At 33.7% G+C, this 72,089-nt stretch overlaps 1 protein-coding gene across 1 annotated transcript; it reads right to left on the reverse strand.

Moving 5' to 3' along the window:
* Nucleotides 1-3,243: 3,243 nt before the first annotated feature.
* Nucleotides 3,244-48,927, reverse strand: LOC128554550 (von Willebrand factor A domain-containing protein 5A-like). The gene is made up of 13 exons (XM_053535820.1): nt 48,815-48,927; nt 48,209-48,323; nt 46,822-46,992; nt 45,404-45,587; nt 39,887-40,095; nt 35,729-35,773; nt 34,606-34,629; nt 26,013-26,078; nt 24,840-24,905; nt 16,120-16,399; nt 12,454-12,540; nt 9,943-10,064; nt 3,244-7,092 (listed from the first exon to the last, which is right to left on the reverse strand). Exons 1-13 carry the CDS (start codon nt 48,925-48,927, stop codon nt 6,916-6,918), a joined length of 1,659 nt encoding a protein of 552 aa, XP_053391795.1. The 3' UTR covers nt 3,244-6,915.
* Nucleotides 48,928-72,089: the final 23,162 nt, after the last annotated feature.

Genomic DNA, 72,089 nt, shown 5'->3' on the forward strand with positions numbered 1-72,089 from the left:
GATAAAATTACCCATGATTATAAATATAGGTAACTTGGACACTTGCTTTAATGGAAATTTGTCTGTGATCTATGTAACAGGCATTTCAAGTATCAATAAATGAGTGCATTTCGGTAACCAACAGGTTGTTTACGTTTTTCAGTTAACGTTAGTAAAAGTTCATACCCGAACAAACTCCGTCACTGATTTTATTATCAAATTCTGTTGAAATCTTTTTAACCACCATCTGTTCGCAACATCTAAGATTTTGGAATATATTTTTGACAACCAACAATGACAATTACAAAATATAACTGACAAAGGACGATTACAATTGTTCACCTTAATATAGCTAAATATAAGTAGCATGAAACAGGCAGCAAATCAATTAACACATATATATCTAGAATTATCACTCAAGGTATTTAAAACATCTAGATGCCACTTTGATAGAGGGAAAGTAAATTGTTGACATTTGATGACCTTCCAGTGTGATCTTGACCTTGGGCCTAGCGACTTTAGTTGTACACTCTTGATAATGTTATCAATTGATGCTTGTTTTGTGAATCAGGAAAATGACTGATACTAACTTTAAGAGATCCTTCCAGTGTTTGAAAAGACCTTGAGTGGACACTGATGTAAGATATTTTATCTTTGATATCAAAATACGACCTTTACCATGGACCTCTGGTTTGTGATTTTTGCTCGTTAACACTTGATGCTAGTTTCATGAAAGTCCTTTCAGTAGTATAAGTATTATAGGTATAGAACAGAAATGAAGTCAAGTTACCTTATCTTCGACCTCGAAATGTTACCTTGACCTTGAACTTCACGACCCTGGTCATATTCACTGTACGTCGTCTTGATAACGTAAACAACAGCTAGTTCTATATAAATCTTTGCAGCGGTTAAAAAATATGGAGCAGACACAATTTCAAGCTATTTGACAATTGACCTTCAAGTATGACATTTACCACGGACATAAAGACCAGTGTTTTATGCTCTGCACGACGCCTTTATTTCGAAAAGAACATAAAATAAAAACTTTTAAGTTGTTAAGAAAATATGGAGTCGGCAGGAACCCAGCCAGCTTTCTATATCGGCCCGATATCAAACCGACGTCGTTGTCTATAACGGCCCGATATCGGCTTCAATTTCGGCTGCAAATAGGAATGATGTCGGCCCGACGTCGGCAGACGATATCGGGCCAACATCATAATGACATCGGTCCGACATTGGCAAACGATATTTGACCAACATATATTATACCAGATTTAAATAGCGCCCTTTTCATGATCAATTTCACGCTTTACATAGTTCAAATGCAGCCACACAGGGCGCATAATTCATCCTCTACTAGTACAGACACAGAGCGATCTGACCAGAGGGACAGAGTGAGACAAAGCCCCCACTACAGAGAGATCAGAAATCAGATACAGGCTTGTTATCTAGCCTAGCTCGTTTCGAATAGACAGCCTGGTTCTTTAACGTGCCTAGTGTATAGCACTGATACACGCAAGGATTGCCTGGGTTCCTTACCAGTACACATCTAGTTGGGTGGGAAACACTGAAAAGCGTTTCTGAAAATTCCCGAGTAGCTGCCGGGGATCGAACCCCCGACCTCAGGATTGGAAGGCCAGTGTGCAAACCACTGAGCTATCCGTCCACCCAACATCAAAGTGATATCGGCCCGATATAAGTTTTCTTCAAATATACACTTTATAAATTCTCAGAGTAACTTACTTGAGAACAGATGTGTCTCGCATCATGTGTATGATGGTTATTTGATTTTATTGATATAATTTTTTTCACAACTATATACTACATGTTTTATACAGTTACGTAAGTTTTCTGTATATTCTTAACGCTATTAAAATTGTTGAATTAGAATTCTAAACATATTTATATTTTCATTTTTTTGTTAATATAAATATTTCTATGGCGGCATTGTACATAAAATAAAAATGCATCTTAATTATAACCTCCCTTTATTACATATAAAATTTTGATAAATACCGTCTACAAATTTTGTTTGGAACCTAGTTTGATTAATTCTGGCATACATCATATTTGCTTTATAAATTAGCACACATAAACAATTAGATTACTTTTTCACGATTATCAATAATATTTTGAAAAATATAGCTATATTAGAGAATCCAATATCGGCCCGATGTCAATCCGACTTACGAAATAGTTACACTGATTGATGTAGATCTACCAATTTCAATATTTTGCGGCAGTTCAACGGTCCGATCTCGGCGATATATGATCATTTTGTGTCGACTCGCCGTAAAACCTAACTCACTCACTCACAACAGCCCCACGTCGGCCCTACATCGGCACCTTTTGCCGACATTCCGACATTATACCTATATCGGGCCGATATAGTCATGCTGGCTGGGAAGTCATGCTATTTGACCTCTCATTTTAGTGTGATATTGACCTAAAACCTGATGACTTTTTATCGCACTCTGGACATCGCTTTTGTAAGGTTAATAAAACGGAATGGATACTAAATTCACCTATTTGACATTTGACCTTCAGCTTATGATCTTGCCTTTGGACCTAGTAGCCTTGTTTGTGCACTCTTTACATCGTCTTAGTGTGGTTAGAAACTGATCTACAAGCCGTTGAGAAGATATTGAACAGAAACGAAGGACGGGCCAGTGGACTGACGTGGTTCCTCCCTTATAGCCTCCTAGATTATGCGTCTGGGGTAAATAAATGTAACATTGTATTCATTTAAACACTGCTTGCTCAATCATGCATGGATGCTGCTTTGCTGATTTAGATTTTACAGCGCACCAAAAAAGTAAAGGCTATATGGTACCAAAACAGGACTAGAAATTTAAACTTCACATCACATTTACATCAAAAAAAGATAAAATAAATAAAATCCAAACTTTTATGTTTATCTGCTGTAATAACAGATACTTCAAAACCAAGTTCTCAGACCGCATCAGTCTTTTTTACAAACATGCAAAGATAAGACAGTTGTTCCAATTCTCTTTATACGCAAGTCGTCACAGAAGCACATGGGACGTATAGATAGCTCAGTTAGTTGTGCTCTTTTGGGAAATTCATACTGCATACTGCCTTTTAATATCATCTACGTTTGGACTGCTCGAAGCCATGGAACAGTATTTGCTTATTTTATAGTTATTTCGGCCGAACTATGCATTACTGTACATAACACAATTATCATTCATTAAAACATAATCAAATAAAAAATTGCGGAATGAAAAGACAAGTATGTGGCTGTTAAGTTTTATTACAATTGAACAAAAATGTTAAGAACATCAGATCACATACTTTATTGCATGGTTAAAATGCATAATGAACTGTTACCAATGCAACACAGTACATATCACATTATATAAGGGCAAGAAAATGGTAAAATGTGGGTGTAAAAATGAAAGACAATGCATTGATACTCTAACAAATGGGTAGGTATATAATACAACAAAAATAATCTGATTGCAATTGACAATAAATAACGTTTACTATATCTAATGATTTAACAAAATTCATTAGTATATGATTATTAACAATGCGTGACCTTTTCCACTAAAGTTTCGTAATAGAGAGTTATACAGATTCATTTTCATACTTGTACAGCTACATGAAAAAATTACTTCTTATTTATGTAAAAACAGTGACAGGTTGAGGTGTCAAAATTCAGAACGTTCTTAATAATTGTGTATATTCAACAGTACTTGTAAATTGTACATTACAACTTCTGGCCATATCGATTTTACACGTACAGACTGATTCATGTCAATTTATAAGGACAGTTTCTAACAGATCTAGACGCTTATCATCATGCATTGAAATTAAGTACACAAAAGGGTAAAAGTACAAATAGAAAAACTCTCTACAATTATGACATAATGGAAGACACATTTTGTTTTAAGATTGTTTTTTTTGAATTTACACTGCTTAACACCACACATATGCTTACAAAACAAGATCTGCTATAAGCCCCGATTGCTCCAAAACAATACTACATGGCTCGTGTTTATCAATTGGTTTTATATATATCACATTATGAATTATTAAGACAGACTTAAACTATAATGTTATATCAAACACTACTTCATTTATTCAAATTTTCATCCAATATAAAGATTTTATGCAAAGCTTTTGCATTTCTAATGAAAAAAAAATCAGAGTTTTAAACTAAATACTTGAAAAACAATTTTATTTTTCAAAGAATAAGTCTTTTAACTTTGAATCAACTAGCGTCTCGGCAACCTTGTTGGTGAGTTCCTTTTTCAAGTGTGAGACCAAACACTTGAAAAATGGTACAAGAAACCCATGCTAGGCGTTCCGCATTGAAAAGAAAACTGTCTGCTGTGCATTCATACTATCAAATTGAAGAATACTACAAAGAATGAGGCACAGAAAAGGATAAATATACGTTTTACAGCTTGATTCAAATTTGACCTAGAAAATATAATACATGCGAACTGTTCATTTCCGCTAGACATGAAATAATCAAACATCTAAGGCCTTGCCAAGTTTGTCGAAATATACATTTTTAAGTACATGTTTGAAAAGACAACGACCTTTATAACTCACACATGTTGCAAAGTCAAAAAAATTGCACACATACATCTTTGAAAGTGAATGAATATTAGAACGCATACGTTTTGTGTGTCGATAAAAATGACAAAACATATTCATCAGAAAACCCAATGACAATAACAAAAGATACGTTTTAGTCAGTAAATTTTACACATATCTGATTGAATTCTTTAAAAAATGATAACCTCTATGTCAGAAAGATTTAAGAAATGGTACATACATAAAATTCTGTAAAAATGATTGGCCTATAAAATTACGAAGCTCAGACAGTCTGCAATAATACTGGAAAGCACATAAAATTTACAAAACTTATATGTCTTAATGGCTATATCAGCTAGATCATATATTTTAAATGTTAATAAAGGCACAGTAAATGTAAATCAGAAATTCTATAACAATGCTACAAAAGTCTCGAACATGATATATTTAAGAATGACAACATACAAAACTTAGGTTGTTTATTCTGTAAAAAGGCATCTCAAATTTCTAAAGCATACGACAGTGATACCTAGCCGCTAAGTGAGAAAAAATAACTGTGATAAAAAGAAACAGATCAAGAGAAAGATATACATTTATCTACGACATGCGCAAGGCAGAGCAATCTGTTCAATAGCAATATATATATATTAAAAATAAATGTAAAACGAATAACAAAATAATAAATGATAGACATAAATACATAAATGTTGGAAGTATAAAAATATATGTACACTATACCCCACAACAGATGGAAATAGAAGAGGCATAACTACGGGGTTCATTACCCATTCAGAACTTCTCCGCTAATTAATGACCATAAATTTTCCAAATGATCAATGCACTTTTCAAAATATATGGTGTGTAGAAATTGATAAACAAAGAGCACACCTAAATATGCAAATAAAAGGATCTTTTACTAAAATACTTCATTTTAGATACAATGTACAAGGCAGTCTGATGGACAGCTATATACCCCGCCACTATTATGGATAGTGAAAGGATTGACGGCATTAGGAGGAAGCATTGATATTGTGTGAAGTATATTTTATAGTGACCATGACCTTGAGTCTGCCCGGCTGACTCATGGGTTTTGCAAACGATCTCAATAAGGTTAACACTTTACAAAAGTTTCCAGAAAATCCTTCAAGTGGTTTTGCAGGAAAGGAGAGGACTGACATTGAAGGCTCAAACATTTAAGTTGTGACCTTGACCTTGAATTGGCACGGATGAATTTTGAGTTCTGTACATTGTCTTGATAAGAGGAATATTACAGGGAAGTCATATCAAAATCCCTAAAGGGGTTAGGAGATACAGAGCGGGCTAATACCTTTGATCTTGAGTTGTGACCTTGACCTAGAGTCGACATGGCTGACTCATGAGTTCTGCACTTCGATTTGACGAGGTAATGATTTGACTAAATTAAGGTCATCTAAATCCTTCAATGGGTTTAGGAGACAAAATGAAAGGCTCAAACATTTGACCTTGAGTTGTCTCCGTGAGGTTAAGCCTACATGGCTGATTCATAAATTCTGTATATTGTCTTGATGAGGTGATTATTTGACCCAAATATCATGAAAAGCCTTCAAGGGGTTAAGGTTATATGGAGCGGACACAATTGTTATGGACGGAAGGACGGACGGATACCATTCCTATAACCCCCACCACTTGCGGCGGGGGATTAATTAATATGTACTTCGAATGCAGAAAAATCTCATCAAATTTATTCAACTTTACTAAACAATTGTGTATGTTGAGCTGCATTCGTAATAAAATGTCATAAAGTAACAGTCAGTTGTTAAATCTACTTCCAGTTTTCAGTGGTAGTACACATGTATGCTGTGTTCAGCCATATATGTACATATCGTTTGCTATTTTTTACTAAATGAAGAGTACTTTTAATACACATAAACTTGTAAATTCTATATTTACATAAACTATATTTTGTATTTGCTTGTGTATTGAAATATGAAATTTGTGTCTAGTATATAATATTTAAATGGTAATAATTGTCGTGGTTGCGGGGTGGAGGTGGAATGGGGGTGGGAGGAGTAGGAAGCTTGAATAAAAATACAAAATCTACATTTCAGAATATCCATAACTTTACAATTATCATATAATTATTTAATATTTTCATCTATAAACACTTTCGACAAAACTTCAATTGCAAGATGATCACAACTATTACAATATTCTACCTTACCTTTATAACACGATTTATCAAATCATTTAAAAAAACTTATGAAGTAAATTTGCAATTCAAAAATGTGCCAGAAGTCAAATGTTAAATAGTCATTACAAAAAGTATATTTGAAACATTATCATTTCTCGAAAGGAATATTTCTTTCAAAGTTATCTTTCTTCATTATGTTATGGCCAGAGAGACTGTGTTGTCTGCTGAATGATGTCTTCCACCGATGTAGAGACTTTCTGTGATGCCAGCCAGGTTAGAGCTTTAGTTTCTATCATCTGCCATTCCTCATGTCTGTGTGGAAACTGTTTTCTTAACCAGCATAATACAATTACTGTACATACAATACTTGGCACCTGCAAACAGGAAGAACAAGAATGATTTTAACATTGTTTGAAAAAAGTTAAAATTCTTGATAATAGTGTTATTAAGTCAAAATAGAGAATAGCTAAAACAACAGTTCATGATGCCTGTTTAGGGAACGAGGGTATGTTGATTACTAGATGACCTCAAAAACGAAAGAGCTCATCAACTGACTATAGACAACCATCCTATTAAGACTAATTGCCACTTAATTATTGAGTTTAGACATTTTCCAGTCTAAGGGTCGCTGCGACTTTGATCTTTGACCTAGTGTCTCCCAAAGCAATTGCGATCACCTGCAAAGGCAATCATTTTATGATGTTTGATGACAAGAGGCCAATGTGTTTTTTTTAGATAATTAGCAGACTCTGTTTACAGTTTCAAAGTCACCTTCTGACCTTCCAAAACAAGAGAGCTCATCTACTTACCACAGGCAATCGTTCTATCAAATTTGATGACTGCAGGTCAAAGAATTCATTAGCTTTTGAGTGGAAACCCTTTTCAGACCTACATTTAATGTGACCTTGCCCTAAGAGGCTTAAAATGACCTCCATCTCTGTAATTCAGAAAATGTACCCGGGCTAAATTTCTCTATACCTGAAAGGGTTTAGATTATGATGGCAAGATTGTATCTAACTGCAAATGGTCTCTTTGAAAGGCGCATAGAATCAGCTAGACGCAGGTAACAACTTTGCAACCGTATTCATTACCCTTTGAAGTATAACAAAATTTGGCCCAATAAGTTTTCCGAATTACAGAGATGAAGGTCATTTATAGACATACATGTATGCATCTCACTAGTAATTATTTTATGAAACTAAGGATTTCCATGAATGAGTCAAAAATATTTGCTGATGTATCTAAAGCAATTCAAGTTGTCGAATCACTGTTTCTCAATGTACGGCCACGGTTATGAGAGACTTATACTCAAGAGGCTGCCCTTTGGTTTTCTTTTTGCTAAGTGCTAATTCAAAGGTACCTGCGTCTAGCTGATTCAATGCGCTTTCCATAGAGACCTTTCGCAGTTAAATACAACTTAGCAATTATAATCTATACTCTTTCAAGTATAGCGGAATTTGACCCGAGTACGTTTTCTTATTAGCATTGAAAATTGGTTATTCGATACCGACATGAATGGCTTCCGATATATTAGAAAATATTTTTGACGTGTCCAACTCTAAGGTGGTAAGGGTATAGGGTATAGATTATGGTTGCAAAGTTAGTTATATTTAACTGCGAAAGGTCTCTTTGGAAAGCGCATACCATCAGCTAGTCCCCAAAACTTAAGGTGTCAGCTACTGGCCACAACAGACGTCATCAACTGACCAAAGGAAATAATATCCTATAAAGTTTGAAGAAATATTGTTTATTTTACTATTTTACTTAAAAACACTGTACTGATTTTGTTTTTGTGTAGCTTAGCTATATGCCAGACCTGTTAATTCGGTCAAAACAACCTCCTGGTTATTCACATGCAAGTGCGCTAATGAAATCTTTGACTGACAATGATTTTAGCTAATCATCTATCACTGAAGACTAGACGACTTTTCTTTACATCAACTGCTATTGAAATTTCCGAAAGTACACAAATAAAACGTCTGTTTACTTTGATTTGTACATTTGCCAATGGAAAATGAATTTAGATTTTTATTGCATTTATCTGCAACTTAAAAATATCTAGTGACTTCTATTTAGTACTATAAGAATCTGTCAGTAGTTGAATGTGCAAAACGAAATACCTGGCTTGCTGGTAACTGTTTTGGCGGTAATGAGGCTCTCCCAAGATACCGGTAAAACATTTACCCAAGAGCCATGTATTTATATTTCAGATACAGTGATAAAGCTTTTCTCTTGCATACTTTAAATAATAAAAGAAAATAAATAAAAAAAATGTTTTTCTTAAGCCATTATCTATTACAGTAGCGCATGAATTGATGTGTACATTCATGAATTACAGCACAAGAGTCACTGTACACCTTGGTGTGTACGACAAGATTTTCCAGCACCAGTGAAAACATGGGAAAATCGTTCCGAGCTAGCAGAGTGAAATCCCATATAAAATCCCAAGTCCACCACTTCACATGTTGCATAATTTTCCAATATTATTTCATTACCCCATGTCATATGTTTTTCGAGATACATGCGACACAATGTTTTAATTCCATAATATATATATCTTACCATCGAAGAGCCATAACTCTAAGTGTAAAAATCAAATAAAAAGCATACAACTTCACTTTGAATAATATGTTTTAGACTCAAGGTCAAAATATCATAAGATACAAGCAACATTATTTTTAGGCCTTTTTATTCATTTTCTTGACTTAGCCAAGCGTAATCACTCTGGCCTAGCTGGACAATATCCTAAACAAAAGCCAAGGTGTACAACTTAAAATGCTTAATAATACTCCTACAAAGTTTCATACTCTATGTTAAGTACATTTTGAAATACGTACGAAATAACCTTTTGGATTATTTATGCATATTTTTGACTGTCAAAGGGTCAGAACGCTGGTCTGAATGAAATCCCAAATAAAACCCAGGTGCGCAACATCCCTGTTTAACGGTCGATTAAAGTTTCATGACTTTTTGAGAGATACATGATACAAACTCGGACGGAGGGATCGATAGACAGAAGGATATATGTAAACAGTGATTTTTTTAAAAAGCAGTTTTTATTCTCCTTTTATCCTCCATCCATTAAATTTCTTATTAATATGCTTATAAAAACCTGATAGGCCTTGTATGATATTTGTAAATACTCAAAATGTCACTTAATTTCTCAAATCATGAACAATTTATAGTGATCTACAAATGCTTTAATGCTTTAAACAAAATCTTACCTCTGAAAATGTCTGTTTATCAAATTCTTCTTTTGGAACACCCAATAACTTAAACAGTTGTTCAGAAACCTCCCACTCGCCATGTAGTTGCTGTAAGGCTATTACAGACATCATCTTGTCATCTACAAACACTTTATACTGTGAAATTATCAATATTCACTGGGAACAATATTTTTGCAGCATCCGCATCAACAGGAGGAAAAACCCATTCATTTAACCTTCAAAACTGGAAATCGCTAAATTCTTATCTTCAAGAAATATCCGTTTTTGCCAAAACCACGAAAGTCAATGCCCTAGAAATTACATATTTCACAGTGTTTACATGGATTTCTCTACAATAAATCACATGTCATATGGGGACTCTGTAACCAAGTTCATATCATTTCAAACCACTGCTTCGGTGTCAAACACTTGAATGCAAAGTAATTAAGATATTCAGAAAAAAGAGCTGTGATTGTAAATTGATATATATGCCCGTAAAGAGTATTCGTGATATTAAATAGGTACACAAGCTTCTACTTGTACATTACTACACTGCATAAAAATCTAAAGGGATAAATGAACACGGGAAATGCAACAAATAAGTTAACTTTTGAACTGGGTTTCACAGCACATCAACAGAGTACAGATAATATTGTGACAAACAGAACAACGTTTTTCATCTAACCTCATTTACATAAAAATAAACTATAAGGTATGGACTTAATATTTTTGTCTGCTGAAATAACAGACATATACGAAAACTAAGTATTTGTCTAAAACGTATTAGTTGCCTCTTACAATCATACAAGGGTAAGACAGTGGTTCTAATTCTTCCTTACACAAGTTGTCCCAGAACCATGAGAAGTGGTAAATGGTCGACTAAGTATTAATAACAAAACAATCAACTAAACAAAGTTTGTCTCACTGACGCATGGTATGATAACAAAAGCTCTCCGTAAGACAGCACGCTATACGGCGATTTGACAGTAAAACGAATTTATGAAAACATTAAGTATGAAAGGGGCATAACTTGGCCAAAAATACAAATCAGAGTTCTGGGGATTGTTACCACACATGCAGATGATGATGATAAAGAAACATTTTAGGTTTCAAGTCATTATTTTTTGTTATTGAAGTTATATCCAGAAAGCGAAGATTACCAAAAAAACCTTAAGTATGAAAGGTACATAATTCTGTCAAAAATACAATCAAGAGTTAAAAGGATTGTAATAGCACATGCAGGTGATGATTATAAAGAAATATTTTTAATTTCAAGTCATTTTTGTAAAGTACCAAAGATGTGTCTATAAATGAAGCTTTCAAAAGATTTTACGTGAAAATAATTCAAAGTGTAACAACTTGGTGACCTTGACCTTGGGTATAATGGACACAGCCCCTGCACATACTTTGTTTGTATGCTGGACAATGTTAATGTGAAGTTACAGTAAGATACTAGTATAAGCAATAGTAACAAAGAAAATCAAAGGTTGCCGAAAGACTTTATCCGAGAAAGCTCACGCCGACGCCGGGGCGAGTAGAATAGCACCCCTATTCTCCGAATAGTGGAGCTAAAATGGTTTAACAGTTCTGGGTTCTTCTTTGAGCAGTTGCATATAAAATGTTATTTATGAGCCTATGAGCCTTACATAGCCTTACATAGCGCACTGTCTTGAATTTAAATTTATGCTAAAATGTAGAGGCCCCACAATCATATGTTAAAAACTATTTTTCTATAAAACTATCTCAATTTATTTCAACAGAAATTGTCATCGGTCTGTTATTGACCAGCTTTATCTGTTGACTGGCAGTATACTCTACAGTATATAAGCACAGAATTTCCGTGCATTTACGACACGACAAAATTGACCAGCCCGTCACACCTATAAAAACATTTTAGTATTAATTTTTCAGATGAATGAGTATTGACAAACAAACCATTTAAACAACTTGAAGTATGTTTCAATACTGTTTAGATTTACATTGTATTTTTTTGGCGGAGTCACTGCTTTTTGGAGTTTGTTCAATACAGGAAGTTGTATTAAAGTTAACAATCACATGTATTTGCTGTGTCAACAGATGTGTGAGCAATGCAATGAGAATATGTTTACACCGGTTTGGTATGACGTTGAACTGTGAGCTGTGACCTTTGATCTAGACTAAAAACACATGTTTTAATTGTCTGTGCTGCAGCTCTTATAGTTATATTTGCTTATTTGTTTTATTTATTCATTTTTATTTTTATATTGTTTGTTTTTAAAAGTAGACCTAAACAAACATTTTAACCAAGAAAATCATATTTTCTAAATATAAAAACGGTCATAATTCTAAAAAAAATGCTTATCAGAGTAATGGTTTTTGGCCTACACACCTTATGATGATAAAAATGTGTGCAAAGTTTCACAGTTACAGATTTTAAGAAAAAGTGGACCTAAACAAAATTTTAAGCAACGCCTACGCCGACAATCAGGTGAAGACAATACCTCGTGTTTTTTTTTTAATCAGACGTGAACATCCTTTTACAAGTCTTACCTGAGGAAAATTTTCCATCAGCATCAGACGACATCTCAGAATACCGTCGCGAGACACTTTGATGTACATCAGGGCCTTCATAACATTCTGAAATTTCATTACATGATTTGAGTAAAATGGGTAAAAACATAAGAACATTTGTAACTGCATCAAAGTACGCAGTCTAGATATCATTTACTGAAAAGGAGTAGTTAGACCGGTTATCATTACTAGACAACATTTCAAAACCCCAAAATAATTCCAAAATGAAGTTTTATTGCTGATTTATAATCTTTTGTTAAATATACAAGGCAGGAAAAAGGTCCTCTAAAATAATCCAAGCAAAACGCTAAAAAATAGGTGAAATTTAAGGGCAGCTTGCTTTAGATTTTAATTTCAAAACTTATTGCAAATTTATCTACAATAAAATCAATTAAACACAATATTAATATCATTTCTTTATTCACGTGCATGCATTGCATATCAAACAGCAGTTCAAGAAGCATAAATAAATGCCGTAACTGTTTATGAATTTCGCGGAAATATTGACAGTATCAAGTACCCCACCTATCAGCAGCTAAGAAGAACGAAAATTTGTATTTTCTCAGAGACAAAAACGTTTTTATAACGGCTTTAAAACGTCGTTTAATAGACGCCTTTGATTTGTAGGTAAAACGACATAAACAGACGTATTTCTTTTCTGATTAAAGACGTTGTGACCATAAAACAACCAAAATAAAGACGTCTTCAAGACGTCTTCTTTTGCTGGGCAGTAACATTGTGAATACAGTTTTGTTTCACGAATCTCCAATGAATGTTTTTTTTTCTTGATTCTGACTTTGAGATACATGTTTGGTATTTAAATCTTTAAACTCAAATGCCGTCAAATGTGTCTGTTTTAGAAATATGTATGTATGAATTTGGTTAGAATTGACACCTATGTTCTGAGTTCTGACACCCCTACGCTTTATGAAAATGTTGAAAAAACTAAAGGTAGCCTAGAGTAAGTGTCGCATGGTCATTTGTCTGTATATATCCTATATGAATTACTATCAAGCTTTCCTATATTTCATTCCTATAATTCCATTTCATATTCATTATACATCCACATAAATATCATTTTCTGATATCATTAACTAACATGTTGTTTAACCACGGTGACGGGCCTTAATTTGAATGTATTGATATCACCGCCAATTTCCGCCACGCATGCGCACAGCCAGAATAGATTTTGAAGTGAAGACTTGAATCTTTGTCTCTCTTGGTAAAATATTACATTTGCTGTCTGCGTGTGTCTTTCAGGTAAACTATTTACATGTTGTGTTCAAATATGATCATCCCTCATTTTCTCATTCATCATTTGATTCATTTTGTTGTAATTTTTAAATTGTCATGAAATGCATGCGCACAGCCAGAATAGATTTTGAAGTGAAGACTTGAATCTTTGTCTCTCTTGGTAAAATATTACATTTGCTGTCTGCGTGTGTCTTTCAGTCCACAGAAATCCTAGAAGAGAACACACGTTAGCCCGTATCATTTTACATGAAGGGTGACATAAGTGCTAGAGATCTTAAAATATCTTTTTTCACTGGTATTCAAAGAACACATTTATGCTGTAGTTTACCGGTAAGAGAAAAATACAGCATATGCTCAACAGTAACGGCCACAGTAAGTATTATATGCAATATCTCAAAAATGTGCTTTGATATTTTTGAGGACGTTTTTCATGATTCATTTCCTTACATACTATTTATTCCACACCAAAAAGTTTATGTTGGAATAAGTTCAACCTCAAAACCAGCCTGAGCTGAGAAGAAATTATCCTGGGTAAAATGTCTGGAAAATGGAGACAACTCCACTTAAACTTTATTGTAGGCTTAGGAGGCTATGTACAAAGTATCTCATGCAAAGCATGCATTTCTTACCTCTATACACGAAATAATCATGCATAATAAGTAGCAATTTGATTAGCACTTTGAGAAAAAAAAATATGCAAAGATCAAATCATTTACTGTCCTGGGGGCAAGTGTGAAATTTTTATGGCGAAATTTGTCAACAAACAATGTTAAAACCCAAAGAATTTCACAAGGTAAAATTGGTTGAGAAAGCGATTGCTGTAAAGAGAATAATCTCTGCTACCTGTACATATGCGTCAAAGTATGGGACAAATATCAAGAAATTTGAGTAAATCAATGAAAACAATTTCAGGATTGTTAGATGCATGACTGTTATCATGTGTAGCAGGTAACATAGATAGCTTACTTTCCTATTGCAGTGGTATAATATGGACAGGATTATGACTGTCAAACGGTGTTCACAACAATTTCTTTTTGTTACCCTTTTGTTAGGAGGGTTAAGGGCAAGTCTCTACTTAGTGTGACTTTGACCTTTGTAATAGGGGCCTGAAGTTTGCACAAGACACTCCGTCTCATTGAGACAAACCTTTATGCAAAATAGTACTGAGATTCAATTCATGTCAGCGTTAAGACACGGACAAGCGATAAAATTACTTTTGACACTTATATGTGACCTTGACCTTTGAGGTAGGGGTCTGGGAGTTGTGGCAACACTTAGTCTCATTGAAACAAAAATATATGCTAAATGTAGCAAGATTGCTCAATGCATGGCAAAGTTACAGCACAGACATACTCTAAAATGAGCTTTGAACCCTAAAGGTGACCAACATCTTTGAGATAAGGACCTGGGGTTTCCGTGCGACACTCTGTTTCATAGAGGTAAATATTTATGCCAGATAAATAGAGACTGTTCAATACTTATCAAAGTTATGGCCCGGACAAGCGCTAAAATGACCTTAAAAATTAATTGTGACCTTGACCTTAATAGTTGGAACCTAAGATTTGCGTGCAACACTCCGTTACATGAACGTAAATATTCATGTTATATATGAAAAAGATTCCTTTATACATGCCATAGTTATGTCCAAGACAAGATATTACATGACTTTTGACCTCCAAGTGTGACTATGACAATTTGTCATAGGGACCTAGGGTTTTCACATGACACTCCGTCTCATTGAGGCTAACAATTATACCAAGCATAAACACGATTGCTCCATGATCCGGACAGACGCACGCACTAACGTACTAGCGCAGCAACGCAAATATAGCGAATAGACATTTGGACGACTATGTCTCTCCGCAAGCGGGCTCATAACAATCTAAATTTGAAGACAAGTCTCAGAATACAACCCTGCAATTGGTCAACTTCCAATCTGAGCTGAAGAAGAACCTATCAAATGCTGATATTTTTGTCACTTGTCTCCAATATCTGTTTTACAACACTGGGTCCCGGTTATCTAACTTAATATACCTCGCAGATATTAGTAAAGAGGAAGACGCTTCAGAAAAATGGAAAACATTAATAAAGAAACAGCCTAAGAAAGCACGCCATGTCAATTTCAAATTTGTGCTGAAAAATGCTAGAAGTTTGTGATTGATCTACATTTTTTTTAAACATTTGGGCCTGTTCTGATTAGCTATATGACAAATACAAAAAAACATGACTAATCGAAATGCAGATGCAGAATGCGAGAGATCTTGCTTTAGGTCATTTCTCATTCTGTGTTGAGAAACAACCAATTTGCTGCTGGGGTTTTGTAACTGGTTTCTTTTAGAAGACTTGAATAAAGCACAAGTTACTTCAGAAAAAATAAAAAGCTTTATTTACTCGAAACTTTATTATCCTTGTCTTTACTCTTCTTTGAAAATGACCCACTAAACGATGGAAACTTGAATTTAGATCTAAACCCTTTTTTCCTCCTTTGATGTATTGGTGCAGCACTCTTGTTGTATAATTGCTTGTCCTGCGCATTGTCTGTAGCCTTCAATGGCAAGTCTGCTAATGGTTTAGCACTTCTGCAAAATTGCTTGTTCTGTGCACTATCAGCAGACTTCAATGGCAGGTCATCTACTGTGTTTACTGTGTCTTTTGTGACTACGTCGCAATACTAAAAATGTTCAGGGCATGCATGCTGTATTAGGTGATAATTTTCAAGTTAAAAAGATAAGTTCAACTAAAACATAGGTAGAGTTAACATACTGAGTGTTTTCAAGTATTAACCATTAATTAATGACTGAAATCAACTTTGAACATTATTTCTGAACATCTGCTAAATGGTCCTTTTTAACATCATCAATTCATTTGAGTTCTTTGTTGTTGTTTTTTGTTTTTTGTTGTTGTTTTTTTTTGTTGATTTAATACCCGTTAGAGCCAGTATTTTCCCTCTGTCTTGCTGCAAACTAGATAAAACTTCCAAAAAATAATAAATTACAAGAAAAACATCAATATAGTCCGTCCATTATTCATGATTATTTTAATACTCGAAAAGATTACAACTAAACCATGCTTTGTACCTTTTAATTACTACACGATAGGACTTTATATTGTAATGTTAATATTTCAATATGTTACAAATCAAACAAATAAAATATTTACTAAATGAATACAAGGTTGGGTAGTTATTGGCCGCTCAAAAACAAAGATGTACTTGACGAGGTATCTCGCCAAGTATGTGAATAAAGTAACCGGAAGGAGACCAGGCGCGTCTGCTAAAATTTGCAAACTATTACAATGAAACTCTGCACTGTCACATAATTTACACTCTCATAACGTGGTAGCAACACCGGCTAATTTCAACATAACGTAACTCTGCACTGTCGGACATAACGAGGTAGCAATACTGACTAACTTAAACATAATGTGGCAATTCACGGCAACTTCGGTGCCAGTAGTCACGGTATGATAGTTACCAGACACGACCAGGTATCCGGGAATGACGGGTCAACACATACCAAAACCACTGCGTGAAGGAAAGCAGTAAGTTGCATGCTAGAGGGTTGATAACGCAATACAAAGCAATACGCAATACAAAGCAATACGCAATACAAAACTAGATTTCGCCAGGTACTATGGGCAAAACCTATTCAACCCTAGCCACATAACAACATAAGAGTAACCACATAAGAGTAACACACGCCGAAAATACAGTGCTTTGTAAGTTCTCGCCAGACAATAGATGTATTTTTATGAAACAATATTTATTTCCAAATTATACTTATCAGTTTATTGTAAACTAATGTAAGCAGACACGCCTGATCACCTTCCGGTTTATAGAATTTTCCTATATGAAAATAGAGCGACGTTAATTATAAAATACAAAGAAAAGAATATTGTTCGCAAATATGGCTACATAAATGGCCTTCAAATATTTCTCGGTGAGAATATTTACAGTCACATTGATCTATTTTCTCAAAAGTTCAGTGATTGTCTATGTCACATTTAACAGTACTTATCATATTTTAAATGAATGCACAAATCACATGAAATTTAAACAAGAACTTCCAGGAACAGTTCAGTGATTGTCTATTTCACCTTTAATAGTACTTATCACATTTCAAATGAACGCACAGTTACATGTAACTATAACAAGAATATCCAGGAACAGTAATTCACATGCTTAAAATGATCTCAAAATAGTTCATTGGTTACCACACATTTTCTTCATATGAATGTCCTGGAATCGCCGGATATCCCTTCTCACAGCGATAGTTCCTGGCATAATGTTCCTGTGTATACGACTGTGCATTCTTCTATAAGGCCTTTTGTCAACTACTCTGAGAAGTTGCCTGTAAGCATAAATACTACAGAGAAACAGTCAATTTGTCTAAGATATTAAAGTAACAAGGTTAATACATTGTATTTTGAATATATATTCATACAAAAACTGAATTATGTTTAATCTCATTATCAATCTGACAAAAATGATTTCTAGTACAGGGTGTGGCGGGCGGGTCAGTTTTCTCCTGATACAACCGTGTAGCAATACAAAGTGAACGAAGAGCACGGGTTTAGCGGTATTTATAGTAAACTACCTGTTCATGCGTATTAGCTTGAGACCGGTTTAAAGTACGTCGATACCCAGAAGATAAAGAAGAGCTACGGAACCAGTTATTCATCGATATTATTTTGCTTAGCAACCAATAACGTGAATTCTCGAAAATAAATAAAATTATTTTTATTCAAAATAATTTACATTATTTTAATACTCGAAAAGATTACAACTAAACCATGCTTTGTACCTTTTAATTACTACACGATAGGACTTTATATTGTAATGTTAATATTTCAATATGTTACAAATCAAACAAATAAAATATTTACTAAATGAATACAAGGTTGGGTAGTTATTGGCCGCTCAAAAACAAAGATGTACTTGACGAGGTATCTCGCCAAGTATGTGAATAAAGTAACCGGAAGGAGACCAGGCGCGTCTGCTAAAATTTGCAAACTATTACAATGAAACTCTGCACTGTCACATAATTTACACTCTCATAACGTGGTAGCAACACCGGCTAATTTCAACATAACGTAACTCTGCACTGTCGGACATAACGAGGTAGCAATACTGACTAACTTAAACATAATGTGGCAATTCACGGCAACTTCGGTGCCAGTAGTCACGGTATGATAGTTACCAGACACGACCAGGTATCCGGGAATGACGGGTCAACACATACCAAAACCACTGCGTGAAGGAAAGCAGTAAGTTGCATGCTAGAGGGTTGATAACGCAATACAAAGCAATACGCAATACAAAGCAATACGCAATACAAAACTAGATTTCGCCAGGTACTATGGGCAAAACCTATTCAACCCTAGCCACATAACAACATAAGAGTAACCACATAAGAGTAACACACGCCGAAAATACAGTGCTTTGTAAGTTCTCGCCAGACAATAGATGTATTTTTATGAAACAATATTTATTTCCAAATTATACTTATCAGTTTATTGTAAACTAATGTAAACAGACACGCCTGATCACCTTCCGGTTTATATGAATTTTCCGCCACAATAAATTGAAACAATTTATCCCCCAAAATTCTATCTAATAAAAATGTTTAATTTATACAATGCTTGAACACGGAATCTTCAGCATTTATGTTTACTAAATTGTCATACTTATATTAGCTTTCTAATTGAATCTCTTAAATAATCTAGGAAGAATTCTAACCCTACGAGATTTAAATGAACGCCGTCATTTCTAAAAAAGGCTGTTTCTGCGTCAATATCGGGGCTTATGACGTCACTTTTCCCTGATTCTATTACTATTTTCCGCGCTATGCGGTTAAGGCGTTTTCTTTTCTTTTCAATTGGCCTTTTACCGCCTAATGCCCCTTGCCAGTTTTGTCTCTCTAATATGTCTATCCAAACTATTGTTGTATTTGGGAATGCTTCACGTAAATAGTTTATCTCTGTTTCAATCATTCCTCTTAATTCACAAGTATTTTCGTATACTAGGTCATTTCCGCCTAAATTAATGTTTATTATTGAAGGAGGAGATGAAAGTAAGACCTGAGTTTCAATTGTATGTCTGAAACCTCTCCAACGAAGACCTCTGACTGCCCACCAAGCAATAGAAATGTTCGGATACTAAGATTTGGTTTCCTAGTCGTCTTTGCATGTTCGCCGGCCCAGAACGGGATAGAGTCACCCAGAACCCATACGTCTGAATAAAAAATAGTTTTCATTTATAGCTGGTAAAATAAATTAATGAAAATATTACGTTTAGAATGGTAATTAATACCGTTGTGAAATAAAGTTGATTGTGATGTACCGTATATGATCTGCAGATTAACATCATGTTCGAACATAAAGATTAACACAGTTGGATGTCCATCTACCAAGTTTCATTATGATTTCCGACGGGTATCCATCGGAAGCTAGGTCAGTGGCTCTACCAATCCTAAAACTGTGTGTTTTGTATTGTGCACCTAAAAAATGTGTTTTACTGATGGCTTTTGCTAAGACTGCAGAAAATTGGGTCCTAGTTGTTACAGACCCATCCCGATGACAGAAAAGTGGGGCTTGGATGCTTGGCCTCATAGACAGAAATTCCTTAATTGCCTTAACTGGGCACAAATTACCAGCCTGTCTGGGCAACTTTAAGTATACTGGTTTACCCCTTTGATTAGTTTTAAAGTGGCGTAACCGAATGATTACACAATCGTCTTTTGTGAAGCGTAAATCATTGCGTTGTAGGGGATTTTCTGACAGGTGTTTGTTTACATTGACAAGTTCACTGACCCGAAACAAACCGAAATATGCTAAGGTAAAAAGTGAATGAAATAGCTTTACTTCGTAGTTGTCATAACATACTTCAGGGAGTGACCTACAAACAGCTAACAATACAGACTTGGTCAGCGGAGCACGCTTATCTCGTGTTGTGCGACTCCTGTGACAACCTTCAAGCAATTTCTTAACTATAAAAATACTGTTAAGATCATAAAATCCATGCAGTTTATGATGATAATTGATGCCCGCTACATAAGTAGATATTGATTTTGGTGATAGTCCCTTCTCAAAGCAATAAGCTATAAACAGTGTAAGTTGTTGAACGGGAATAGGAAATTGATTTGTAAGCCCATAAATAGACCGAAAGTTTGTAAAAGCATTTATAGCTGTGCTGTATGTTGACCTGGAATTATATGAAATTCCTGATCTAATGAGCTGTCCAGCTCGGCGTCGAAGACTTTCCAAAGGAAGTGTGGAACGGGACATGGATCTTGATCCGCGTCTGGGGCTATTTTTCTGAATCTGTTCAACTGAAAACGAGACAGTGCATCACAGATTTCGTTCTGATGACCAGGTACATGACAGGCTTTGATTAAGATTTTAATTTTAAACACCGTAACGTCAGTACTCGAACTAGGCACATGACTGCTTCTGATTTTGAAGTTAATTTGTTCAAAATGTGTACTACTGCTTGATTATCACAGTTGAATATTATCTTTTTATTGGTCAAATCTGCGCCCCAAATATACAATGCCGCTAGGATTGGAAACAGTTCTAAAACTGTTATATCTGCAGTAATACCCGATTTGTGCCATGCTTCTGGCCATTTAGCGTGGGACCAGTGGCCTTTAAAATATATGCCGAACCCTAAGTTTTCACCCGCAGCACTATCCGTAAACAGTTGGACATCTGTATTCGATACCCAAAAGCGGTCATGGAATACAGAAATACCGTTAAAATTCTGAAAGAAAAGTAACCACATTGACAGATCTAAGCATATTTCATTTTTAATTCTAACATGATGATGTGGTTTCGTTAATCCACAGGTTGCGTTTATCAGGCGGCGGATGAAAGGCCTACCCATAGTGATTGCGCGGCAACAAAAATTCAGAGAACCTATAAGTGATTGTATTTTCTTTAAAGTTGTTTTTGGATGTAGCAAAATTTCATTGATTTTTTGTATAAGCTCTTGAATTTTTGAAGCTGGGATACGAACGAGCATTTGCTTAGAGTCTAACTCCAGCCCAAGAAAAACTAAAACCTCTGTTGGGCCCTCCGTTTTTTCCTCCGCTAACGGTACACCTAATTCTATCATGGCATCTCTGAACGTTTGAAGTGCAGCAGTACATGATGCGTTCGTTTTGTCTCCGCCCAAAAAATCGTCCAAATAATGCAACAGTCCGCCTGATTTGAGTTTCGATTTGACACAAAATTCAAGAAATCTTGCAAATCTTTCAAACGTGATACAACTGATTGAGGCACCAAATGGAAGTGCTTTATCAAAATAATATTTATTCTCAAAACAAAAGCCTAACAATTCAAAATCAGTCGGTTTTATAGGTATAAGCCGGTACGCACTTTTAATATCAGTTTTGAATAATTTGCAGTTACGTCCCAGGTCCTGTACTAATTTTACCGCTTCGTCAAAGTGCGTATATTGTACGGAACACAAAGTAGGGTCTATGTAATCGTTCACCGAATCTCCAGACGGATATGATAAGTGATGTATCATTCGATATTCTCCAGGTGTTTTCTTTGGAACTAAACCTATGGGTGAAACGATTAAATTAGTCATCGGTCTTTCATTGAATGGGTCAGCCACCCTACCTGCTTTAATTTCTTTTTGAATTTGAAGTTTTATGATATCGGGGTTTAACAAAGTTGAGCGTAGATTTTTTGAATCGCGTGCAGTACGTGGACCTGTATATTGTAACGGAAAACCATTCATAAATCCATCTAATAAAAATTTCGCTTCAGTGACGTCATAGTTTTCTTAAATGCTTTTAAGGGCTATTACGTTTACAGGTGTTTGGGCCAAATTGTGTATGTCCAAATTACTCTGTTCGGTGGAAGCGCTTTGTTTTTTAGAATTGTTAGTTTTTTCTTGGGCCTCCGTAACTGCCCCGTCTAAAAAAGGGTCTGCCGCGAAAAAGATTTCGCTGTGCGGGACGAAACTGTCCACCACGTGAGTAACAAGACTGGTTCATTACAAATGAACCTTGTTTAGTGCATGTGACCTCAGGATGGGGCCCCGAACATTTTGAGCAAACATGAGGAAATTTGCAGTTTTGCCAAGCACAGTTGCCTCTGTTAAAGTCTTGACACGTGTACCGACCTGCATTTGGTGTAATGTTGTGGGTAGGCTGTAATTGCATGCAGCGCCACCACAAGTCATTATTAATTTGTGACCAAGGGGATGGGGAAATTGCTTGACGGAGGCGAAATTGTTCATCATACGTCCTCCATGAGAAACCGCCTTGGCGTAAGGCACATTCTCTTATATTGAACATGTAGTGTAACATTTCGTACACTTTATCTGCATGTGTAGCTAAGTAAATGGATGTATAGATTATGAACGCGTTTGTCCATTTCTCTATGTTTGTAATTTTTTCTTTACATTCTTTGTTTGCTGATTCAATCTGGCCTTCCGAATTTAAGCGAAAAACGCTACCTGAACAAAATTCTGACAATTCTACTGCTCCTTTTAATAATAATGCTAGGTTGACATATTCACCTTTGCATATCTTTTGTTTTAATGAAGCCGGAACGTGTGCGGCTAAGTCGTCATCTGCTAAGCGAACCATAGACAATATAGAATTATTGGACGGTACATTCAGTGGCCCATTACATTGAATACCTGAAGATTGTGGGTCGATAGAATTTGCGCCGCCACACCCTTGAAAATTATTTGCATTATTTGAATCTCTATTGCCCGTAGGAGGAATAATTTGTGAATTTCTAATAATTTGTTCGAAATCAATAACATTGCACTCACCGGCATCTGTTTGTAGCAACCTCTCGTCTACAGCATCCTCGAGGTCAGCCGCAGGCCTCTTTTGCCCCTGGTGCCCCTGACGTCCCCGTGACCTTGGTCATTCTGCTCCTCTCTGGCAGCGTTCCTTCTCAAGTTACGCCGGGCATTCTGCAGATTCAGCTCCTCGTCCTGCTCAACGGCTCTCTCCTGCCTTTCCTGCTCAACGGCTCTCTCCTGCCGAACGGCTCTCTCCTGTCTCGGCATACGCCTAGCCTGTGCCTGTCTTCGGCGACCGCGTGGCATTTTCAAGCTTTTAAAGTCAAACTTGATCACTTGAATACAACTGTGTAGTATTATACATGTAGATCTAAGTTTTCTCCTGATACAACCGTGTAGCAATACAAAGTGAACGAAGAGCACGGGTTTAGCGGTATTTATAGTAAACTACCTGTTCATGCGTATTAGCTTGAGACCGGTTTAAAGTACGTCGATACCCAGAAGATAAAGAAGAGCTACGGAACCAGTTATTCATCGATATTATTTTGCTTAGCAACCAATAACGTGAATTCTCGAAAATAAATAAAATTATTTTTATTCAAAATAATTTACATTATTCTATTCACGTTTTTCTCTTCCAATCAGCAATATAGATTTGTACTACATGACCATCCAAAATATTCTCACTCAGGATACACTGTATTCCATATTAGACAATGTATTAACATTAACTTGAAACGCTATGATAACTAAACGATAAAAGCCACTGACCAATAAAATATCTGCATGAACATCAACATCAATAAGCATCTGACATGCTGCGCCCTCGTGAAATTATTATACCCGACGTATAACCGCCCATCGTACATAAATAAGTGTTAAACACTCTTTTTTCTATATATAAATAATTTCTTAAACCTTTACCTTGCTAAATTTCTAAAACGGACTGCTGATCCATCATTCAGTTTGGACAGTACCACTTATTATGCATAGGTATGTTCACTGAAAATTTACTGACTGAATAGCGAACAGTCCTGACCATGATCACGGAGTGCAGGCTGTTCTTGGTCTGCACTGGTCGCAAAGGCATAATCACTTGCCTGCAACAGGCTAAAGGTTAAATTCAGTGAGTTACGACTGTTTTCTATTCAGTCTTCGGAATGGTACTAGTTGTTATGTCAACCCAGCATTGGATTTATTTCATTTGTAGGAATAATAATTGACAGATATTTTCACCGATGTTCACATCATAAAACCTATGTTTCATCGACAATGTGTTTAATCAGTACACAACTAACTATAAATGAAATGTAAGGGTAGAAAAGAATTAGAAACGTTTTACCATTTCTTTAGATCTTGGTTCCGGCAAACAAAATTCATCAACGCCATCGCTGTCCAAACACGGACCCTGTTTGATAAGCAAAGTGATCAGAAAACAAGTGAATGAAGTATTGTTATGCAATACAAAGTCTCTTACTGGTCTTACGGACATTTGTCCGCAACGGAGCGCAGTGTATGCACACTCCCAGAACCGTGAGAATACGGCATCTTCGCCTAAGCAAACCATGCTGGCAACTACACGACAAGATAAAGAATGTTTCAACACCGTATATAAAGTAAACACCAGCAAATGACTAACATTTCATCTAGTTCGGAAATCTGTATACACTTCATTATTATATGATGTTGAGAACATTTGTCTCTATATCTTGTTAAATGTTTTTCCTAAAATAGCCACAAACGACGGCAAAACAAACAGGTATTTTGCGAACAATTTACTAATTAATCCCTTTAAGGGAGGTAATTTAATTTAAGAACAGAAAACGGTCATAACAATGGAAGGTAACTTTAATCATTTCAACTGACTGCAGTATAACCTAATTATCTCTTATCTGCCGATGCAAATGCAATTTCATAGATAAAAATTTGCATATAATAAATATGATTATGGGGATCACTTGTGCCAAGTTATAAAATTATTAAAATCCATTGAAAGATAATGGCAGAGTTATGGACCCCATAGAAAACAGACCCTGTTAATGCCATGCTAACATCTGACCTCTAAGTGTGACCTTGACCTTTAAGGTAGGAGTCTTGGTTTTGTGCATGACCCCTCGTCTCAACATTGGGACCATTTATGTCATGAATTAAAATCCTTTGATGAATGAAAGATTTATGAACCTGACATGAAACTGCAGATGGACGGACGGACGGACGGAAAAGCGCAGTCCTATAGTCCCGATATTGATTTATTCTATATAACACCCAAGAAATACCTAATTTCTCAGAAACATTTTCATTTTTAACCTTTTTTAAATATCTCAATTTGGAATGGTTCTAGTTGTTATGGCAACCCAGCATTTGATTTATTTTATTTTAACATTAATGATTGAAAGATATTTTCACCGATGTTCACATCATGAATTTATTTAAGTTTCGTCGACAATGTATTTAATCAGTACACCACAAGCTATAAATGAAATGTAAAGATAGAAAAGAATTAGAAACGTTATACCATTTCTTTATATCTTGGTTCCGGCAAACAAAACTCATCAACGCCTTCGTTGTTTGAACACGAACTCTGTTTGATAAAGCAAAATGATCAGATAACAAGTAAATGAAGTATTGTCATGCAATACAAATTCTCTTATTGGCCATACGGACATTTGCCCGCAACGGAGCGCAGTTTATGCACAATCCCAAAACCCTGAGAATACGGCATCCTCGCCTAAACAAACCATGTCGGCAACTAGCTATTTACACAACAAGATAAAAGATGTTTCAACAACTATTAAAAGAGACCCTCACATACATTGTAACTAACATTTTATCTGGTCCGGAAATCTGTATACACTACACTATTTCATGGCTATCGATGTTGACAACATTTGTCTCTATAATTGTCAACTGTTTTTCCTATAATAGTCACAAACGACGGCAAAACAGAAGGTATTTTGCAACCTTTTTACTAATTAATCCCATTAAGGGAGGTAATTCAACCTAAGAACAGAAAACGTTCGTAACACTGGAAGGTAACTGTAATTTTCTCAACTGCAGTATAACCTAATAATCTCTTATCTGCAGCTGTATATGCAATATCATAGATACAAATTGCATAAAATAAATCTTATTATGGGGAACATATGTGCCAAGTAATAAAATTATTAAAATCCATTGAAAGATGATGTCAGACCCTATAACCTCTAAGTGTGGCATTAATCTTTAAGATAGGGGCCTTGGTTTTGTGCATGACACGTTGTCTCAACATTGGGACCATTTATGTCATGCAATTAAAATCCCTTGATGAATGAGAGTTATGAGCCTGACATGAAACTGCAGATAGACGGACTGACGGACGGTCGGAAAAGTGCAGTCCTATAGCCCCGATATTCCTTTCTGATATATAACACCCAAGAAATACCTAATTTCACATAAACATTTTCATTTTTACTTTTTTTTAAATATCTCGATTCTAAGATTACCCCTTTTTCTTCTGATAAGTGTCTATAATTGTCCAAATTATTTTTATAACACTATATATCAATGTGTACTGTCTTTGTAACTAATTAAGTTTGACTTTAGTTCTAACAGAAATTGATTTCTTATCTAATTCATGTACAGTAAACGGAACTTTTGTCTACCTTGATAATTGAGGGGCAAATGATTTGAAGTCAGCGACATAAAACATTCGACCATCACCTAATGCTCAGGTGATCAAATACAATAAAACTGAAATTTATTTTAAGTGAAAATGAGGCATAATTCATGAAATATATCTGCCAGAATACGGACCTTATGTCATCTGATAAAGGATTATGTTAGCAAAAATGGATTTAAAATGACATAAAATGTGCAAAGAAATTACCCATATGATATGTATTATAAAAGAATTTATGGCCAAAACACATGTGTCCCTGAAGCAATTTTACTGAAACTTGCAGGGCCACATTTCCCAATAACAATTAACATTATTAAATGTTCTCTTGTTTTATTGCAATAAATCAAAGCATGTCTAATATGGCTTTGGACGAACAAAAATGAAATAAAAAACACTATATACATAAAGTACAAACGACTATAAATCTCGTTTTCCTCAAGCAATCTGTCTGAAACTTACATGGCCAAATTTCCCTAGGGCATTTCAATCATGTGTATTAAAATCCATTCAACCATGTCTGAGATATGACACCGGACGGACAAAAAGGGACTACTTAAGTTTAATAGATATAAGTACAAACGGCCATAAACATTGTCTTCCTCAAGTAAAGCAATCAAATTAACACTTGCAGGGCCAATTATTTTTCTGGCGGCTAATAATTGTGCCATGCTTTATTTTCACATTTCTCTATTTTATTGAAATCCTACAAACCAATTTTGAGATATGCATCTGGACGGACAGAAATGGACTATTTAAGTACTATAAATAGAAGTACAAACGGCCATAAATCATGCCTTTCTCAAGTAATTGCAATAATACTTGCAGAGCCCAATGTCTTTCTAGCAGTTAATAAAATCTGTAAATAGATTCTTTGAAACATTTCTGCTATGTTTTATTGAAATCCTACAAATAATTCTGAGATATTACTCGGGAAGGAGAAAAAAAACCAAATAAAATCACTAAATATGCCCTTCAGCAGTTAACATTTTTCCAAGCTTTATTTAAATGTTTCAAACCACGTCGTAGATATGATTTCGTACGGACGGACAGAAAGACGGACGGAAATATTTGTAATGCCAAAACTATATTCCTCCACTTGAGAAGGATAATTAAAACTTGGGCATAATTTATGAACCACTAGTGCTAGAGTTATGGCTGTTGTGTGATAAAATGTGGATAATGATGACAAATAAAAATTTCATGTTTGAAGCAAATCCATCGAGTAATAACAGCGATAAAGCGAAAGTGCATCAAAACTAAACTGAAGGTGTAAATGAGGAACGGATTCCGACTCCGTGTCCAGTTGGATAGCTCTCTACATACAGGTCCGTCTTAACATTTAGCTACGTAACGATTTGTCTCATTATTGTTCGCAAACACCTTTGTCGGTAAAATCAGGATCACACTGAAAGGAAAGGCATAAATCATTTGCAAAAAAACAAACCGATTTTGCTTTTAGCGACTTATTAGATATTTCAAGTTGTTGATCATATTAAAATGGAAAATACTGTACTTGATTGATCGATCCTTAATTCTTGTATCAGAAACATCAAAAATTAAAAAAAAAAAAAAAAAGCAGGAAGCATAATTTAACCATTTATGGGTGTAAATGATGCAGACCTGACTGAGTTTCTGTACATCGATCTGAGAAGTATATCATATTTAGTAAAAAGAAATACATAGAACCTTATTGTCGATAAAATATCTTACCACGTTTTTGTACTACCATAAAAAATACATTTTTTAAAGCAAACCCGTATATCGTCTCATTAAAGAAAAAACATTACAATTGAAATTTACTCCAAAATAGTTTAAATAAAAAATTTGCCACAAAATGTTATTCTTTTTACCATGAATAAAAAGTATTTAATGCCTAAAACGTTAATAGTATTATATTCCATCAAACTTTTCCGTTCCTTGCACAAATTCTATTTTCTGATCAATATTCATATATCTGTGGGAAACGCAGACTATTTCTCTTGAAGATCAAAACTAGACTTACCTACATAGTATGAACTTATCCACTGATCGAAGCACTTGCTTTGTTTTAGTAAAAATACTAATTTGTTTGTTTGTTTGTGTTGGGTTTAATACCGTTTTTCAACAATATTTCAGTCTGGTCTAGTAGAAATGTATTAGTCGCATGGGGAAACGAATTGTATTATGCTTCATGCCGTTTAAGGATGACGTGTTTTCGTCAATGTGTTATGTTAAATACTGGCCATTTTAAAATGATTTATCACTGTACCTATTGTAATACAATCGCTCGGGGAAATACCATGTTTCTTTGCAAAAAACATGTATGCGTTTCAGCGAGATACTGATTGAGGCCACATAAGTGTGTACAAAAATTTTGCGACATATCCCTATATAGCTGAATTTGGAGACGGACCTGTACATTGTATAGTCGAACTAAAATATCATCGCTTTTACACAGAGAAACATTCTGATTAAGCCCCATACAGATCAGGAAGAAAAGGTCGCCTCTTGAGTGTTAACACTATGTTTTGACACAATGGCACTGTTTCTAATTTCAGGTAAATTAATTTTGAACTTGACCTAGACTTCATACAGACAAACATTCTGATAATGATATATTATGATGACCAAGTTGAAAATGCGGCCTCTAGAGTGTCCGCAAGGATTTTCTATGATCTGACCTAGTGACTTAGTTTGAGACCACAACTAAATGTAATAGAGGATATTACATGAATGTCTATTCATACAGAAGTTATTATTGTTTGTTCGTTTGTTTTGGGTTTAACGCCGTTTTTCAACAGTATTTCAGTCATGTAACGGTGGGCAGTTTACATAACCAGTGTTCCTGGATTATGTACTAGTACAAACCTGTTCTCCGCAAGTAACTGCCAACTTCCCCGCATGAATTATGAGAGGTGGGGGACAAATAATTTCAGACACAATGTCTTTTATCAAATCGTCACGGAGAACATACGCCCCGCACAGGGATCGAACTCACTCGTGGCCTCGCGATCCGTAGACCAACGCTCTCCCTTCGGAGCTAAGCAGGCGGGCAATTGAATTTATTAAACGACTAGAAATAAGATAATAAAATGCGGGAGCTCTTCAAAGCGTTTAATCAATTTTATTCAACGAATTTATAAAAATCAATGCGGAAAGATACAAATATAATATTTCTTTTTATCACACGTAAGCTTGACATGTTGATCATCAAAATTTCTTATTCTTTACCTATTATGTACAAAGCAAATTCAACCAACGTCTCCTATAAATAAATGATGTCAACGACGAAGCTTTATTATACTAGTGTATTATCCAATTCATGTAATGGCTTTATTTCGCTCCCATGATGTCAAACAAGTGATAAAACACAAATGCACCAATGGTTGCCAGGGAACTTACGTGATGGTTGATCTGAAAGTTATGTCACTACATCTGTCATGCAATTATTCTTCATTAAATGATTACGAACGTTATATCAAGATGTACACATATTTAATCCTGATAACATAGTCCAGCAAATATCATTTTACAGGGCTGATTCATTTTGAATACATGGAGATTCAAGATTTACCACCTATGCCTCTTCAGAAAAAATATCGCAATCAGATCAAGGTACATAGATATAAATTGTTCTACCCTTCGTTTAAACAATTTTCTATAGTCCCGGTGATATTACTTTAAGATCAACCTTAATATACTTATATAATACTTATAAAATGGACTGTAATCTTTACTTTGACAATTCACCCAACATGGAAATGCTGATACATAACAAGTCTCAGAAATATACAAAAGTATGTTTACCTCATCTTAAGTTTCTTACAGTTTATTTTTTCTCGTTTTTATTGAATTATATCTCATTGATTATATTGTTATTTTGATTCACAAATTACCTGTATCTATATTAATCAGTAGCGCGATCGTGTATTACATAAGCGATTATTTTGGTTGTTACATGTACAAAATGTCCACGCCAACAGTATTGTTAAAACACAATGACTATATACTTATATATGGAAAGCATATATGTTGTCATGTTTTCATGTATTAACGATACTTTTTCAATTGAACACCTGTTCGCACACTTTCACAAAGATTTCCTCTCCGCAGAGTGACGCGCTATGTATTCTATGTATTCACTCAAGTCAGTCATCCTTGGAGTCATGTGGTCACAAACATCACATGACTATTGCTTTCCATGTTCTCTTGCCTCGTGCTACATGTCTCTTATATCTCCATATACGATGCACCTATGAGATAAATACATTAACATCAAAATATATGTATGTGAGGAAGGAGTTGCGAGCGTGCTTGACTGCAAAACAATTACAACTGTGAATTTCAGCGTTGTTCTGAGTTGTTAATGCATTTAAAAAGCAGCACAACAGTTTCATTTGATTATCAGATGTTATCTAAATATTGAAGTGCTAAGAACATTTATTGGAGCTGTCTTCCATCTTATCATTAGGAACCCGATAACAACTTTGTGGGCGGCTTGAAACATAATCACATGTAATCAGATGACGAAAGTGTTGTGAAAAAGGATTGTGAACAAAAATCAAAACTCATATCGGTTATATATTCGGTTATATATTCTCAATATTTTTTAACTGGCAGACAAATACTTAACGCTGTAACTACGCCTCCTAATTAAATAACCTTTGCCACAACACGTGAACAATAGTGTCTTGGTGTGTACTTTTTCTCGTAAAGTTACGTTCCTCCTAGTATGTTGATGCGCGTACCAAAATTAAGAACATACATGCATTTGTTTTTCTACTGCAGAAGCCATCGAAATGAAACATTTTTAAACATAATTACAGTCTACCGTATACATTATAACATCAGTTAGTGGTTCTACAATTTGGGACATGTTTAGAAAGGTGCACATCTTCCCTAGCTGTTCCGACTTAACAGAATTCATAGTTTCATTGTTTGCAGTGATTTTCAAGAGGTCCGTTCTTTAAGAAAATATTTTCTTCTTCACAGCAGGTATGTATATTGCTTGACGCACAAAAAACTCGCTCCATACTTCATTTTTTTGAAAACCATAGTATAGTTAGAATAGATCATAATATACTTTGAAATAGAGAAAAGCGGAAACTTCACAGGTCACTCAACACGACAAAAACGAAAATGTTGCAGGCTCGGTAAAATTGCCAGATGAAGAAGATAGGGTCATGTGTTTGATTTTTGAAGATATCACACAAACTTTCACAATGAGAGTCTACAGTCACAATTTGATTATATTTTCGCAAATATTGTATCTACAATTGAGCCGTGCCATGAGAAAACCAACATAGTGGGTTTGCGACCAGCATGGATCCAGACCATCCTGCGCATCCGCGCAGTCTGGTCAGGATCCATGCTGTTTGCTTTCAGAGCCAATAGCAATTAGTGAACAGCATGGATCCTGACCAGACTTTGCAGATGCACAGGCTGGTCTGGATCCATGCTGGTCGCAAACCCACTATGTTGGTTTTCTCATGGCACGGCTCAATTATAGTCTTCAATGAAACTTTCCAAAGTAATTTGGTGAAATAAGATGTACAGGTCCCTGTGCTTGTTTTAGATATTTGTCAATAATTAAAGAGATCGGCATAATACAAAACGATGTTCAAACATGTGCAATTATTTAACATGTCTTAACAAACATTTATAATTATCATATATCTTTTTTATAAAGACATAGCGTTACAGTTAATTCATGAAATAATTTTCGTTTTCGGATACCGAGTAAGTTATCGGGATAGATTACGTGTAGTTTTCTTGCGAGTTAACTTCTGACTTATTTAGATGGAAAATAAAGAATTTGAAGACAAGCTCATTAAAAACAAATTTTAATATGTGACTGTCACAGTCGAAACGCACGAATTTCTAAAGAAGATCATTCTTGAAAAAGTTTTCAGAGGAAAGCAAACAGGTTCGGTTTGACCATAACTGTTCATGTTTCGTTTGTTTTGTTGGGATTAACGTTGCACCGTCACAATCATATGTCATATGCCGACTTTCTAGTTTTGATGGTGGAGGAAGGCCCCGGGTCTGCCTCAGTGCATTATTTCATCACCAGCGGGCACCTGGGTAGAACCACCGAGCATCCGTAAGCCAGCTGGATGGCTTCCTCATATGAAGAATTCAACGCCCGAGTGAGGCTTGAACCCACATCGGTGAGGGGAAGTGATTTGAATTCAGCGACCTTAACTACACGGCCACGGAAGCCCCTCTGACTGTTCATGAGCAATTATGAAAAATACAACAATGTTTACGCCCCATTAGCACCTGCTTCAATGAAATTTTATTTCAAAACAAAGTGTTGAATTCGGTGATCCTTAGGACAAGAAAGTATAACACTTAAGTTGGTTTTGCACGTTTGATAAAAGCAACGGCAATGGGGTAACGCAGATGAGGACATGAAGTTCTTAAAGTCTACCAGACTTTGAAGATTGATGTGATATGTGATTTATGGTTAGTAGACTGATCTGCTTTTGGTGAACATCCGTTGTTTGTTTTCTAAGAAGTGCGACTCACTGGACGATAATGTAAAAAAAAAACAGCTTGCCGTACTAACGGGCTTGCCATCTCAGTATATTATGATCTATTTTGCATTTTCCAATTAAAGTTTTTAAATAATATAGCCATATTATCTCCAACAAGTCTCAAACAGGTTCACATTTAAAGTCTATGTGAATTGGTAATACAACATTGGTGTCAACAATTAACCGATTTTTTGTCTGTCAAAATGGGCACTTGCTTGCGGTCTTTCGACACAAATGTCTTCAAACGAAAATGATTTTCTTTTTAGGCGGAAACTGTTCAACTATTCATAAAACCATTTACTTGTGTATTAAGGATTCATTTTTTTGCCTTAGTCTGCGCTTTATTTGCTCGTTATTTATCAAGAAATAAAGAACTTACATTGCTTTGAAGTTTCGAATCGACAAGTTGTTGTCAAATTAGCTTGCCGTGTTGCCGAAAAACTCACGTCAAAGTCACGTGATATGAGCACACGGCTCATAGATACATAAATTATATTAACACAAACTATAAACGGGCACTTGTTTTAGTTTCAAGTAATAATCGACAACATTCTGCAGGTATATGTCCAAAGTTTTAAGAAGAATATAAATAAAAGAGAAATCACTGGCCTATCACATGACCAATCTTGGAATGCTCACAATATGCATACCTATATCTTGATATATTAATACTGGAACAACATTTATTCCTATTGATTGGTTTATAGATTCTTGAATACATAGCTAGTAAATGAATTCACGTGTTCATTGCTATGAGGGTCTTTCCGGACATTTCTGTACAGTACTCTTAGTGTGATATGTACATTCTAGAATATTCCAACTTGTATATTCGTGTATGTAAGAGGGAGAAATCTACAAAAAATGTCTACAATAAGAGTTTGAAATCTTAGCCAACAAATCTAAATAAATTAAGAAATCCGTAATTTTCTTACCTCGGCTTTGTGAACTTGTGTCCTCTGCCAAAACAAATGTAAACTTAGAGATAATAATGTAACGTTGGTTTGATGACCTCAGATACTATTTTTGCAATCTACTTATTAGTGATACAAGCGATTGAAATAATTGTTTGTAAATTGTGTCGTGTTAAATAATATCCGGACATACTTCTTATAATATTAACAATTAACAATCGAAAACAGTTGTTAAAAAGTATTTCACAAGTTCTCTGTGACAATGTATTGGCCGAGTGCGTTTCAGAAGTCACATGTACAATATTCAGATTACATATTTTGTCATTCTTGTAGGTAACAAATATATGAAAATATTTTTAAATTAAATAGGATCAAAACAGTGACGTCAACGTAAATACAAACAACCATCTGCTATAAATGGAGGGGCTTTGCAAATTTTAAATCATTCAAATCTGAAAAGCTATCATGACATAGGTGTATACTGTAAATTAAAGCAAGAAAGCAATGTAGCACTCTCACAGCAGTGTGAGAGATGAAAATATCGTATATAGGCTGAGCGCTTGAGGACGTGGAAAAGTACCGGAAACCATGCTCTTCAATGTGTACTTGTAAACATCTAAAATTTACACATATATGTATAAGCAATACACGACAATGTCAGGGTCGAACCATTCTTTAATCAATTTGGTTAACGAAAAATATGATTGAAATTTACTAACGCCAATTTTTCTATCTACATTATATAAAGCAAAACTACCAAAGGGCATTAACTGTAAAATAACGGTAAAAATAGTCACAGCAAAAGTCACATCTGCACTTTAATCTGTGAAAGTTCTGGAGGACGTACGGACGGACGTATGTATGTACGGACAGCAGCAACACATAAATGTTGGGGCATAAAAAGATTTTCACTTAATTCTCTGTGACACTGTTTAAGCCCAAGGCATTTATCAAGTCACATGTACAATATTCAGATTATATTTATAATTTTCAATTCTTCTGGCTTATAAATAAATGAAATATATTCACAGAAGTGATATTAACGTAAGCAATACATGACAAAGAGGTATACATGTACTTTAAAAGCAAGCTAAACGTGTAGCACTTTTACAGCAGTATGAGATATATAACTGTTGTACTTTACCATCGTTAGATATTTAACACAGCAACATTTCGCTGTTCGTAATACCTGAAATATATATTCTCATGACTAGTGTTGAAATGCAGATAAAAAGCTGAAACTTTGTTCCTTAAATAGACCAGTGTAAACGCCTTTGAATTTTACATTTAGATATATAGGTTACAGGATTCGTTTCCACGGCAACATTAATTTAATTCAAGAAATCGCTATTTTCTACTGAAATTTAACAATTTGAGAGTATATAGAGAGTATATAGAAAGTATATAAGTACCAACTATCAGTGAAAACGAAAAAAGGGTATCACAAATAAAACGTTCTAAAGTTTATTTGAAAATGGCCCTTATAAGCAACCTTTCACCCAAGTATATTCCAAATAACATCAGTTACCATCATTCACTTTCTTATATTAATCATTACATTTCCATATAACTATTTAAAATTACATACATTCAAGAAAATAGTTATTAGTTTTGCGCGGTGACTGACACGTAACGTCATGATGTCGATTGCGTCATTTTAAGACAACAATGTTTTGTAGCGTTTCTGAGGTAATTCATTCATTATTTCCGCATTATTAAGCCATTAAGCATCCGATCAGACACAGGGAAATGATGTTTTTCTCAGAAAAATAGATGAACAAACACATTTAGTTTGTCGTAAACGTTGTTGTAAATCCTCACGTTACCTTCCGGTTGGGCATGCGCACATACAAATATTAAGGTAACCTACTTCCTTAAATTAAAAATTGTGCATTTCTACGAGTTTATTTGTTTTTGTTCATAACTGTTAAGGCTTAAGGTTCTTTCGAATAACCAAAAATTATTTCTCTTAAGTTTTGTTTATATAAGCAACTGAAGTTCTGACATTTTTCTTGTATTTGTTTTTGCAAAGAGAGACAACATTTCCCCTATTGCTTTTTCAGGTACATTCGCGCAAAGATACCGTCAGCTTATTCCCCTTCAATGTCAAAACTAAGTGGAAAATAAAAACAGATACATATGCAATATCAAATAGGATATATTCGTCCGTGTGTGATTTATCTTTAATTGCTTCACTGTTTCATGGGTTTTGTTATCTTAATTAATAAAAACAACTAGATCTGTATCTTTAGGACACAGGTGTCCCCAACTCTCGAAACTGTGCATGGTTCCATGACTCAGGTAAAAAGATTATAACATTTGCAACACAAACGTTTAATCAGTTATGTTCATTTTCGGCTAATGACGGATCATATCTCTGACCTAGACGAGTGAAACTATGTACATCGGTCACAAACTTTTATTTTTTTGTCTCATGCCAAGGGCTATAATTTTTGTTTTTCAAAGTGAAAAAAAAAATCTCATGTTCACAAATTTACATGCTGGAAAGTATCCCTTCATAGTTTCATGGCTCTATGTGAAATATTTTAAGACATATGCAAGAAAAACTTTTTAGCATTTTTAGTATATTTTTCACGTAGTAAAGGAACCTCATATAACAATCCCTTAATGTTTTATTATTCTAAGTTTAATACTTCTTGAGATACATGCGACATGAACTTGTTTTCCTTTTATGCATATTTTTGACAATCTAGGGCTATGCTCTGGTCTGACACACAGAAATCTGGAAAAAATCCCAGGTGCACAATTCACATGCTGACTATCATTCCTAAGATCTTTCATGGACATTGGTCAAATATATTTTGATATATGTGTGACACAACAGTTATACCTTTTTATGCGTATATTTTACTACGTCAAGTGCCATGACTCTAGTCTTGCTGAGTGAACCCAAGATACACAACTTCAAATGCAGAATAAAACTAGAATGTGTCTGTAGGGCACAAGGTGTGCCCCCACTGGTGCATTTGTCACAAATAAGGGGCAATAATTTAAATGTTTGCAGTCGGAAGTGGGTATAGCCTCAACAAACATTTTATGAAAAGGATTCATTATTCTATGTCATATACTTTTTGAGCCATGAGCATCACAAACAAAACATCCACTATTTTGGCTATTTCAAGGGCCATTACTCTGTAATAAGCACTAAAATTCAAAAAGAATGCCAAGTGTGCAAGGTCACATCATGATAAAGACTCAAGCAAGGTTTCATGAATTTACATTAAATACTTTTTAAGCTAGGGACATAATTAGGTGAAAATATGCATATTTTTACTATTTCAGGAGCCAAAACTTTAACACTAGGGGGTGGAGCCAGCCTAAAAATAAGAGGTGCCTAAGTTTATATCATGGTAAAGACTCAAGACAGTTTTCATCCATTTATATCATATACTTTTTGAGCTAGGTGCGTCACAAGGTGAAAATGTCCATTTTTAATATTTCAGGGGCCATAACTCTGGAAATAGAGGGCGGAACAAGACGGAAAATAGGAGGTGCACAAGTTCATATCATGATAAAACTCATGCAAGGTTTCATCAATTTATATCAAATACTTTTTGAGCTAGCGCGTCACGAACTTTGGACGGACGGACGGACGGACGCACGGACGCACGGACAAGACCAAATCTATATGCCCCCACCACTCATGGGGGAGCGGCACAAAAAAATTGTCATGTAATGTTTCATAATCCTGGGTCAAATACCTTTTGAGATACATGCAACACAAACCTTTCGTGCAAGATCCATAACTCTCTTCTGGCTACGTGAGGTCCCAGTTAAAACACCAGGTGCATAACTTCACGTACTGAATAACAACCCTGTGAGATTTAATGACTCTTGGTCAAATACTTTTTGAGATATGCACGACACAAATTTGGGTGGACGAACAAAGTGCAACTCTTAGTGAACCCCCCCCCCCCCCCCCCCCCCCCCCCACTCCCCACCAACCCACACACCTAAGGAAATTTGGGAGACAAAAAATAAGTTTAAAGCATTCCATAATTTACTCTGCGCAAACAGACAGAATAGTTAAGATATCAATCATTTGTGAATTTGACAAGAGAGTCCTTGGTCATAAGCGCGACACACCGTCTCAATGTGGTTACATTCGTGTCAAACTATTTTCAAATCCCTTAATAATTGCGTTATGGACCAGATAAGAAACAGACCATGTTAACCTTTGACTTATATGTATGAAGTTGATCTTGGAGCTAGGGGTCTGCGTCTTGCACATGACACATCATCTCGTTATAGGGTACCTTTATGGAAAGTAAATTTAAATCCCTTCACCGATGGCAGAGTTATAGACGGGACAAAACAGACCATGTTAACATTTAACCTTTAAGTGTGGCATTGACCTTAGAGATAGGGGTCTGGCGCATGACATGTTGTCTTATTGTGGGGAACATTTATATCAAGTAATTTCAAAATCCCATGATGAATTACAGAGATATGAACCGTACACGAAACAGATCCTGTTAACATTTGACTTGTAAGTGTAAGTGTGACCTTGATCTTGAAGCCAGGGGTTTTGGTCTTGCGCATGACATGTCATCTCATTATTGGGAACCTTTATGCCAAGGAATTTTAAAATACCTTCATCGAGTTATGGACGGGACAAGAAACAGACACTGTTAACATTTAACCTCTAAATGTGACATTGACCTTTGAGCTAGGCTCTGGATCATGCGTATGACACATTGTCTTATTATGAGGAACGTTTATGCCAAGTAATGTCGAAATCCTTTGAGGAATAGCAGAGTTATGAACCGGACACGAAACAGACCATGTTAATATTTAACTTCTAAGTGTGACCTTGACCTTGGAGCCACGGGTCTGGGTCTTGCGCATGACACATTGTCTTATTATGGTAAATATTTATGCCAAGTTCTTTCAAAATCCCTTTATGGTTGGCAGAGTTATGGACCGGACACTAAACAGACCCTGTTAAACTTTAACCTATAAGTGTGACCTTGCCCTTAGAGCTAGGAATTTGGGTATTGCGCATGACATGTTGTCTTATTACGGTGAACATTTATGCCAAGTTAATTTAAAATCCCTTCGTGGATGGCAGAGTAACAGCCAAGACAAACATTTACACGGACGCACGCACGGACGGACAGTGCGATTTGAATATTCCTGCCTTCGGGGGCATAAAACAGACTTTTCTGTCGAAATGTATTGCTCATTATTCTGATCAGTTATAATACGGTTATCAGTCTTATACGGCAACTTTTGGAACATCACTTGAAATTATCAATCAACACACTCCTTCAAAACTTACAGGTTGTATTCCGCTCATATATTCCTTAGACAGAGTAGGTACTGGACACGACCGCTCAACAGCTTTATTCTCAACTTTCTTTCCCGCTGAATCTATGGCAACAAATGCTGAATATTTGGATACAATATTGCCATGACGACTAAGATCAACAATTCTCTGTCTGAATGTTTTGATTTCCTTGCCCAAATCTGGTGAGATGTGATAAGTATCTGTAATAAACAACAGAGTGTTTGAGATTTCAATGTCAACATATAACACTATAAAATTATTATTCGTGGGTTGCTATTTTTTAAGGTGTCTGTGGGTAGCATTAATCAACAAAGCTAAATTTCAGCAAACTAAGAAAAACCTCTTTTAATTTATCTTTAAAATTCTGCAAATACATTATCATTTTACGAGGGTCCCACAAAAAGTTCTGTCATTAGGCTCGGATTTTTCCTACGTTTTATCAAAATTATTTTTAATACAAATCTTTAGAGTGTTCCCCCTTTACAGAAACACATTTTTGTAACGTTTTTACCCGGTCACGAAAAGCAGATGATTAGTCTTCTTTTGATATCTGTTTGAGACATTGATAAAAGGCGCTGCCAAGAGAAATTCTGGACTGATACTTGTTTCCAGAACGCATTTTCTTAAGCCTTTGAAATATAAAATGTCACAGGGACATGGTCGGGTGAATAAGGTGGATGATTTATAACTTCCACCTTTTCAGAAGCCAAAAAAGAATTAACAATCTCGCACTTGTGAGAAGGGGGCGTTGTCATGTGTAAGATACACTCCTGACCATTCTCTGCTTGGACGTTTCTTGTTGTAAAACTTCTTCACTTTCTACAGTACAGAGTTCTTGTAGAATCGTCCAATGACAGTATGCCCAGATTGACTTAAAAGACTGACCCACTAGAATTGAAGAAAATTACGTACAACAACTTTTTCGAACTTACGGTTCTATTGGTAATACAGGGGCTTTTTGATCTTTTCGCTTCCGTTTCTTATTATAAAGCCTTCCCTGTGGCTCAAAAAACATTGCATCAACATTTCGCATGCTCAATTTTTCTCTCAGTATTTTAAGCACATTTCTATCATACAGATTAAAATAAATGACTAATTTCTCTAACGTGATCGGTTAGGTCTTTAACATACTGAATATTTGTTTTGTGATTAGTAACTTTGTCTTCTAGCAACCATGCTACAAGAAATTGTATTTCCCTAGTCTGAAAATCAGCTGTACAATTTATAGATAAATGCTTTCTTTCATTCTTTCTCTCTTTATCTATTATTAATCTAATTTAATTTAATTTATTTTGTTGGATTTAACGTCGCACCGACACATTATAGGTCATATGGCGACTTTCCAGCTTTAATGGTGGAGGAAGACCCCAGGTGCCCCTCCGTGCATTATTTCATCACGAGCGGGCACCTAGGTAGAACCACCGTCCTTCCGTAAGCCAGCTGGATGGCTTCCTCACATGAAGAATTCAACGTCCCGAGTGAGTCTCGAACCCACATCGATGAGGGGCAAGTGATTTGAAGTCAGCGACCTTAACCACTCGGCCACGGAGGCCCCTAATCTAATTTAAAGTTTTACTTTAAAGTTTTCTATTAACTTGTTTCTTTTAAACTGAACTAGTAATTATGTACAGCTGTGCTACCTCTGTTTTAGTTGACCACTCTTTTGAAAACATCTGCATAAACGAAATATGTCATAAATTATGAAATATAATATGATTTCATCGTGGTCAATTAGCGACACCTCAGGATGCACATGAATGACTAGTTTTGTGGGTAGAAATAATATGCTTCCATGCAACTTATTTCAAATATTTCTTTTCCTCAGATTATGTATGGTAATAAATCAATGAAATCGATTAAAGTGGTGTATGTAAATTGAGGCTTTAATTCTAATAATTCTTAAGATTCATACAATTTCTATCAGTAGTATCAAAGTATCAAAGTTCTAACAAACCCGCATAGGAATGACCTGAGAAGGACCAAATCTAGAAATAAAGTAAACCGAAATGGATCTCATGTAAGTGTGATGGACAAGGTGGCTACAACTATGCTCCCCCAATTTTAGGGTCCATAACAAGCATATCAGAAAAGTGGAAAGAACAAGCATTATATTCAGTGAATTTAAAACGCTGTCAAACAAATGGTTACAGTATATTTTGAAAGATATTTTATATCTAGATATACCTTAGTTGTGTACAAAAAGACAAAGAGTATTGAATATACATGTGCTGTCTAAAATACTCTTTATAGTTTCCCGTTGGCTGATTTTTGCCACGAGTCACAGGTTTTAATCTTTAAAGATTTGCTATTATTTTAATTTAAATAGCCATCTGCCTGCTTGCTGTAGATGGAACAGACAATATTAAATGTTCAACAAGTTCTACCAGTTTCAGTTTGTTTTTAGTTTTTCCCCCAACGGAACAGATATTTTGTTACAATAAATATCAATGAAATGAACATTCAAACAATGTCTAGTAAAACTTTGTTTGACATTATATAAGTAATTAAACCCGATATATTTCTCTAAAATTGCAGAGTTGTTCGCAAAATTAAATTGTTGAAAGTACAAACTTCAGATTGACAGCGGGCACTAAGATACTGCCCATGACGATAACTATATATTTTTCAAGTAAACATTTGCCTCCGGCATTACCAAAACGGACAATTATCGGCTGGTATATATTCGCACATGATAAAATTTGAATATGACAATTTATATTTTGAAATTTTATAGCGCGGATTGTCACATACAATTTGTAACGGATGGACGAAAGAACTGTTCAGAAATTTTACAGCTAAAGAGCCTGGCGATAACTGTGTCATACATCTTAGGTATTGTTCAATCATACCATAAGTGATGTGAATTTAAAGTATACTTACTTTTGCATTTAAAGATACGTAAATGTTGCTGAGTGTCAATATATAGTGTCATGAATATTTACACTGACAGGAAAATTGCGCATTCAAACTAAGGGAAGTTACTCGGACTAGCTACCAATTTCGGAAAAGATAACCGTTAGTTCGTTTTTAGTTAAAACCATAATTTATTCTATTTTAGACCTGTTAACGCCTTCAAAATATGTTAGTAGTCCCTAAGTTCGTGCACTACACTTTCAATTATCCATTTTGATTCAAGTAGACAGACAGGCCCAGACTGGGCTGAAAAATGTTTGAGCCATTTTACGTGGTCGGTAGTAGGGTGGGTGTGGGGAGGGGTGTTCCTTCCTGCTTTGAACTGCAGTCAGATTTTGAAATGGGCATTGTGACAGCTGGTAAAAGGGCAAATGTATCAAACTGTAAAGTGGCAATATAGGGGGAGGGTGTCGGAGGATACCCCCTCCTGCAAGTAGGGTTTGGGGTATCACCACAAAAAAAATGAAAATGTAGACACTTGATACAGCCGTTGGTGCGTTTTCTAACTGAAAATTATATGTTTCAATTTCTAAATATTACCTGGATTCTATTAAGTGTTACACATACAATATCCAAAGTATGAATGATTGTCACTTCATATTTTTATTTTCAGGTCATGCCTCGGGACCCTAGAATATAAGTCTGATATAAATTCTATGTATGTGTTATAAAAATAAATTCTACAATCATTTCTGTTACAATAATATCTTTCATATCTATTACTTGAATGTTAAAATTTCATAACACAGCTCGATATTTACCCAAAATATCATATCCGGATACGATAACACTTTTCTAAATCTCCAGTTTCAACAATATGATTTACAATTTGTGATGATACGAAGACATTTAGCAGCAATTGGCAGTATCTGACCTTGACTTGAAGTTTACGGTGAAATTACCTCTTATTTAAATCACTTCATAAAAAAGTTGTTCCATTTCGTCAAAGCAGCCAAACAGACGATCTACTTTCGATTTCAAAAACTACAAGAAAATACAATTTAATGTTTCGACGATTTGTTTATTTCTCAAAAAATAAGAAATAAAATCATTTTTAATATCAGTAGTAATTAAACAAACCAGTAAGAGCTTCTTCTTCCGATAATTTATCCGCTTACTGATTGCAAAATTCAACCCATGCAAAGTCGTAGAAGCGTTGTTATAAACAGGTCACGCGTGTTCGCCGACAAGTGTCCAGAATGTAGTTAGGATTCATCCGCGAAGTCTCGCGGAAGAATTAACGTACTGCACATGTCTTATTCGGGTCATTTAAAATGAAGCTGTCATAATTTAATTTCATCTATGTGGTAAACTCCTTGATAAGATACATTCCAATGCTTTCAGAGGTACCCGACTCAATAAAATACTAGCAGTATGTTCTGGAACTATATTTTGTCTTTCGCTGGATGTTACGCAAGCTTGGTAAGCCTGCGCAATTAATAAAATGCACAGTGCAATAAATTTGTTATTTGCGCAATGATTTTCAAGATTATTTTTTTAAACGGACAGGGTAACAAATGGATAATTCGGCTAATACGTTAATATGCAGTTTTTATTTGAATTTGTGAACATCATATTTGCTATTTTGTGACAAAAGGGCATAAAATTCGTCACCATAATCATATGCGCAAATGTATTACCAAATCCCGCAGAATCGTTATGCGTGTTTATGCTCAATGAGTTATCGCGGAAGAAAATACGTGGCTTTATTCGAGTATTGCACAATTACAAGTCATAAATTTGACAGATTACATCGTATATTGGTCATAGCAAATGGGATTGACATATCTGAACTTTATTCGATCTAGAACTCTTTGAAATTAGAGACAATCTAATGGAACTACATCACTTCGCTGTGTTGTGAGGCCATTTAATAAGAATGAGAAATCGGGCGATAGCAAGGACTCGTCAAACGCTTGAAAGCGCTGACTCAAAAATAACCCTGTCTTGCTTGGGCAACCAGGACATGTAACTTTTAAACATGTCTTCAGAAAAATCTTACCTGTATTACACTAAGTGAACACAAATGAGCCGTGCCATGTGAAAACCAACATAGTGGGTTTGCGACCAGCATGGATCAAGACCTGTCTGCGCATCCGCGCAGTCTGGTCAGGATCCATGTTGTTCACTTTCAGAACCTATAGCAAACAGAGAAACTGTTAGCGAACAGCATTGATTCTGACTAGACTGCGCGGATGCGCAGGCTGGTCTGGATCCATGCTGGTCGCAAACTCACCATGTTGGTTTTCTCATGGTGCGGCTCAAATAAGTGTGAATAATCAGATTCTTAATCTTCAACTCGACCAAGGATTTATTAACCATCTTTAAGATTACAAAGGTATGATCTTGTGTGAAGCTTGATGGTAACAGGGTCAGTACATAGGAAGATATAGTGGAAATGAGAAGCTTGCCATAAAACGTAAACCTGAATACACTGCCGATATATGGGCGACTGAAAAAGCTCTCCTAATTCTTTGAAGAGTCAAACTAAGAATAGGCAAAAACCCTCTGAATAACAAGGCTAACACTTAACAATTACTAATTAACGATTAACTTCTTGTTTCTTTAACTTCTTGTATTTTTAACTATAAATACCTTCACTTAACATTGCTGATTCCTCGTCCTGTAGAAGCTTTATTTGCAATTTTGTTGCTAAGCGATGAACTGGTGCTGAGACACACACCTCAGATGATTTACCCAGAACAAAGTTCAATCTGTATGTTAGTGGTTTTCCATCTTGCTGACCTTTCAGTGTCACTGAACTTTCAGGATAATCTTTCTATGAATAGATTGATCAATTATCATTCAGTTCTAAACACAGTATTTTTTTCAATTTCTAAATATAAACCAAAATTTCAAACAAGCATTCTACAGTTTATAAAAACAAATGCTAACATAAAGCTTATATTGAAACTGAGACCTTGACTTTTGACCCCAAAACTAAAGGGATTATGAACTAACCATAGGTAATTATCCTACAAGTTTAATATCCTAGACTCAAAATTCTAGTTTCTTTCTTGAAGTTACTGTGACATTGACCTTTGACCTGTTGACACCAAAAGCAATGACACTGATCACACGCAAACAAAAGTTTCCGTTTCTGCAAATGTTTTAAGTCTGAAGGTCATTGGAACCTTGAACTTTACCTCTACTGGTTTCCAAAATAATAGGGTTTATCTATTGACCACAAGCAATCATTCCGCAAAGTTTGATAGTCCAAGGCTTAAGCGTTCATTAGTTATAAACCATTTTGAGGTCACTGTGAACTTGATCTTTGAATTACTGACCCCAAATAATATACATTATACCTGAATCATAGAGCGCCCACTTCAAGAAAAAGCACATGCAAAGGTGCTTTGAAAGAAAGATAATAGGGGTAATATCATGACCATTGGTAATCAGCCTTTAAAGCTTGCCGGCTTATTTAGTGATTGATCTAAATTCATGTTCCGTCTACAGATCAGTGACACTGACCTTTAACTTACTATCCCCTAAAATAGCAAGGGTTATTTACTGACCACAGGAAAACCTTGCAATAGATTAATAAGAAACTGTTTTAGTCATGAGGCTATTCTGATCTTGAAAAGCCACAGGTACAATTAGCTCCTGTTATTGGCCTGGAAACTACTTTCAGTCTAGAGGCCACTGATCTAGACTTCTTACCCCCAAACAATACAGGTATCAGCTGACCATAAACAATTATCGTTCCCGGTTAGCACGAATATGCCCAAATCTTCTCCATTTTAAATCAGATTTTTAACTGTTCTGAATCTAAATGGTCTACCAACGGATTACCATGAAATGAGACTATTTGATTTGCTGCATCGTTAACTTTTGTCACTTGCCCTCAAAATTAGATTGTATCAAATATCCAAAACATGTTTTAAACATAAGGAATAAAATTTAAAAATCAGGAAACAAATCCTGTTTTTGTCCAATAATAAAACCAGTTGGTGAGTATGAGCCTCCCAATTTAATTAGGAACTTGAGCTTTCTGTGCTGTAAAATCTCACCTCTTTATTAACTCCTTGCAAGACGGCAAATAAAGTTAGTCTTTCCCCATTAGATATAAGGGTTGGTGGTTCTGTTGGAATGGAAACAGGGGTCACATCAGGTGGCAGATACCAGTTGATGGTGACATCTGTAATGGCTGGCTGCATAGCACACTTCAGTAATGATACAACCTGTTCATTAAAACAATTGAAGTGCAGAAGCAACTAAGAAAATAAATTCCTGTATTTAACATATAATTTTCATGCGAAACGGAGATTTCAGACTTATATTTGTTTCTTATATGTCCAGCCAATACCTTCCAAAGTACAGCCACTAAAGTAACTGAAGCCATGTAGTTGAAAGTTATAACTAAACCCTCTATCATATGGTATTACCTAGAATGAAACTTAAATTTCACATTGGAAAAACCGAACATTTTGGACTACCCCTGCACAACCACTTATAAGATTTTGCTAAAGTCATACAAAAAATTTGACTAACTGCGAATGTTTAATAAACAAGTTTTAAGATATGCCTTTGAGATATGAATTAACAAAATGTAAAAAAATGAACATTCAACTTTGGAATCTTCACACCGGTTGCTAAAATCTCTAATACTATATGTGCGGTTGCTTAGTTTTTTTTTTTAAAAAAAGTCACTGAAAAAGCATAAAAATCCTTACTGTGAACAGTGACGCTTGTCAAAAACGAGTATATTTTATATAAAATTCTATAGGATTGTGGTTAAGTGTGGCGCGTGGCCGTTAACTGTTACCTATTATAATCGTGGGTTACATACAAACAATAGAATTTGAAAAGCCGCGGAGAAGAGCGTTAAATTGTTTTTCATACTTAGTAAATGAGATAATATTTTCATTTACATACGGAGTTCAATAAGCAAACCTTTTTACATGATATCTTAATATTTTTCTCCTGACCCGCACTACGTTAGAGTCACCTGTTGCCAGATTGATATTTAAATCTTCTTGACAAGATTTTTTCTATTGTCAGTGGGATTGTAGGATCTTCTGGACAGAAATGCTTTGTAATTCAACTCCGCATTAATTGCATTGGACGTGATTATTGTTTCGACAATCTTTCTATATTTGCTGGTACCGTCTCAATGGGTAAAACAGCCTTTATGGATGGTGGTTGTATGCTTGAAATAATAAGACTTAGTGATACCAGAGAGTTGAACCTCTATACGCAGTCCATCTTGAGGTTTTATTAGCTCACCTGGCCCAAAAGCACATGGTGAGCTTTTGGACCGTTCAAAGTCCGTTGTCAGTCGTCCGTCGTGCGTCGTGTGTCGCGCGTCGTCCGTCCGTCCGTCCGTCTGTTAAAACAATTCATGATAATTAGTGCTATAATCTTTCAGTAATTCTATACACACTTTTGATAACTTACCTTAGACTGCACACGGTCACCTCCAACAGTAAATTCCGCCTTACCCCCTCCATTGTTTGCTATCCCTTTCACTAAAGCAGTTGACATTCCATGACCAATTCCAAGGGAGAATACTCTGCAAGTATAAAGTAAAAAGACAGAACAACGGCATTTGGTGGAACTTTTGATTTCATTCACTTACAAACAGCAACAAAAAGATTACACTGAACATTGATTTCATACATTTCCCTTGAATTTTATTATATTTTCTATCAGGAGCTCCTTATGTATTTCTTTTAGACTGAGTGTCTCATCATGTTTTATCAATATATGCAACATTTAAAAGTTCACATAAAGTAACCTTGTGAACTTACATATATTTTCACATCAGATCAGGAATGTTGTCCGACGGCTGCATGAAAACACGTTTTACGTCTACTATCATTTCATTATCAATTTATTTCATATTTACCTTGTTATCTTGCAAAAGGTTGAAATCCGATATGAAATACACATAATTTTGTACTGGCCATGGCTTTTGTCCTATCAGCTCAGCTGAGTTTGGTACTGGCTTATAAGCAATTTCTCTAACATTATGTTCAATATTGCACTGTTGCATACAAATACCTTGTACTGGTTTTCAATGACTGCGTTTTCACCAGGCCAATCACCTGATCTGTATTGCTCACTCCACCATCTGTTAACACAAACACCTGAAGTTGTGATAAAAAAATTACCATACAATTAGTTATTGGTAATTAGTGGTTTCGTAATTTGTTGGTGACAAATATAAGATATAAAGGAAAAATCGAGTCTTACACAGATTTCTGATACAGGGTATATGCCATTCTATGTCGCCAACAAATTTCATCTTGCTGTCTACCCTTTACTTCATTTTTTTCAACTAATAATCAAACTGAATCCAACTACACAAAAAGTGACAGCCATTTGATATGGCATATATCTGGTCAGTACGTGGTTTCATAACCAATAACAAGAGAACCGCCTTGCGGGTGCAGATGCACATCTCAATTTTTTGTCTCTGTATAACTGAAATATTATCCTACCTAACATTTACTAAGTGCAAAAGGGTCCCAATTCTTGCAAAAAGCAATGTAAAGTTACGGTACTTATTGTTTAAAGTTAGCTTTTAATGGCAAATAACTGCTCAAAGTTTTAAAGTAATAGATGTGACCGTTAAGGAGACAAGTTGAACTAAACGCAAAACTTAACCAAAAATCTGAAGAAGTCAAAAGGGGTCAAAACTCTTGCAAAAAGCAGAATTATTGTATTGGATTATGTATCTTGCTGTACAGAGTCAGCTATTAACGGTGAGCAAGTGTTACAAGTTTTAAAGCAATAGCTTTGATAGATTAGAAGAAATGCTGACCTAAACATAAAACTTTACCAGGCAACGCCGACGCCGATTAAATGATGACAAAAACACATCAATTTTCTTTTCAAAAAATCTGATGAGCTTAAAGTTTTTCCAACCTCTTGAAGATAAAATAATGTGTGAAACTCATCAGGAAAACACAAACTGAATTCAGCAGAGGCTTTCCGCAACCAAAACAACCTTCCGCCAGATGTTCCCATATGCACCATATATCCAGTGAAATATTCTTATGTTCTTTAATAATTCATTTTGTAAATTTTACAAAAAAGTGAAACTATACATTTAACTAAATCTTTCTTGAGCATCTTTCCACTTCAAGTATCTAAACTCAGACCGACATGTTTAGACATTATAAAGCAGTGTTACAGCTGTAACTTTACGTTAAATACATCTGTCAAGTTTTTACAGATCAAATTTGAGTGAATTTATCATTGTATATATATCAACTACAAATGTAGCGTGAATATGCAAATAAATGAAAATACAGACAACAGTTATTGAGACCTTTGACCTAGCATGAGACACATCATCTTGCTTTAATCGGCATTAATTTGTGCCTAATATTTCAAAATATCAGTTCTTAGTCAGGTAACGAGAATTAGAATAAACTTCATGAAATGAAGTTGCTTAAAACATTTTCTAATTTTAGCTCTGATGTCCCCTTAAAAGGACCAGAAGAGCATTACAGTGATACAACAGACCAAGGTTGAAGAAGGTCCATTCAGCTTCTAGAAAGTCAGGCATTATCCTGTTATTTGGAACGGGTTCCAGATAAATATTTTACCATATTTTACAGCAAAATGGACGTTGTTTCATTCCGAACCGGATAACCACTTTGGAACTACTTTTTTAGTAAAGAATAAGTTGATATAATAATTCTTCGATTTATTCCATATAGCTTTTTAAATACTGTCAAATCATTCAATTCACTTCTATTGAATACCACATCTTGTCTCTAAAAATAGGTATGAATGAAAAACAAGTGCGTTCCAAAGAACAGGAGTATATATATAGAGAGAGAGTTGAGATTCTAAATAGTGCCTCGCAAATGGAAGGTTTCCTCGGGAAAAGGGTTTTCTTTGGGGGATACATTTCTTCAGAAAATGGGGCTTGGCAATCTTTTGGGGGTTAAATGTGTCTGAAAATGGACTTTTTAAGAGAGAAATGCTTTATTTTAGGATGCGTTCCAAATAACAGGAGTATATATACGCGACGAATTAGGTCAAGTAATAATTGATTGTATTCATCCGCCATTGAAGAAATATTATCTGGGGCGGAGCCATCTGGGGCAAGTTTCATTCATAAAACAATACAACTAAGCAACTCACATGGCAGAATGTAGGCTTCGATTTATTCCGTATTGTGATACAATTTATATATGTACAGTCGAATACCGTTACCTCGATATTCAAGGGACTGTAAAAATTGCATCGACGTATCCGAAGTTCGACGTAACGATATCGACTGTCTGGGACTACTTTGTACTTGTGTCGGACGTCTATATGGTAATTATACCCAATACATTTTCAAAGGGTTTGAAAGGGGAAATAAATAATATAAAACGTAAATACGATTTTAATTTTATTGACAAATAAAAGATCTTAATTAATTAGTACATACATACATACAACTTTTTAATACTTCAAAATATACGTGCATTTTTATTCCTTCCTTAAACAAGTCTGAATGCAGCGGTAATGTTTCTAGTTGAGTAGTCATTTTGACTGTGCTAATGAAAATTTGCCAGTTAAATACGCATATTGTTACTCAACCCTTAATGGCAGATTTTTATTCCGTCAAACAGGAAAATATTTCATCCAATTTAGTTGTTATATTGGAAAACAGCTTATAAGACTAATTATTAGGAATTAAATGCAAACTTCCTGACATTTAAATTGGATTAAAGATTAAAATAACAGACAAAACAAACACACAAACTAACTTGATTATGATTAATACATCGCCGGACAACAATAGGTTGATTTTCACACCTTACAAATAACATGAATATTTTTGACAAGCCGTGATATCGACGAAACCAGTACAGGTAAATTGACGGGACTGAAAAATTTCATCGAGCTAAACAAAATATCGAGCTAATCATATCGAGGTAATGATAAATAATTACATTAAAAATATTGGGAAATTTCGGGACCGACTAAAACACATCGTGCTAACCGGAGTATCGAGCTAACCGATATCGAGGTAACGATATTCAACTGTATTTATAAAATATTTGAACTGCCAAAGTTAAGTTTCTGTCCTTTATCTATTTACATTTCGTGGATATATTGGCGCCGATCTATGTACATATTGTTTCCTACGCACTACAAGTTAGAAATATTTACACCTTATCAACACTCAATTACAACAGTATAAATTATATACATGGTTGGTTTGTATTCATTGGAAATCATCATCATCCGAGTCCCATTGCCACCTGAAAGCCGATTTGCTATACTGATTTGATTTTCTTTCTTTTCTTTTTCACCGGTCCTTCTTTTTTTGATAGGTTTGAAACCCACAGGGCGACAAACATTTTCCGTTCTGTGAATTGAAGGGGCGTGTGCAGCTGTCGTTTGTGTTAGTGTAGTATCCTCGTCCGTGTCAATGTAAATGGGTGAGGGGTTGCTGGATGTAGCTCTACTAGCCATACTAGGTTTCCCTGTCCCACTGATGGGAGTCGAAGTTTAAGGCATACTGGCGAAAGGATGTTTCCTTTTGGTGGTTTTTACGTTTGGCCCTTTTCTTGTGTCACTGATAGGAGTCGTGTCTGATTCAAAAGAAACACTGGGGCCTTTAGGAAAGATAAGCGACTTTGCAGGCGGCATCAATACTCTGGTGCGGTTATTCGCTATTTCGGCCTCTGAATCGGAATCGGACATTTCAGCTCCTGATTCTATTGGTTGTATTGTATCATCATTTTCTTGACCGGATTCGGACCTACAGTCTAGGTCTTCCCAGGAGTCGAACAGCGGAGTTGTGTATTCGTACTCCAGCTGCCTGTCAAGTGTGTAGACTTGAGACAGGAGTTCCACAAACTTCTCATAAACACGGCCTTTATGCTCGGAACGCCACATGATTTCGGCAAGGTGGCCTTCAAATTGGTCTGACTTTGTACCGACGATCCGCCTAAAATGATCTTTTGCATGTTTCCATGCACCCTCAATTTTGTTTGTATGTACACTTATGATCTGCCCCGTGGACGTGTTTACATAATCCTTTCGAAGTTAATACTTGTGTAAGACAGTGGAATGCTTAAATCCAGCTTCATTCAAGTTGTAGTATGCAGACCAACCGTCAATGTAAATTGTTGACCCTGGTTTCACATTGCGTTTGATGATGGGAAGGAGGGAGGCTTCTTTCCGGTCTGACACAGGATACAGAATTACGGAGTTCGTCTTTCTGCCTACGAGTCCAAATATCCATATTTTCAGTCCTTTGTTGGGGTTGCCACGATAGAACTTACCCGACGGCCAAAAAGAGATTCGTCAATTCAATTTCGCCCGGATAACAAAGTCGTCGTGTTTGGCGAATATTATCCTAATATAATTGTATTCTCTTTATTTTATCATAATTGAATATAATCATGAACGTTATTCTTATAAAAACTTTCACATTAGTTTAGACGACGATGCCTATAAAAAGATGACAAATCTTCTGGTATCATGCGATCGAGATAGGCGTGTAGTATGTAATAAGAACTTAATTTAGAAACGGAACGTGGTGTTTAACAAGATTGTCAACAACTAAATGTGTTTTACAGATTTTTTTTGTTCATACACTATTACGGACAATTACGTAAACCTGTCTCTGATTTGATACTTAAAATTGTTCAATAATGCAAAAATAGTGAAAAACTACAGCAGATACTCATGACATTACGTGACAGTAGCCTTGATAAATTAATAGCTGGTATCTTCAAGGTAGGCGATTTTGAGGACTTATTTTATTTAAACGACTTCAAACAGCCACTCTTTGCCGTCTAGTTTTTTTCGAGCCCTTAGTTGTGATTAAATATATTCAGAAAAAATCTAATAAGAGATGACAACAAGCCCTTATCTATTACAAGCTGACGTCAAAATGCACGGAGCAACGTGCTGTCATTAGGATTTGTGCTCAAATAGGAATGACACTGACGAGCACTCATACTTCTTTTAAATTTAATTTCCACCAAAAGCATCATAACGGGGACATGTTGATGAAACAGTTTTTGTTATAGAATAATGACGTTACGCTCATTGTTGGCGTACATTAGCGTAACTGACGTTATCGTCGTTTTTAGCCGTTTTGACGTTACAGGAATTCCTTGGGGTGGTTGGACTACAGTTTTCATAAATTATGTCGTTTCGATATTTAAGGAAATATTTTATATAGATGTACATATAGTATTTATTCAATCAAATGATTTATCAAACAGTGGATATTGCGATGTTTAGATACAGTTGTAATACGTATGCGTTATTTAGTTTTCAAACGTATCGTCGACGTTACATTAATTTCACGGCTGTGACATCTCGGCTAGATTTTTCAATCTTAATGTGTTAAATTTAATTCATATTCAACGTAAGACTTATGCATATCGATTTGCAGACAATTGTATGTACTTTCAGAATGTAGCCGAAGTTTTGTAAACACATACATATTTCTCTAAATATTTCAGCACGTAACAACTTCGTCATTTTATTTTTTGCATTTTTTGACGCGTGTGACATCGCGGCTAGATTAAAGTATACATATATTAAACGCCATTATCAAAGTCAAAATAGGACAAAATCTTACTAATTCAAAAGTAGAATTTATGTACTTTTTGTCAAAATAAGTATTATAGAAAGCATACAATAGTTAAAGAAAATACATCCTGTCGAGGGAAGATATTAAATCTTACGTTTTAAGTTGGATCTGTCTTTTGCTTCCTGTTTGATACAGGAAGTATTGAACAGCAAATGACTGCAATGACGTCAAATATAGTTAACGTCACGTCACCGAGTCTTCTTATTTGACGGAAAAAATAATTTTATGAATTTACCAAGCCGTTAAATAATGCGCATTGGTGAATTCTGTTACATCTTACAAAACGTTTTAGTGTTGCTTTCTATGATTCTATGTCAGTAGTATTAAAAATAAGGTTATTAAGCCAGTTTGACCTCACTTGACCTCTTATCCCTATTTTATAAGTGCACTTTGGCCTTACCCTAAACTTAAAATACTAACTTAGTATCCTTGATACCCCGAACATCTTTGGTTAAACCAAATGAAAACCTCCGGTTTAACCAAATGAAAAAACATATATTTAAAAATGAAAAAAACAGAAGAAAAATTTACATGTCCTTATTTATTAAAATAATTTATAATTGATTGTTTGTTCATTATGTTTTACATTGTTTACTCTCAGTGTTTTATACAATAAATCATAAATGTTTATACCATTTTGTAGCATTTTTATGAAAAATAAACAATAGTAACCACAGAGTGTACTTGTTTTGTCTTGATATTGTATGTTGTTATACTTGACTTCAGGTATATAATTAATTACTTCTTTCGGTGGAGGAAGTCCAAATGGGTCAAAGTACATGTTATTTACATAACAAACCCAATGTGTTCCAGGTCCAACAGAGTCATCCAAATCTATAATTCCGCACTCGTCCTTCGCTTTTGTTTTTGGTAAACCTGGTAAATTATTTCTACTAAATACACCCCTAAAGTTTTAATACCAAGTTGTTTAACCCATTGTTCAATTTCAAAGTTAGAAATAGGTTTGTTTATAAATTTTATTTTTTTTTTACTATAGGAATTCGTCTGTAAGGTCTCCATTGAGAATCAATCTGTATACCCTGACCATGTCCCTTACCACTTAACAAAGATGTAATCAAAGGTATTCCAAGACTAGCAGCCAACATGCCTAAAAACCCACCGTCTTGTTTTTGTTTTTGTGTTAATTTAATCACTCCAGATCCCACTAGTTGTTTTCTTTGATTAGGTGTAAGATATGGTGATATTATTAGCTACTGAAATCATACCATTTTGCAAGTATTTTACTAACGCCAGTACTGGCAAGACCAGAAAGGGCTTCAATGCCTAGAGGAGCTAATATTTTTGGACTTTTTTTTGCTACCAGGAAGAATTTTTTTTCCCTAAAAAACCACCAAGTCCTAAAAATCCACCTTTTAACCTTGACGGGCCTTTTGTTTTTTTTTTTAAAATTGTAATTTCAAAAATCCCTTATTATTTCAATAATTTTAATTTTTTTTTTTGGGTGTTTTTGTTAAAAGTAAAATGGAAATTTTCCAAAAAATTTTTCAGTTTTAAATTAAAAGATGTGGAATTTTATTATTATAACTTGTGCTAAATTTTTTTTTCTGTCCATCGTAAGATTAACTTTTTTTCTAAAATTTTTGATGCAATTTAAACTTTATATTTTTTTTAAATTTTTTTATTTTTTTTTTTTAAAATATAATTTTATTTTAAACAATAACAATTCTTTTCCAAATATATTTATTTCAACTGTTTCCCATACAAACAATTGCGTAACACGAATATTAGTGCTGGTGAAAATAAACTTAGGGTTAAATGTAATAGCTTGGGATCTTCTGTATTCCTTTTTATTTTCCCAATTTTAAAAGAAAAAAACCCAAAAAACAAAAAGTTTAAATCTATTTAGCAACTTCCGAGTCTTTTTAAAATTTTGGGTTATATAAAAATTTTAAAATACTCTATTATTCTTGATATACGGTTTTTCTGTTTCGGGAAAAAAAAAAACCTTTCCAACTTCAAGACGACGGGAACTCAAAGGCAATTATTATTTGCGCTTTAACTTTAAATTATCAATAATGTGGGTTTTTCTTGTAATTATTTTTATAGGTCTTTTGAAATAAAAAAATACATGTTGTGGTTTTTTTTAACCAGCTGTTATTCAAATTTAAAATTTTTATTTGTTTGTAAAGTTGATTTGTCCCCTTTTTTTCCAAAGGAAAGACCATCTTGCTTTTGTAAATTTTTCAGAAATTTAGATTAAGCCCAAAATTTCCCGAAAAAAAACGCGGAACCCAAGATTAATTTTGTAAATTTACTCTACCCATCAGCAGCATTAGCTCTAAAAATTAATTCATCTCATCCGTCACTGCAGTTTATTTGAATTTGACTTTGGGGAAATTTTTTTTTTCAAAAACCCTGAAAAAAAGAATAAAATTTAAGGGAAACTTACATTTACATTTTTCCCCACCCGGGGGTTTTGATAACTTTCAAGAAAAAAACCACTTTATATGCAGCTTGGTCTTTTCTCTTTAGCATCTTTAAACGAAAAAAAATAAATTTCATTTGTTCCAGTTGATTCGCAAACCTTAGAAGTTCAAAAAATTTTTACTTTTATTACCTTGAAAAAATTTTTACAACTTTATCAATTTTTCCATTTTGTTAAAAAACCCAACTGACAATTACTGAACGAAAATTTTTTAAAAAGCAATTTGTCTCCCCAGCATATTAGCACCATCAGCAAGTTTATTAAACTTAAAAAACTTACTTCAAAATAGCCTTAAAAAACCAAATAAAAAATTTTATTTTCTATCAAAAAATGTAAAGTGATATCCGTTTTTTTTTGCTTAACATTATTCCCCAAGAAGATATTAAGGCTGTATCTAATTAATAGGAGTTAGTTCGTATTTTTCCCACAATTTTTGTTTTTGTTCAAACATGATAATTATATATTATTTTTTTTTTAAAATAAATTTAATTTCTAATATTTTTACGTCGACTGAAGTCCCAAAACCGACAATATTTTATTTATTCTTATATAATTTCCTCCCCCCTCATTATTTGAATTTTTTTTTTGAAATTCCTTTAGAATTTAAATTCCCAAACTGCCGGAGCAATTTTCTTTTTAAATTTTTCAACAATTTTATTAACAGCTAAATTTCCAATTCCTTCCCAACCTTTTTTTTTCCATTTCAAGTGCTGCTTTCCTGCTTTTTCCCAAGTTTTTTTTTCCCAGTGTGAATTGAAGATAAACCCCACTTGAAAACTTTTCGTTAAAGTGTCAAAGATACCGAGCCATGTATATTTTTTTTCCCGTTTGATATCAACAAAAAAAATATTCCTTTATTTTTGTCAAAACTTTTTGACATTAAAAAACTAAAATTTTTAATTTCATTTTCTTTTAAAATTAGTGAAAACTTTTTTTCAACCCCTTAAAAATTAAATTTTTTCTACAAATAGTCTGAAATTATATTTTTTGAATTTTAATTTTTTTATTAAATTTTCAGAAACCCAAACTCTGTTTGGTTTTTTGAAAAAAGGATAAGCCTTTTGTTAAATCGCAACTTAAACTAGATAATATCACTAAAATTACCATCACAGTGAATTTCAAAAAGATCACAAGAATAAAAAATTTTTCCCACAAGTTAGTTTATTGGTTTTTGTATTCCCCCTTCAGTTTTTTTTTTAAAGCTTTTTTCTCAAATCCAAGCAATGAAAAAAATTTGCATTCTTAAATCAAAAAAATTTATCTTTGATTGAAATTAATATTTTAAAACTTTAAATCAAATTTCCCAAAACTTACGGAGCATTTTAATTTACTTTCATAATCACCTTTACTTATTAATTTTTCCCCTTTATAAAAATTTTTTAATATCGTGTAACTGTAAGCCCATTTTGAAATTCAATTTTTCTTTTAATTTTTCCATTTTTATAACGAATTTTTCATTCCATATTTTTCACTTATATTATGCAAGGTAAGTCATGTGTTAATACAACCAAAACCAACAACAAAGTTTTTTTTTTTATCTAAAATTAAAGGACACTGAATCTGACTTAAAAAACATTTGGATATTTTTTTATTATTTTTAACTGTTTCAGAACTTAATACTTTTTTTTTTCCTTTTAAAATTTTCAAGAAAAATATTTTTTTTATAACATTTTTTTTTTTTTGGTAAAAATTCATTCTTTTTTAAATTTTTTTTAACCCTAATACCTTCTTTTTTAGTTCTTCATTATTTTTTCCAGCTCAATTAAACCACATTTTAAACTCCAAGTCATTAAATAAATTCTTCTGGAAAAACAGGGACAAACGTCTAACCTGACCCCAAATTTAACTTTTTAAATTCATATTTTTTGGGGGGAAACCCTGATTTTCGTAATTCTTTGAATATTTTTTCTAGAATGAATTGAATCTTTTTTATTATTTTTAATTTTTATTAATAGATCAATCAAATCTTTATCTACTTTGGGGTTTATTTTTTTTTTCCTTTGTCCTTACAATTAATTGGCCGTAAAGTTTATTTAAATTTTAATAATTAAATTACCATTTGCCCTTTTGGGAAACTTTATATGGGTTATGATATCTTTTTCCCCTTTCCCATATTTTCCTTGTTTTAAATATAACCGTTTTACTTTTCTATATTTTTTAAAATTATCGATTAGCAAAATTGCTTCCCTTTGCTTCACTCGAGTTTTTGGGGTTTTTTTTTTTATTCACTTATTGCCCCGATTCATTACCAGATTTCACAGGATTTTCAGATTCGGGGGGAAAAAATTAAAACACTTCTTGCGGCGTCCAATATTGTTTACATCAAAAGATCTAATCAATTTCTTATTTTTAATACCACCGGACAATTCTTTTAGTTTGCTCCCAAATTTTTTTCTTCGGTTCTTCAGTTTAATCATCTTGTTTAGTTATTCCCATCTTTTCTCCCCATATAATCTTCTAATTTCTAAATTTATTTCCGGGTATCGGTTTAACATTTTTTTTCCCCTAAAACTATCGCGATAGTTTTTTTCCCAAAACCTATCGATGTTATTTTGGGTCTTTCCGATCTCCCGAATGAAATAAGGATCGATTTAAAGCTTGTTGTTTTCTAGTTTCTCGCATTCCTTTAGTTAATCAGAATAAAAGGTCAATCTTTATATATTTTTTGGGAAAAGTAACGCAAATTGCCCCTTTAAAATTCCAGAATGTTTTTAACGCTTGAAAATTTTTTTTTTTTGACTTTCTATTCCTTCAGAAATTTGGGTTTATAAAATTTCATTATAATACCCATTTGTATTTTGAAATTTTCCTCCATAATTTTTCTCTAAGAGTCTCATTTTTTTTCCGACAAAGTTTTTTCTATTCCTTTTTCATTAAGTTTTGATTGATTTAAAAAATAATGTAAGTAAAGTAAGAAAAAGGAAGATATTTGATAATGTAATATTATTATATAATGGAAATTTCCCAAAATTTATTTAAAAAAGTGATAAAAACTAATAACTTTAAACAACATTACCTTTTTTTGCCGATTCTGTTTTAGAATGTTAATATAGGGGTCTTTTGGGTCTGGGAAAAAAAAAATACATTGCATAATACGAAAACCTCTTATAATTATGAAAATTTACCATTGCTAAAAACCTAAAAAAACTTAAAAATCAGGATTTAAAAATGACTTAAGTCAAATTGCAAAAAGAAAAATTAAAGTAAACCAAAGAAATCTTAATATTTGGCTGACCCAAACCCCAAAGAACCCCGTAGAATCTTAATCAGGGAAAAAAAAAAGTTTAAAAAATTTTGATGATTTTGTATGTGAAATAAAAAGGTTTAAAAAAAAAATAACCAAAATACTTATTCAAGACGTCACAAAAAAGTTGTTGTTGTTTATTTAAGTCATCTTCTATAAAAGCACCAAAAAATATTCGGGTTAACTGTTCAATTTTATTTTTTTTTTGAAAGTCCAGGTAAAAGGGGGAAAATGTATGTTTGTAATGAACAAAAAATTAACCCAAACTCTTTTGCAACAAAAAACAAAAAAAGATTTCAAAAAATTGACAAACCAAGGAAGTTTTAAAAAAAAAACTTCAGGAATTTTTAAAATGGGGTTTTTAAAGTAAAAAAAATAAGTTAACCTGACATTAAAAATAAAGTTAAAATTTTTATTTAAAACAATTTAAAAAAAAAAAAGGAAACGAATCAAAACTTCCAGAAAAAAGGAACTTTATAACACAATGGAACAGAGCATTAGATATGGGAGGTAAAAATAATCAATCTAGGGGGTTCCGATAAACGTTCAACGAAAGAAAATTTAGAATCAAATTTTGAAATTTATTAACTCAATTCAGGGAAATTTAAAAAATAGTAAAGTTAAAAATAAGAACAAAAAAACAAGATTATGAAAACGAGAAAAAAAATTACAAAATATGATCAGTTAGAAATCAAAACAGAATAAATAAAACTAAATACGAATGGTAAAAAGAATCAAGATTTACTAGAACATTTTCAAAAAAATTTGCAGAAAATAAATCGAAGGAAAAAGGGACTTCACAAAGAGGGATGACCATGACACTGCATTAAATAACTTAAAAAAAACTCAATTTTAAAATAGAAAAATTTTTAAAAAAACAATTCGAATTTGGATTGTAAATGTTGACACACGCACAAATTTTTAGTATCGATAAGTAAAAATTACAAAAATATAAAAAAAGATCGACGCAGCTTAAAGCTAAAGTTGAAAAAAAAAAAAATAAAATGGACTTTGTAGTTGAAAAAAAATTAAACAAGGAGAATCAATTACTGCTAATGCTAAAGCATTAAAAAAAATTTAATGCACAGAAAAATTTAAGAAAAAACTTGGGTCTTTTTAGTAATGTTGACACACTCACAATTTAAATACGCGGAAATTTAATAAACTTCAGTTTATTACAAAAAAAATATTAATGAATTTAATGATAAAAATTAAAAAAAAAAAAATGATCTGACCTGTAAATTTAAATATCACAAACAAGGAAATCAAATTCGTAATTACCCCCAAGTAATTTCTACAATCCGAAAATTACCACCAATTGAAGAAAATTTCAAAGTAAAAAAAAGTTTTTCAAAAAAAAGAAAAACAAATTTGCCAAAAAAAGGGTTTGTTGACAGTTTATTGCTTCTAAGTTTCTACAAAAAAACGACTTGATATTTAGCTAAGTAAATTCTTGAACATGAAAAAAGAAACAAAAAAATGAAAAAAAACTAAAAAATAAAACGTGAAAATGTTTTCTTTTTGAATACAAAATAAAAATATTTTAAAAAAATCACGCGACGGCTTAAAAATATTCTCGCATTCAATATTAATGAAAAAGTATTATAAACCAGGTTCTGGAATTTTCATTAAACTTTGATGGATGTGGATTATTGAGGGGGGAAAGGCCGGGTTTAAAGGGGGCTATTTGAATTTTTTTAAATTTGGGAAATTTGGGAAAATGAGATATAAAAGATTTATAAAAATAAAACCAAAATTAAAATACTTACCGGGTGTGCCCTTTTAAAAATGTGTTTTTCAACAAAAAAAGCCGGAATTTAAAATAATTTCTATTTTTTTTAAAGTCAAAAATAAGGGGGAAGCAGCCAAATCACATTTGTTTTCATTTTGGGGAGAGGTTTTTTTTCGGGAATTTTCCCCCCGGGAGTGTAAAAAACACCCTGGTTAGTGACAACATACAAAAATGACCTCAGGCGCGATAAGTATATATTTCGGTAACAAACCTCATACTGTGTATGAGAAAAAAATCAAAATTTATCTAACAGAAAAGACAATGTTTTTACATTAAAACCTTTTTAAAGGCGATCCAAAATCCTTTGATACAGGATTTTCTTTTGCCCGTAAAATTCAAATTTACATATGGAGGGAAAAAAAATTATAAAAAAGAAACTTTTGAATTAAACAATTTTTTAAAGTTTTAAATTTCTGTATTTTATTTAACTGGAATAATTAATATAATGGGAATTTAAAAAAAATTTTTAAAAAAAAAAAAAGTAATAAAAAAGAAAACAAATAAAAGAAAACCCCTTGTTTTTTAAAATCTGCAAAAAGAAGACTTTTGCTGGATATTTCAATGGAAAGTTGAAAAAGCTAGTCCTGGTTTTGTTTAAAATGGTAATAAAAAACAATTAATTTTAATTTCTTTTTAATTAAAACTTGTTGATGCAATTTTAAAATTTGATAAAGGAAAGCAAAATTGGGAAATTAAAAAAACAAAGAAAATAAAAATTTTTCAAAGTTTTTAATTAAAAAAAAAAAGAAAAAATGAATCTAAATTTTTACAATTTCGCAAATCAATTTCAAACAAAAGAGAATTTATATTTAATTCTTAAACGTTAAAAATACAATTTAACAATTTATGGCATATTTAAGAAAAGCAAAAATATCAAAAACCCTTATCAAGAATATATCTTTAAAGCATAAAAGAAAAGAAGTTTTATTTAACAAATGGGAAAGATTGTGTTTTTCAAACGAATAATTAAAAGGGTATTACTTTGGTTGAATTTAAAACAAAGTATCTTTTAAATTTTTTTTGAACAGTTTTTTCCATTTTTTTAATTCCTTTTTCATTTTTTAACCCTGGGTTTTTCCTTCCAGGGGAATTTTGTAAAAAATGAAAACATTTTACTTTTTAATCCAAAAAATCAACAAAGGGAATCCCAGCTTCATCTTTGAATTTTCCAAATTTCTTTTTATTTTGTCAAATAAAATTTTGAATTACTATCAATCACTATTTTCAAATAAATCTTTTTCCTTATAAAAATCCTCATAGTACTTTGGTTTTTATTTCTAACATAAAGAACAGGTCAGGAAAAAGTAATTTACAATTACCTTTATACTTTTTCCAAAAATATTTAAAGAAAATCATACTTAAATATTTGTTAAAACTAAAGCACATTCCAAAATAACAAGTCTGTTTTAAAAACAAACTTTTTTTTTCATGAATACCCAAAAAATTTTTTTTTTAAACACTTGAACAACAAAAAAAGGTTTGGGAAAATTTTTAAAAAAAGGGGTTTTTATCATAGTTAATTTAATATTAACCCTCTTGCGTAAATTCCCACTTTTTACCCAATACAGAGTTTTTCATTTAAATTTAAAAAAATCCTTTTCAATGAATTTTTTTCTTTTGATCTTTTTTGATATTAAAATCAAAATATTTTTTTAACCCAAGGACTTTTGTCAAAATTAATAATCTAGTATTTTTGTTACTTTTTTAAACCCCAATTGTGTATTAATTCAAGATTTTTTTAAAGAACAACAAATTTTTTTTTTCATTAAAGTTGGAACTAATTTTTTTACATTAAAATTTTCCATTCAAATTCTTCTTTAAATTTTACATAACAAAAACCATTCATCTGGGGAATTTTAATTTTTCAGGGGCCAAAAGGGTAATCTTTTGTACAGTAGTAAATCTTTTGGTATTCAAATCACATTCAATTTTAAAATTTATTTTACCCCTTTTTAATTTAAATTTTTCCCAATGTTTTTTGGATATAAATTTAAAGTTCCAGAGGGCAAAGGCGACACCCATGGGCCCACCGAAAGATTTTTGGGGGTCGAGGTACATAAAGTATTTAGATTCTAATTTTAGGTCATAAAAAATTTCAAATTTATTGTTTGCTTTACTGTATCTTTGAAATAAAACTGTTTTCCCCCTCTCAGTCCCTTTTCCTAAAAAACATATCAATATCAGTTATTAAAACTAACTGATTCCCGCATTTTTAAAATTTCACCCAAGCAAACCAGGACTCTAAAAAATGACAAAGGGGCAATTTTTTAGGCCAAAAAAAAGTTTTTTAAAATTTTTTGAAAACAAACCTAAAAGTAATACGTCATTTTTTAAAAAAAATCAGAATTCTCCCATTGTTTTAATTTTTAAATTTACCAAAAATTTTTTGCATGCTCTATTCTTTATTAGATATGTTTTTTCATTTAAAAATTTAATAAAACTCTTCTTTAGGAGGTAATTTTGTTTCTTTGAATTTTTTAAATGAATCCATGTAATCATATGGATAAACGCCTTTTGTTTTTAATAAATTAAGTTTACTTTTGTCAAATTCTTGAGATAGATATTTAAATTCTGGAATATTTTTTACTAAGTTATCCAATGATTGAGACATAAATTGGAATGAATCAATAAAAATTAAATCACTTATCATAAATGCCATATATCTTTCCATATTGTTAGGAATAACATTAATTTCTTTTTTAAATTTTCCTATTTGTTGCATAATAAAATGACCGTCATAACCTCTTAAATTATGAAAAATAACAGGAATTTTGTGTGTTAGTCTAAAATTAATATTACATTCTGAGTGAGCACTTCCTCTGAATTTTCCTGTTATATGACAGTGATCACGTACTTTGATTGAATCTTCTATATATTCTTTTTCACAGATATGACAAAACTTTTGTTTTTTAAATTCAATTTCGTCTTTTTTAGACATTCTTAGTTCTTTGTTAAAGTGCTCTTTAAATATTTCTTTACAATATTCCTCTTCCTCAAGCATTTCTTCAATAAATTTATAAACTGCATTAGGGCCTCTATAAATCTGGGTTGGTTTAATATATTTATCGTCATAACAACAAACAACTTTATAGCCGTAACCACAATCTATATGATTTTGATATGGTTAAGTAAATGAAGATTCAGGTGACGGTAAAGCAGTTAAAACTTTCTTAGTTATTGATTCAAAATCAGCATAAATTACAAAAGGTATTGCTAAACCTTTATGATAATTTTTAAATTGTACTTTACTTCCCTCTTTTGGCATTTTTACAGCTTGAACACCATTAATATCTAAACAATTTGAAATATGTTCATTTAATATTCTTTCTTGAGTAAAATGCTGCAGGCAGCTTTTACAAAAATGTTTTTTATTTTTACATTTTGTTTTTTTAATCATTAATCTATTAAAGTCTTTTATCCAAACATAATGTTGTCTCTGTGTTATTTCGTTATTATTAATTAATAACATGCCACACCTTTCGGAATATTGATATTTTGATATGTACAATGGATAAATTCCCGTAGGTTCTTCATAACCGAATATATTAAATGATATTCATTTTGAGTTTCAATTTTAGGTATTTGATTTAATGTAACAGGAAACTTTATTCCTTTATAATTAAGTTTATCTATATGTTTTTTATATTTTGAAACTCTCTCAGAATGTTTTGTTACAGGAAATTTGTAAGCTAAATGACACCATCTAAAACATTCGTTATCATCATTCTTTATATTTATCAATCAACAGTCTCCGGATTTAGTTTGCAAATCCGGAATTTTCGCAAACTCAGCTACCTTTTGCCTTTGACTTTTCTCTGATTTTTTGACATTAAACGATAGTTCTAATCCCATAGAGTAATAATTGGTCGTTTTCTTCTTTATATGTTAAAGAATGAATTCATGGGAGGTTTTCAAAGGGGGTCCTCCCATGGGAGTATTTTTTCCTCCCAGGGGGTTTTTGCTAACCCATGGGAGGTTCCACGGTGGATTTCTCCCACTTTACCAATTACGGGAGAAAAAAACCGTGGGTTTTTTCTAAAATTTTCAAATCAAAATTTTTTAACTCAAATTAAAAAATTTATACAATAAAAAACTGTTGTGACATGATTTCGCGTTGAAAAACGACTTTTGAAAAAAACTCCCATTTTCGTTATGGGAGGAAATCCCCCACTGGCGACTCGATGAATTTTTTGAAATTGCATTTAATGTTTCACTTTTTGCTAATTAATTATAATTTTATCAATATCAACTCAAATTTAACTTAAAGCTGTATTAATGTGCGAAATAAAAAAATAATCGTAAACCCCACGGGTGAAAACCTCCCATTGTTTTAAATGGGAGCACAACCCCGTGGGAGGTTAGAAAATAAATAAAAAAATAAATATTGTGACATTTTGACAGAACAAAACATCAGTTTTTTTATTTTAATACTAATATTCCATCATAAAGTAACATCTGGGTTTCTACTCAGCGAAAATATTATACATTGTATAATTACAATGCCACCGACACGATTAAACACAGGCCGCTTTGCTGATTATGACCGTAGCATTGCGATCTCAACGATGTCACATAATAAGACGGGGTCATAAACTTACGGGAAGCATAGACAATATATTTGACATGACAAATATGCACCGCGGGACTTTTTAATCCAAAAATTTAAAAATGCAGGAGATTAGAGGAAACTCTCCTTTTAAATTGAAGTTCACAAAGAAAAACATATCCAAATCTAACCCGATCTCCCTCTGTCATAATGCTAGTGTCAAAGACTTAAATCATTATTAAGTACTTCCTTTCTTATTTGAAATGCCTAATATATCTCCAGCAAATGTACTAGTATTCTTCATATAATTGTTAAAAATACGATGCGAAGAAATCAATAATTTTCAATAAATGACATTATTAACAAAATAAACTCGAATTCAAACATAATGACCATCCTCCAACAACCTAAACATACCGCACCTTCTGGAAAAATTCTCCTCCGTAATTTGCCCAGTCAAGAACCATTATAGAAATTAAATCAGCAGAAAGACGATATAATGATAAGACCTGAAAAATGCCCCACCCAGTTTGATAAGAATTTGAAAAATTAATACTGTAACTTTAACTGTTAAAAACTTACGAGATCATAACTGTTTTAATACAGTGTTGTGATAGTGTTTAAGCGGCTTTTTTCAAAGAAAAAAATGTTTGGTTCCTCAAATGTTAAAAAGGCATGAAAGACACCTCTGAGCAACGCAACTACTAAAAATTAATAATTTGTTTATGTAAGAATTAGTTCTGCTTTGACGCGATCGGTACGCTCGGCAGCTCAGTGGTAATTGAGTCAAAATCTTAAAGGCATTATTCTGTCAATTACGAACAATCATACACTTTGATGATTAAAAACACTAGACTTTCGTACCATATTTTGTATTTAATATCGAGTTTAAATATTCCGAACCATTTATCTATGCTATTTTCTTTCATTTACTATATGTCCGTTACATGTTATAAAATGTGTTTTGTACTAATGATGCAGAAAGCCTACAACCTGTATGTACTTAACGTACCATTCGATAAGTGCTTTTTCATTAATTGTAGAATAAATGCCATGTTTTACTAGACCGTTTAAAATATTTTCTTAGTATGAAGTTTCATAAATAAGCGGTCGGAGACTGAACCCACGACCTCACATATAAGAAGTGGGTGCGGTTTAGGCTGTCTGCTCTGTTAGTGAATACTTTTTTGAAATAAACATTCATCAATCCGAAAATGGAGGTGATAAAATTTAGAGGTGTTATGCCGTTTTTCGTTTCCTAAATAACAGTACTAATCTTAAATATCGGGAATATAGTGATTGTTACGGTGGCACAGAGGTCACATAATATAAATATCATATGGCAGCGTACGTGTTTGACATTGATATTGTCAACCCGAGGGCAGAATGTTACCCGAGAAGAAATAAAGATTATTGTATTTCATACAAATACGTGAGCAGATAATAATTATTTCGGGCGGACGTATTAGATCTTAAACGCGCACATACTTGTATTGAAATAGCTGCGCACGTATCAATATAAAACATATATGAGCCGCGCCATGAGAATACCAACATAGTGGCTTTGCGACCAGTAGGATCCAGACCACTTGCGCATCCATACAGTCTGTGCCAGAGTCTATGCTGTTCGGTTTCAAACCCTATAGCAATAAGAGAAACCGTAAGCGAACAACATGGATCCTGACCAGACTGCGAGTATGCGCAGGCTGGTCTGGATCCATGCTGTTCGCAAAGCCACTAAGTTGGTTTTCTCATGACGCGGCTCATATATCCTCGCACATGTACAAATGTATCACTCGCCATGTTGGAAAGTACCGGTGTTTTGACTTACTATTGTGTAAGCACTTACCAGCTATTACCTGCGAACATATTGCTTAATACGTGCGTAGATGCTATCTTTATATCAATACACGCAGGTATTAGATGGCATGTGAGCACGAAACAAATAAAAACATAAACAGGTATAAAACATCTATGCCACATCTGTGCTAAACCGTAAGGTAGTACTAGCCTCGCAGTGTAAAATGTGGTTCCTTCAATGTGTATTATGTGTACGTCATGAGCATAAACAACACATAGGTTTTGTTTTATGCAACCTTTTAAGTTAATCCTCCAGCAAAGAACCTTAAACAATATTAACTTAATTGTTGTTTACTGTAGCTGTACCTTCTCAATCTGTGTAGAATGTTTAACTTGACTTTTGAGTATGGAAAAGTGGATTCTAGTCAAGTGCAAAGCGGTCGTCTGCTTTTCATTATGAAACCTTGGCCTTTATTTATCATACAAACAATTTATCAATTCCGTCCCGCTGAATGTAATATTCAGTATCATTTTTAGACAAGCTCATAGGCTATGATATCTTTTTGCATTTTTTGACAACGTAGTGAATATCCTATGTTCAAAACCTCTGTAAAATCTCTCAAACAGACTGGCTTTTGTCTTTATGGAATTAAATTCGAAAAAAGGGAATGTAGAAATATATCTATCATCAGTCTGGGTGGCTAGTCTAAAATCATTTTAAGAACATAAAGTGATCTATGAAAAATATCATTACTTGGTATATCCCAGCGGCCTTATAAAACTATTACCGTCTGAAGGCTATTTACGCTTCCAAGAATCAACAGGAAATTTCCCTTAATATAAGTTCCAAGTGCATGTATATTAATTCTTACTGATTTTGAAGTACTAGATATCGCGTGAAATGTTTATTTTTTATTTAAAAAGATCAGCTCATGCGAACGAAATACCTGGGACAAGCTTCTAGAGAGTGAATATAACTTGCATAGTAAATCGCGAGTTTGTACGTTGGTCTTGTAGGAATTGAGACTGAGAATAATAATAATAATAATAATAAAAGCACACCCAACGCACGTTAGAGCATATATTAACGTCCCTCTTATGCAAAGTAATTCACGAAACATTTTAGTCAATGTATATTCTGGGGGTCTTTGTAAAAATAACGGGAAAATTTTATATATTTTACAAGGAATCAGATTTACATCTTAAAAGTTTCGTATAACTGCCATTTAATTTATTTCTTTTTTTATAATTCAAGGAACGAAATGAAGAACGACACCGAAACACCAGTTAAATTTACATTTTTGCGGAAATTAAATAACGACCCTCCCTTCTTAAGTATGTTCGCAATAAGCACTTCTATAACAGACGGACTTTAGAAAAATAAGCAAGGATCCAAACAATTTAAAAGCAATAAACTTCTGACACACTTGTATATATCTTTAAATAATCTGACCGCAGTATTTGTGTTAAAACGTATAACTGTTTCTTTTCTTTCCTTTTTTTTCCTTAAGGAAAGCTGGATATAATAATACCAACATAACATGAGCAACAAAATATTACTCCGGGTATTTTGATATAATAAATTAATTTTTAATATTTTCCCAAATTTTGCATATCTGATCCATTCTAATATGACAATTTCGTCTTGGTACTACCAAAACACATTTCGCTCAAATATTTCAATAATTCTCTGGATAAATATTACATAATATTTGATGTTTATTCTTATATTTATAATTGCCGCATTATTCTATATAAATTTACTTACCGACAACATAACCTAGACAATAAACAAGCTCATTTCGAAAAATTTCTGTCAAAAAGAATATTCTTTTATTGTTGAAACAACGCACAAGTATAAGAGGGTCTATTTTACATATTACGTCATGCCTGTAGGTGTGACTTATCTTTCTCCCTTGTATCTGATTGGCTGAAATAGAGGACCCTTTTAACTTTGTGCAAATGAATGGGATGGTATAATATAACGGATCAAGCTGTGTTTTATTGGCGTTGAACCAATATCGTTTAATTATGTTTTCTACAATCTAAATGTTGATGAGACAGCTGTAAATATTACATTTTAAGGGATTCTGGAATTATTTACGGCGTCAAACGCTTGGAGATGTTATATCTTTAGTAAATAGTAAAATAGTAATGTTGCCGTTTTTATGATTTATTTACTCACTGTGTATCATGAATTATTCTATACCTATTTTATCTATCCAATCGCGAACGTTCATTTGCAACACGTGACCGTACAATATATTACGGTATTTGGATGCACGCGCGTAAAAAAAAATCCTGTATTTTTCTGTTTTTGGGAAACGGTTCAACAGCCCCCATGTAAAACATATGATAAAGCCCGAAACGCGTGAAAATGTTCCGAATGTAAATCGGATGAAGTAGGCGCTCTGTGTACAAAGTTTGATTATGCGTCTTGAAACTGGATTTGATTTAAGTTTTTTTTTTTTTTTTTTTTTTTTTACAACACACAAAAACGATTCAAGGGATAACAATGCAAATCTGATTTAGATATTAAAACTTTTCGTTAATAATCAAAAACTTAGAAATACAGTAAAAAGGATCATCAATGTTGGAATATTTGAAAAGCCGCTAAAAGAACCCTTTCCGGACGAAACCAAAAATTTGGGTATCAGCCTTGACTATCTGATACTACCTCAGCATGTCTGCTCTAAAATTCAGTTTTGGGTCGGCTCTTTACCAAACTTGCTGAGAATGTTTGTGGGCATTACATCTCGGCCAATTTCGATAACCACCAAATAGTACCAGGGACTCTTTGATTATAGTCCCCTTTAATTACTCGAAAAACGGGAATTTAGCCTTGTCCGCTCTTTAAGTCGAACAGTTTTCATCCTGTCTTCACCAAACTTGCTGACAATGTTTGTGGGCATAATATCTCAGCCAAGTATTATTACCACCAAATCGCCAAATGGCTGTTGTTGGGAGGTTGCACCATATACTTTTTTTAATGATGATTCGCAGAAGAAAAACAACATCCAATGAATTACGTATATTACGTATGAAAAAGAAATAAATATGGAAATAAAAAAGGGTTTTTTAAGGTCTAACATTGTTTTTGTATAATATATATTTGCACTCATACCAAGCTGGGAAAAAACTAGAAAAGGCAGGGAAAACAATATCAGTTTAAACATTTTTTTAATTTTAAACTATTAAATTTTAGTAAGATAAAATAGATATAGAATAAAAAGTTTTTTAACATTGTACTGTACAATACAGATATATTTTGGGCTCGTACCCAGCTGAGAAACCATATTGAACTCGCCTAGCGGGTCGCCAATATGGTTTTCTCAGCTGGGTACTCGTCCAAATATATCACCGTAATTGGTACAGAACAATGTAAATAACCTAAAATTATAAAATAATTTCCATATTCAAGGGGACAGTTTGCAGAATGAAAAACATATTCACAAAAAAACATCAAAACAAGCTGACCGGGAAAAAGTCAGTTTTCTGTTTGTAAATGTGAATGCATGAAATGCAAAGCAAACATTCTGTAGGCATTGTTTCAGGTAACTCGATTAACTGACTGTTTCCTTCTCTGCCTACCCTCGAAACCCCTACTCTCCCTCCCTATGTACTCCGTGAACTTATTTTTCATAAAAAGAGTAACAATATTCAAAAGGGGTCAACTAAATTTTTAAAGCCTCTCAAAATGTTGAAATAAACAGTTTTACCCTTTACTATGCTAAATTGTAAAATAAATTTTGCCCCCAATTTTTAAATTTGGCGGAACTATTCACGTTACAAGGAACGCGGTGAACTGCAAAAACAGTGCGATCTTGATCAAACTGTAATTGGGTGGCAGGTGATCGTAAACCCAAACACTGGCCACAAGGCAG

Source organism: Mercenaria mercenaria, unplaced genomic scaffold (assembly GCF_021730395.1).
Source record: "Mercenaria mercenaria strain notata unplaced genomic scaffold, MADL_Memer_1 contig_521, whole genome shotgun sequence".
Classification (NCBI taxonomy): Eukaryota; Metazoa; Mollusca; class Bivalvia; order Venerida; family Veneridae; genus Mercenaria; species Mercenaria mercenaria.

What these genes read in the sequence shown, in the direction of transcription:
- LOC128554550 (XM_053535820.1), bottom strand. Translation starts at nt 48,927, where the DNA reads ATGGTAATTTTTTTATCACAACTTCAGGTGTTTGTGTTAACAGATGGT. An exon ending in CACAAGTTCACAAAGCCGAG is followed by an intron (nt 26,079 to 34,605) that starts GTAAGAAAATTA and finishes TTTATCAAACAG; the next exon opens with AGTTCGTGTTCAAACAACGA. An exon ending in ATAAACAGACATTTTCAGAG is followed by an intron (nt 7,093 to 9,942) that starts GTAAGATTTTGT and finishes TCCTGTTTGCAG; the next exon opens with GTGCCAAGTATTGTATGTAC.